Source organism: Juglans microcarpa x Juglans regia, chromosome 7S (genome assembly GCF_004785595.1).
Source record: "Juglans microcarpa x Juglans regia isolate MS1-56 chromosome 7S, Jm3101_v1.0, whole genome shotgun sequence".
NCBI classification, from domain to species: domain Eukaryota; kingdom Viridiplantae; phylum Streptophyta; class Magnoliopsida; order Fagales; family Juglandaceae; genus Juglans; species Juglans microcarpa x Juglans regia.
The window spans coordinates 19,446,981-19,519,069 of NC_054607.1; the positions used below are offsets into that span (position 1 = coordinate 19,446,981).

Below are 72,089 nucleotides of genomic sequence, written 5' to 3' on the forward strand. Positions count from 1 at the left end.
ATATGTAATATTATAATATATTATAATATATATTATGATAGTAGAATACTTTAAATGAAAACATAATAACTTATATGCATTTTTTTATTGTATAATAGTAATATATCATAATACTTTACTATCAAAGTGTTATATATGAGTTTGTAATATATATATATATATATATATATATATATATGATAGCATATAGAACTTTATGGTATGAGTTTATACTTAACTAATATATATCATACTATATATTCTATTATTCTTTACTATATTAGTTATATATGATACTATACAACATGTATATATGGAGTATAGATTACTAATATATTATTATCTTATAAATTTCTCTATACTTTATTATGTGACCTTAGTATATTTGAGGCTATATATATGTTCTCGGGATATATTACTAATACATATGATCTTATATTTTTCACTATACTTTAGTATAGGATAATATATATGATACGATATATATCATATATAGTATAGATTATTATATATCATATCATAATCATTACTAATATATTTTCTTTTATACTAATTTAGTATAGTATAATATATATGATACTATATATATGATATATAGTATATATTATTAATATATATCATAGTATATATTACTAATAGATATCATCTTACATGTTTATAGTATACTCTGGTATACTATACTATATCGGAAGATATTTAGTATAGATTACAATATATATGATAGTATATATAACTAATACATATGATCTTATAGTACTTTTCATTTAATGATGAAAAAAATTATATTTAAACATAAAGGTGATGTGTTCGAACGTTACTCGTAAACCGTTCGAACACATATTTGACGTTTGAACGTATAAAAAACCATTTGAATAGATTATTGCTATGGTGGGAAAACATCCCGCCAATTAAAGACTGCTGGACCACCGTTCGAACATAATTTGTTATAGTTCGAACGGATTATTATGGTGGTGAGAAAATATCCCGCCATTTAAAGACTGCTGGACTATCGTTCGAACGTAATTTGTTATTATTCGAATGGATTATTGCAGCGGTGGAAGAATATCCCGCCAATTAAAGACTGCTGGATTATCGTTCGAACGGAATTTTTAGCCGATTGAAGGGTAATGCAGAAATTTGTACGGGCGGGAAATTGGCGTGCTAAAAAATTTCACGTTCGACTGAACTTTATTTACGTTCGAACGGTTGGTCAGAACTTATAACTTTTCCGCACGTCATCAGTCCCTCATTTTTCTCTCCTCTCTTTCACTCTTCTACGTTTTCTCTCGAAAATCTTACATTTTCTTCACAAACTCCTTCATTCTATAATCATTCAAAGAGGATTACTTAGTATATTTTGCTTAAAGGTATAATTTTCTTTATCATTTTACTTCTAAATCTATCATTTTTTATCATTGATTTTGTGGTTTATATATATATATATATATATATATATATATATATATATTGTGTAAGTGTTTCTTAGTTTACACACAAAATATATTTGTTAGAGGATTGCTATTAGACGTTCAACAGTTGTATGTTTGTTAGAGGGTGCCATTCGAAGTATATTTGTAGTGTTTTCTGAATATAAGTTTGTGAGATACTAACAGTACTCGTCTGAACTGGCTGGAGTTTGTAATCTGGGTTGAAACCGTTCGAACGTGGTTATATACCGTTCGAACGGTTGTAAAAACTATCTTAAAAACTATTTTACATATCATATAAATATGTAATATTGTAGTAGATTATATATAGTATATATATGTAAGAATTATTAATATTTAAACTTGTATTAATATTTAAAAGATAATAGTTGTAAAAATTATTTTACAACTAATTACTTAATATGTCTTAAAATTATATTATAATTACATAAAGATTAATAATACTTAAACTCATATTAATATTTAAAAGATAATAGTTGTAAAAATTATCTTACAACTAATTATTTAATATGTCTTAAAATTATATTATAAAAACATAAAGATTATTAATACTTAAACTCATATTAATAGTTAAACTCATAATAGTTATTGTAAAAACTATCTTACAACACACTTAAAAGGGATATGATTATATTAGAAAAGATAATTAAACTATGAGGACTAACTTAACAAATAATAGCTAGGTGCATTAATATTAAACTATGAGGATTAACTTAACAAATAATAAAAGAGAATTAATATTAAACTATGAGGACTAACTTAACAAATATTAAAAATAAATTGTTGTGTTTTAATATATGTTAGGATACTTGGCATATATGTTAGGATACTGAATATATATTGTATGTTTGTTGTGTTTTAATATCGTATCTTCTACTTGGTATTGAAATAAACCTTAGACCCATTCGAGAGTTATCAATCATGTTGAACGGTTGATTGATAACTCTTGAATTGTCTAGAGTGGACAGTTTGGGATTGTAAGATCATTCTCGCAAACTATGAAACTATATCTGTTGCATCCGATATTATGATTTTGGTAGAGTCATCCCTTATTGTTCTCTGGATATGCAGTTTCGGTGAATGTGCATCGATGTATTACTCGTCAGTGTGCACAACCAACGAGCATATTTGGAGAACTATGGGGAGATACTGCCGAAATCTTGTTGGAAGTGACAGATAATAGTTGGTAGGTTGGCGATTATGATCTTACAATCCCGAATGGGATAGGACCAACTATTCGGTAAAATGAAGAAATTGCACTACAAGTTAGATAATTGATTGTTTGTTTATGCATGTGACTGTTAGCAATAGGATATTAGACATGGATAAGAGTTGGATGCGAGTAAGAGATCGGTTGGGTGAGGATTACAATATATATGCTGAAGGAGTTAAGAAATTTTTGGTGTTCGCATCCTGTACAATTGGCAGTGACGGTCGTATTAGATGCCCATGTCGACTTTGCAAGAATTTACGTTCTCATAAGATAGAGTTAGTGAGAGAGCATCCATTTGTCAAAGGTATTGACCAAAGTTATACTGATTGGGTCTTACATGGAGAACTGTATCCAACGTCATTTAAACTTCAAGATGAAAAATAAGATATCGATGAAGATGTACATCCTGAGGTTGTTAGTGATGAGGCCGAAGAGGATATGGAACAAATGCCGGGCGACATTGGTACGGGAATGTTTATGGATGAAAGTGGAACAGATCCATCAAATTCAAATGATTTGTGCCATGACACTTTTACCCGCTTGTGGAATGATTCACAGCGTGAGTTACATCCAGAGTGTAGAAGTCACAGTAAGTTGTCATTTACAGTTAGACTATTGCATATAAAATCCATGTGCCGAATATCTATTAAGGCTGTTAATATGATGCTTGAGCTGTTTAAAGAGGCACTTCTATCGGACAATATTTTACCTCGCAACTTTTACGAAGCAAAACAGTTGAAAAGAGGACTGGAGTTTGATTACAATGTAATACATGCATGTAAGAATAATTGTATGTTATTTTGGCGAGAGAATGAGCAGTTGAACGAGTGTCCCATTTGCTATGAATCAAGATGGACAACTGAGAAGCAGAATGTGCTGCGGAATGTTGTACGTCACTTTCCATTAATATCTAGATTACAACGGTTATTTATGTCACGTTCAACGGCTGTGGATATGACATGGCACTCATCATCTAGAGTCAAGAATGATAATGTTTTGTCACATCCTGCAGACTCAGAAGTTTGGAAGGAATTTGACTTGGAACACCCATGGTTTGCTGAAGAACCTCGTAATGTTCGACTTGGGTTAGCAACAGATAGATTTAATCCGTTTGGAAACATGAGTACTAGTCATAGTACTTGGCTAGTTGTACTTATGCCGTACAATCAACCACCGTGGAAGTGTATGAAAGATCCATATTTCATAATGAGTTTGCTCATTCCAGGTCCGAGATTACCAGGAAATGATATAGACATACACTTGCAGCCACTGATAGCAGAATTGAAAGATTTGTGGGCGAATGTGGTCTTAACATTTGATTCACAACATGCAAGTCGTTCAAGATGCATGCTGCAGTGTTATGGACAATAAATGATTTTCCCGCTTATAGAAACTTGTCAGGTTGGAGCACTAAGGGGAAATTGGCATGTCTAAATTGTAACAAACATACCTAATCTGAATGGCTTATGTATGGGAGGAAACTATGCTTCATGAGTCATCGTCGATTTTTACCTAGTGATCATAGATGGCGTGGAAATGGTAGGATGTTTGAAGGCACTGTTGAATGGGGCCACCCTCCACCATTATTGTCTGGTGAAGATATTATTGCACAGTTTGTGAATGTTGGAAGTAATGATTTTGGTAAGAAATAACGGAAGAGAAAACGAAGTGCGAATGAGTTCAATTGAACAAAAAAAAGTATATTTTTTGAACTCCTCTACTGGTCAACGTTAAAATTACGACATAGTCTCGATGTTATGCATATTGAAAAAAAAAATATGCGAGTCCGTATTAGGAACATTGATGTCAATTGAAGGTAAAACAAAGGATAATATAAACTCACAGAAAGATCTAAAGCGGTTGGGAATTAGACCTGAAATGCACTTGTAACAAAGTGGTTTGTCTGTTTACATGCCAATTGGGTGGTATACATTATCAAGGAACGAAAGAGCTACATTTTGTGAGTGGTTGCAGAAGATTAAATTACCGGACGGATATGCCTCGAATTTAACAAGGTGTGTGCGAACAAATGACTGGAAAATTACTGGACTAAAAAACCATGATTGTCATGTATTTTTACAACGTATCTTGCCTGTTAGTATTCGTGGATTCTTGACCAGAGATGTGCGGGTTGCATTAATTGAGCTGGGTGTATTTTTTAAAGATTTATGTGCTAGAACATTGAATGTAGAAGCTTTGGATCGTATGGAACGAGAAATTGCAATTATATTGTGTAAGTTGGAAAGTACTTACCCACCGTCATTTTTCAACATCATGGTTCATTTAGCCGTTCATTTGCCTCGTGAGGCTCGACTTGCAGGACCAGTCCAGTATAAATGGATGTATCCTATTGAACGATTTCTTAGAAAGTTGAAACGCACAGTGGGTAATAAGGCATGTCCAGAAGGATCAATTGTAGAAACATATATTATGATGAATGGCATACATTCTGTTCCAAATATTTCCATGGCGTTGACACAAGGTTTGATCGGCCGAAAAGAAACTTTGATGTTGACCAAGCAAGACAATGGAATGAATTTTCTGTATTTTTCCAACAAGTACGTCCACTTGGTGCTCAGCGTGGTTATGATTTGTGTGAAAGGGAGATCAAGAAAGCTCAGTGGTACGTGCTAAATAATTGCCCAGAGATATAGAGCCACTTGAAGTAAGTTCAAATTAATTGCTATTTAATCATTGAATTTACTTATTAAACAAACATACCGAATATGCTTATTGTTGATAATTTTTAATTTCAGTGATTATATTAGCGTGCTAAAAGAACTGTGAGTAAATGATATAGACCAGAGACATGAACAGGAATTTTTGAAATAGTTCAAACAACGGGTAATGAATATAATACAGATGGAATTTTGCATTAACATATTTTAAATACAGAGGATTGTTAATAGTTGAATGTTTATACTTTATTTAATATGTAGGTTGTACAAATGCATGCGAGTAATCCGAACGATATATCAGACGAACTATATGCACTGGCGCGTGGCCCTTCAAGGTGCGCTGCTCGATATTCTGCATATATTTCTCGAGGAAATAGATATCACACAATTGATCAAGAATTTTTAAGGGAAACACAAAATAATGGTATCCTTGTCGAAGGGAGTCATCATTGAGAGAATGTTGATTTCTACGGAGTTATCATAGATATAATTGGAATGAGATATGTGGGGGAGCTTGTGGTTTATATATTTAAGTGTGATTGGTGGGATTTAAGCAATCATCGAACGGGCAAATGCCAAGATGAATATTTTTTTAGTATTAATACATCAGAAAAATAGTATGAAGATAATCCTTTTATTTTGGCTTCCCAAACATCTCAAGTATTCTATTTAGACGTTCCTTAGTTAGGAAATCAATAGCAAGTAGTACAAAAGTTTTCTCTTAAAAATATTTTTGACGTTATCCTTGAGGCGGAGGGACAAGATGAAGAAGAAGATGATCCCTCTACTCAAGAAGTATACCAAGAGAGTCAACCTGCCATTAACTTATTTGTGGATTTGAGCTAGTATGAGATAATCCCATTATATAGGGAAGATATTGAGGCTGAAATTGTTGAAGCGACAGTTGATCAAAATGTTGACTCATCTGAAGTATCTACAGATGATGAGAGCGAATTTATAGATGAAACTGATATAGATGATTGATCGGTTTTGTGTTCACATGATATAATATCTCGCAATTATACCACTAAAGAGGAAAGAAGTTCGCATCCCATCTCCACCTGTTCCTAGCTTTTCGTCTGACTCACCATTAGAGACTGACTCTACGAACAAGGTAAATAGCTAATACTCATTTTTTTTAATTAAGATATATGATAATTGATACAAGGTAAATAACTAATATTATTTTATAGAGATAACAATACAATCTCGTCACGAACAAGGCACTACTAGAGGCGTGACGTTGGAGAAATATTGTAAAGTAGGTAAGATTAAGGTTAACATTCCTGACGAACATACCGGAGGGGAGGGACAACAAGCAGCTTGGCTTGCTTCGTATGTGGGTGCTCTTACACGGACTTATGCACCTTTGGCTACAAGTTCATGGCATAAAGTCCCGCAAGATGTGAAAGAGCTTATAAAGAAGCGTTATTTGATACGTAATATTTAAAAATTTTTCATATTATTTAATATTCTAAATGATCTTTGTGTATATACTTTTTCAAGGATGACTTCGAACTAAATTTTAATCGAAGAGAGGAGCGTAGGACTGTCGAAGAGCTTATGTCTAATGCATTCTGCAAGTATAAGGCAAGATGTCACGAGAATTACAAGAAGTACGAGAACAAGGAAGATGCACATCAGCATCCTTTTCAGGATGTTCAAGCTGAAGAATGGGGAAAACTTTACGACATGTTTGAAGATCCATCATATAAGGTAAATTAAATGAATTCTTTATGTGTCATATTTGTAATTTTTCACTTACTAACTTTTACAACTTCTATGCAGGAGCGAAGTTCTATAAACAAAACGAATAGATCAAAGTTAAAGATTCATCATCATGCAGGCTCAAGATCTTTCCATCGACTATCTCAGAAATTGGTAATGTACTTTTTATTTTATTTTTTTTATTCTATGTAGTTTGTTTTTAATATAGACTTTATATCTTAACAATGTCTCTTGTAGCAAGAGTCAGACACCAATTATGATTTGACAAAATTGTATGCTGCATCACATACTAATAGTAATGGAGAGTGGACTCATCTCGATGCTCGTGAGAATTATGTAAGTATTATAATTTCTTTTAATTAATCATATTTAAATTATTGTGTCAATATTAATTTTATATGTTGTGTGTAGGATAAAATGGTTGTCATTCGTGCTGAAATTGCATCAGATCATAATTCATCAACAAGTGATGTTGAAATTTTTACACAAGTTCTGGGTCAACGTTCTGGCTACTTGAGGGGTTTGGGTCGCTGTGTAAAGCCTTCAGGCTCTTCATCAACATCAAGCACTACTGCCATTGCATTAGAGAATGCAAATTCTATGATCGAATAATTGATGGCAAAATAGTAGGAGTTAGAGGCTCAATTGATGAAACAAGCAGACATGAAGATGCACATAAAACAACAAGAAGATCAACAAAGAGAGATGCAACTCCAAATGCTAGAACAACAAAGACAGATGCAGCTTGAAATGCATATGCTTATGCAACAATTCAGGCCTCCAAACAATTGAATTTCATTATAAGTGTTTTTGCATATTGAACAATTATGTATAATGTATTGATAATTTTATTAGTATTTTATTTATTTAGTTCTGAATTATTATATTAGTTTTATTTATATTGAACAATTTGTAATGTATTTTTGAAATATAGATATCTATTTGGTTTTAATTTCATATTATTGTCCAAGAAAATAATAACCGTTTGAACTCTCATCAAACGTTTGAACATATAAAAATGGACACAAACATTCAGACATTGAAAGTTAGAGTTCAAACGGTAAAAAATTCTGAGCCGTTCGAACAGGAAATTCACTATTTGCGCTCGATTGATAATTTTTTTGTTCGAACGTTTCTTCATTTGTATTTTGTCGAACGGATTTGTTTCAATCGACCGGCCACGCAATACCTGTTCGAACAATTACTCATGGTTCAAACGTTATTTAAGACGTTCGACCGAATTTTCGAGACGAATTTAAATCGTCCCAAAAAAAAATTCCATTCGAATGCAATCGAACGGTCCAGCTTAATTTCATCCCAAAAGATATTTTTTGGGACGAATTTTTCATTTTCGTCCCAAAATACCTTTTGGGACAGTTTTATAGGGACGAACTTGGGACCCTTTTTTTCGTCCCAAAAAATATTTTGGGACGAAATACCAGTCTTTTGAGACGAAAATTTTCGTTCCAAAAGACCTAATTTGTTGTAGTGAATAATAAGGATAGAAAAATTGAAATATATATACAACATGAGATTATGTAGTACTATTTTATTTGAATCATGAATAAGAAAATAGGAGATCATGAATAATAAGTTTATATTAAATTAGTTTGTGATTTTGCACAAAATACTACTACTGTCATGACCTTATAAAATATAGCTAAAGGGTATTTATTTTTTCATAGAAGGAACATTTTGGAAAAAAAAAAAAAACAAAAAGTGAATACAATTGAGGTCAAATACATAAATCGGACGCTTAGTACTTAAGCTATTTAAATGTAATAGATATGCCCATATATAAATTTTCCTCACCGTCCAATGCCATTCAGACCATGCTGCATGACTTTTTCTTTTTCGTAATATTTAAGTAAGGTAATTAAAAGTTGCAGAATATATAATTATTATTCAAACTCCTCAGCACATTCTAATTGTAATTCGTATTAATTTATGGATGGATACGACTATTGTTATATATATATTGACTAATTACGAGTCCATTTATTGACCAAATTCCCAAAGAACTAAGTATCCTATATTTAATTATCAACTACCATATAGTATCCATCTGTATACGTAGTTGTACATTGAAAAAAGTTAGCTAGCTAATTAAAGTAGGTTAAGGATTATGATTTCCTAAGGTACTAGTACAACTTTTGTCTCTCTGAGTCATTGAATAACATTAAGGGCTCATTTAGACACTTAGGGCACCCTAGTTTGGTTACACAAAATCAAACTATCTCATCTCATATAATCATTATAATTTTTTTAAACTCTCACGCAAAATATAATAAGCAATTCAACATTTTCAAAATATCCCAAAACAAAAATAATAATAAAAACTTATATTATAACTATATTCTATTTAACTTTTAACAAAACATCGCATCTCATCTCATCTGAACTGCATAACCAAACGAGGCCTTAGAATATCTCAAAATATCTATGAATAGTAGTGAAATTATTTGAGTTAAGCTGTTTTATTGGATTTTGAGCAAGAGTAATGCTACTCTCCTCCCCTTTACTATCATCTATTTTACTATCATCTCCTGATCTCACAATCCCATAATGTGGTATTATATAATTGTAGACTATTTATTATATTTCACTTGTGGGCCTTTTATTTAATACCACATTAAGAGATGCTGAGATGATGATAACAAAAATAATGATAAATAGATTTTTCTTTTAGGAAAATGAGAGAGAAAAAGTTGAATAAAAGCATTATAACAAAGTTAAAAAACTAATTGAATATAAGTTTTTAGTATTATTTTTGTTTTAAAATTTGAAAAAGTTATATTAGTTTTTGTGTTTTATTTGGACGTTTAGAAATTTTGTATTGGATTTTGTGCTTGGATAATAATTACATAATTAAGAAGTTGAAGATTTGAAATTGAAATTTGTTTTGTGTTTGAGTGATATTTGAGAAATAAATATATGAGAATATCTTATTAACTAATTAGTCTTACCTTCTATAACATAGAAATTAGCACTAGCTAGCAGCTAGGAGTAGATGCTTGTTCTTCTCAACTCCTGGAAAGAGGGAATTAGGAACAAAGACGTTAAGGTCCCGTTTGGATATTGAGCTAAGTTAAGATGAATTAAATTCTTTATGAATAATAATGAGTTGAGATGGGAGAGTGAGTTTTGTGGTGCCCACCTAAGATGAATTTAGATATGTTTGGATGTTAAGATGAGTTTAGATATATTTTTAAGAAGTTGAAAAAGGTTATAGATTCTACTTGTAAAGAGGTGTTGAGTTGAAAAAGATTGTGAGTTTGACATGTAAAGAAGTTTTGAATTGAGATGAGTTTAGTGATTAGAGAATTTGGTATTTGGATGTTAGACTCAGCTTAAAATTAAACTGAACTGGATTGATCTCAGTTCAATCCAAGTTCCAAACGGGGCCTAACATTGTAACACATTCATAATAATGGTGTAGATGTATATTAGTATATATACCATTAATATTTTTGGCTTATCAAAGTACAAGTACTAGTATTTTGTCTAGTTTTCACGATTGAGTTTATTTTTACCCAAAGTTTAATGCACAATCAATATATATGTACTAAATTAGCTCCTTATTGCCGGGTGCTGCATGCATCTTTTACAGCCAGTAATGTACGTACACGATTCGCCCGGATTAGCTTTCCGCTACATGATGAACCAATATTAATTAAAGGCAGAAAGGGAAAGTTTTAGGTTGGCCACGTCCACAAATTGTTGAGGGTTAAGAACATCAGAAAAGAAACAACAATATAAAAAGATTAATATAGCATATATATTAATTACTTATCAGATAATTCTAATAAAGAAAAGAAACCGGCCAAAAAAAAAGTGCAAATTACACTGTATATTTCCTTCTCTAATGATATTGATCTTGTTATTTCCTTATAACATGATCTAAGATTTGCAATATTTTTGATATTATTGGGTTAGCTAGGTTGTATATAATATAGCGCATGCATGCAAAGGATAAACTTGATCAGCCGAAAAACATGTATATGTGTTTGCGTGATTCAATGAAGTTTATAAAAGGTTGCATGCATGCCCAAGTGAAAAACCAATTCAAACAAGAATGTAGTACCACTACAACACATAAATGAGTTTTTGTAACGGTTTGGCAATTGTGACAGTCTCCAAACCGTCACAAAAAAGTATTTTCTACGACAGTTTGTGGAAATTGACTGACTGACATAAACTAATTATATAAGCAGCTACCGCTAATGTAATGCCAAAAATTGTGATAAACTACAATTATTTGGTCAACCAAATAGAAATTGACCTTAGACTGCTGGCACTAGATAGATTAATTGAATCTTGACTATTCATTAATTCATGCTTGGAAAACCCATTAACGAAAAACATGCATGCACATGGACTAACTTTATATTAATATAAGCACTTATATATACATATATATATATATATATTCTCAATCATTCTTAATTTCTTTCTTTATTCCTTTCTTTTTTTTTTTTTAATCTTTTTGTCAAGCTTCTGCTTTAGCCTCCAAACTTAGTAAAAACTGGCAGAGCGCAATTTTTCTTCTTTTGAAGCAATTGAGAGTAGAATTTTGAGAAGCCTCCCTCTTTGACCATTCTAAAGACAGCCAATATCTATAAGCTTGCAATCCTTGCTCTCATTTCGGATTTGAGTCGTGTCCGGTAGGTTTGGATCACTTATGAATATTTTACAATCGAACTCACTTAAGTAAACGTGTGAAGGTTCTTAACATCAAGATAATTATTTTGTGTTGGATTTACCGGTTGTCACAAAGTTATGCTTAAAGATTATGCAACTTGAGAAGATTATGCTTAAGATCTCAATGATAATGATAATTTGATCTCAAGAATACCATAACAGAGAAAATAATTACAGACAAGATCCCAGTCTAACAAAAGGGTACAAATAAAACTCCACACTAGATCCATCAAAATCATATCATTTCCCTCAAAGTATCAGTTTGGGTATAGACAAAGACAAGAAAAAGAAGATAGGAACAAAACTCATGTCAACTGGTCGGTGTTCTATTTGAGACCAAATAAAGAGACTGCAACAGGTTTTCTATAAAAAGCTTGTGACTTATAAAGATGTATTTCCACATAATTAAATGGATCCTGGCCAAGAAAAGAAAAAAGAATTTATGATTTCAAATAAAAACTAGGATAATATGCAAAATATGGTACGTAGAGATTGTACTAGCTCTGAGTGCAGGACACATATCTGGTTCCCAATTTCGCAAGGCCCTACTGATCCCCAATCGAATTGCTCCAACTTGGCATGCAATCAAGTCCATCTAAGTTCTTCCATATTCACAAATGATTAAGGTAAGATGGCAAGCGACAAGTTCAAGCAAAATTAGAAGTAAAATTCCAACACATACTGAAGTATGGGTTTGAATGCACATGACATTACAATTACATTGCATACAAAAGAGAATATGCTATTAGGTACAAATAAAACTCTAACAACAAATAAATAATATCCAATAAAATTCTCACGAAGGGTGGTTAATATTTTGATCTTAAATCCAACACCATACCAAGCATTTTGAGGCGGAAGAAGGAACATAATGGGAAGTGTTTGTTAAGACCTTCCAGATCAAAATCCTTGACACCACATATAGCAAACTGTGGCAAAAGTGAAAGTAACTAGTGAAGGCCACAGGCCAATATAAACATCAGCCGGAATTAATAAATTATGCTATGGTACAATTAAATTTGTACCACATGCACGGGACAATACTATGTTGTTAAATATGTAAGTTCTAAAATGGCACATCAATTTGTTCTTTTCATTATTTGGTAAACCATGCCAGCTAGGTTGACTCAGGTCGACAGGGTGTTTCACCATCCTTTATGGTCAGTAGTATCTGCCCATGCTTTCGGAGCTTGTCAAACTCTAAGTTCTTTGTAGCTCCCCGTCCATGTTTTCGGCTAGGCGGTACTTCACCCACCACAACAATTACACTCAACCATAAATCGAATGGTAAAATCAGGTAGTGCCAACACCGGAGGTTGGGTCACCACTTCTTTCAACTTGTGAAATGCCACCTTAGCCTCTTCACTCCAACAAAACCCATCATTTTTAAGCATTCTTATTAGAGGGGCTACAATTGCTCCATAACCCTTAATAAATCTCTGGTAGTAACTCGTTAATCCCAAGAGTCCCCTTAATGCCTTTAGGGACTTTGGTAAGGGTCATTCCACCATAGCTTTAAGCGTCTCAGGGTTTGCCTTCACACTGCTAGCTGAAATTAAATGGCCTAGGTAGGCTATCTCCTTGTAAGCAAAACGGCACTTAGATTGTTTTGCGAACAATGAGTGTTGTTTCAAGATCTCAAGAGTGAGCTTTAGGTGAGTAGCATGCTCCATTTCCAGTCTACTATACATACGAATATCGTAAAAAAAACAAGTATAAATTTCTGTAGAAATGGGTGAAATACCTCATTCATAAGGCTTTGAAAAGTGAAAGGTGGATTAGTAAGCCCGAAGAGCACTACTAACAACTCATAGTGTCCTTCATGAGTTCTAAAAGCTGTTTTGGGAACGTCATTGGGCCTAACACAGATTTGGTGGTAACCATACCTCAAATCCAACTTTGAAAAAATAACCTTGCAACTCATCCATTAATTCCTCGACCACCAAGATAGGAAACTTATCCTTGATGGTCACACTATTTAGCCCCCGATAGTCCACACACAATCGCCAAGTGCCATCAGCCTTTCAAACCAATAGTACGGGGGAAGAGTTAGGGCTTTGGCTAGGTTGAATTACCCCCGTCTTCAATAGTTCTTGAACTATTTTCTCAATTTCATCTTTTTGGTAGTAAGGGTAACGGTAAGGCCTTATAGAGATGGGTTTGGTGTTTGGGATAAGTTATATAGCATCGTCATGGGTACGTGGGGGTGGTAATCCCTTTGGATCAGCAAATACATCATTAAAGTGGCCCAATAGGGTCTGAATATTTGCTGGAATGGGCTCTTCAGCTTGCTGGTCCATGGCACTGTCTTCCTCTAACAGCCGCAAAATGACACCCTTGTTTTCCATGTTGTCACCTTTGTATAATGACCCTTCTTCAATCATATTTACTAGTATGGCCTTGCACCATAATTTCTTTGCCCTCATAGCAAAATTTCATAGACAGGTTTTTAAAATCCCATAAGATAGAGCCAAGCTCCCTTAGCCACTTGACATCCAACACCATATCGCATTCTGCCAATACCAGAATTTGTACTTCTAATAGAAAGGCAGTTCTTTGAACAAATAATCTCACATCTTTGCATTTTCCCTCACTTGGGATGAGATCCCCATTAGCAACCCTTACTTTGACTCTTCCCATGTCATCAATAGGCAAGTTAGATTTCTTAATGAAAGCAGGGTCCAAAAAATTATGAGTAGAACCGCTGTCAATCAAGATTGTGACCTTCTAGTTTCCAATTCTCTCTTTCACCCTCATTGTGCGTCGGTTGTGTGATCTGGTAATTGCGTGGAGTGATATTTTAGGATTGCGTTGGGTAATGGTGGTTTCGCAAACTATTTGGGTGGGATCACTTTGTTCACCAACTTCCTCCCAAACGGGTTTACTGTACTGACTGTCCAGCAGCACTTCTTCTAGTAAATATAGCTTGGGGTTTTTGCATGGGACCCACTTGGTATCACAATTATAACACAATCCTTTCTCCTTCCTCTCTTTCATGTGGTTTTGGGTGATTTTGTGGATGGAAAAACTTGGTTTGTGTTGGTCGGGCTTGGTTGGGTCTGTGTGGTGGGTGGGTGGTGTTTTCAAAATACCTGGGTCAAGTGAATATAGTAGGTTGGATCTGGGGTTTCTTTTGGTTAGGTTCACATTTCCTTCTTGAATTTTGGCTAGGCTATATATTGTGGTTAAGTTGGCGGCATTGAACATATGCACTGTTAACCGGATCTCATCTTTTAGGCCACTTAAAAAACAACTTAATTTGTACATGTTTGACAACCCTCTCAATCTGCTAGACAAGGTTTCAAACCTTACTTGATAGTCCTCTACAATACTAGTTTGCCTTAATCTAGTGAGGGCTTACATAGGGTCATCATATGCATTGGGCCCAAATCTAATCAACATGGCCTTATTGAATGTGTCCCAATCCCTAACCTAGGTTGTTTCTTCCATTTCTTGAAACCAAATGAAGGTTTTACCCTCCTTGTGAAAAGAGGCAAGCCTTAGCTTCTGATGTGGTAATGTGTTGTGAAAATGAAAAAAATCCCTTTTGATATCCCAAAAAATGCTTGTGAACTAAAAAGGGAGATGTTTTTTTTTTTAGTTGTGTGAGGATGGAGATCATGAGGCTGAGGATCACGAGATCAGTGTAGGCCGAGAAAAGGGAAAGATGCTAGAAATATTATGAAATTCCAAGAATTTAAGGAGATGCAAGGAAAAACTAATAATGAAAAACCCAAAATAATAACAAATCTAAAAGGAAAAAAAAACCTTGGCTAGCTACACTAGCATTAGATTTTTAATAGTGCACTAATGGAATAGGGTCAAAGGAACCATTTTGATCAACCGTTAGTGTTCCAAGATTTTTATGTACATATAGGTGGACCAGGCACATGATAGCAAAATATTCGAAAGAAACTAATTAAAAGTTTTTATGTCAAAATATAAGTACAACACCTAGCAGTGATTAAGTACTCATGTAACGTGTATGCATGGTTGTGGGACGTGTGAAATTATGGGTTAAGTTGTGACCATCCAACAAAAGTTGCAACAAGCTCGGTTTTAAACACCCAAAACAAAGCAAATTGAAACCATTAGAAAACTGACCCAACACATCCTCCTCCGTGGACACGGCTGAGTCCACATAGAGCACCACCGACCAGGAAGCTCCCTACACTAGCGCAACATCTCAAAACTATTTGCACCGCAACCCTGTTTTACACAAAAGAAACATATAAGCTTCACTGTTGTTTGTATTTATCTTTCATTTACGTTATCCTGTGGAATCTTGGGCCATCTCTTGGAACACCCTGTGCTAGTGCTCAGAAAATCTTGCGCAAGCAATGCAGCTCTCTAAAACCAAAAGCATGGTGAGCACCAACCACGTCAGCGGTTGGACATCCTGGGCGAACCCCATTTCTTACCTAGGAAATAAGTCTAGTGGGCACTATACCCGCCATCGCTTAGAACACTTGGGCAAGCAATGTAGCTCACCCAAGAAACGAGCACTGACATGTCGTGCTAGGAAAGTCCCAGGTGAGCAATATAATACAATTGAGAGACAAGCAAAAGGTGGGCACTTAATGAGCAATGAGACCACCCTAGCAATGATCAAGGCAAGTAACTATGAACCTTTCCTAGGCTCTAAACGCGAAGCCTGCCTTCGTAGGGATTAGCAAAGGCAAGCAAGGCAGATAGTCAGCCAAACCCACGCATGGAGAGTTTCAGGGCAAGCGATCGGGCAACAATCAAGGTGACCAATGGAGTTCGCTCGAGTCATTCATGAATTAACTAATCTATCAAATAGGCGAGCAATGAAACTCACCCGGGTTTTTCACCTTAGCTAAGAAGTCGGGAGTTCGCATAGCCCGTTGAGCATTGAACAAAAAACCATAACAATGAAGCTCGTCAAAACATGGTAGGCCATGAAACTTGCCCAAGCATGTTGGGCCCTGAAGCTCACCCTAAGCAACAAGGAAGGATCGTGCCTAGTAATAATATGCTCCCTCAAGACACAAGGAAAGGCTTGACCTAGCAAGAATGCTCGATGCCAAGCAACAAATACTCTGAGTAACCTCAGCAATGAAGCTCGCTCTCGTTTGCTCACCCCAAGTACGAGATCTAACTTTCACTTGTGCTAACAAGTTTGACCTTTGGATGTTCTCCCCATGAAGTTCCTCAGATTTCTATGAGGATCTTAAAAGAATAAACGGATGGACATGCGGGTACTTAGACTGAATGAACATACAAATGGGCATGCGGGCACAACTGCTCGCCCTGAGCAACGAGGAGACTTTGGGTGAGCAATCACACTCATCTCGAAAAACAAGGAAGGACAATTGCGAGTAAAAATAGTCATCCTCAGGCGAGGAGCTAGGACAACCAACACTGCTCACTCCGAGCAATAAGGAAGGACCGTGCTGAATATCAATACTCGCCCTCGAGACACAGGGAAATACTTGACAGAGCAACAAGAAAAGACCTGATAGAGCAACAATGCTCACCTTGAGAGACAAGAGACTTTGGGGAGCCTACTCGCCCAACAAAACATTTGGAGAAAAGGAAGAATTTAGCAAACACACTTCCCACCACCAAAAACAATTGACAAAGGCCTCCCGAGAAACAATGCTCTTCCTAAGCAATAACGCTTGCCCTAGGCGACAATACTCACCTAGGCAACAATGCTTGCTTGAGCAACAAAGGATTGCACCGAGCAACAAGGCTCTCCCAAGCAACAAAGGACTATGCTGAGCAACAAACAAAAATGCCCTCTCAAGCAACAAAGGACTTCTAGAATTTTATATCATTGTTTTTCTTCTTCTCATCTTCTCTTTCCTTTCCTTTCTCTTCATGACCCATATAATTTAAGCAAAACATCCTCAAACAATAAATTATAAATTCCAATTCTCATTGTTTGCTAATGTATTTGATTGAGATAATTTCATCTAGTTGATGACGACCTTCCTTTGAAATATTAACAAGTGATCACTCTTCTAATTAAAAAGCGTCCAAGCATCTTTAGGTGTTTAAATTGAAGGAAGAACAATTATCAAACTTTACAAATTGATCGAAGAAATACTAAGTGCTACAGTCAAATCCTAGACGTCGGGCTAGAATAGGAGATTATTCTGACTGTTAGTTAAATAATGAGAGCTAGAGATTGAGATTGAGATTGAGAAAAATCACAAACCGAGAGTAACTTTGAAATTAGGGTTTACTATAAAATAAATCAATGATAATCTTCTAAAGCCCACAAGCTGGGCTTATAGTTAACAAAAAATAATAAAATTGTAATTAAGACCAAACAATATAATACGGAATAAGATAACTATGGTTAAAGTCTAGCCTAAGAATCCGGAATATAATCATTACCAAAGATAAACATTACCAAAAAAGAAAATTGACCAAAAATGGTAGAATTAACTAAAATTGACGATTCAGAATAAAAACGGCTGATTTTGGGTTAATAAGGGGCCCACCAGGAAAAGCACGGTGATCACGACGTGTGCGCCGAAGAGAGCTTTCCAGATTGGGGTCATATGCGCGATTCTGACATCTGTAGCCAAAATCTTAGTTAGAATACTGATGTCGACACTTCACTTTGCCCAATCGAGGAAAAATCTTCTTGCCCAACAGAGAAATAAATCGTTACTCGCCAAAATATGATGAATACCACTTCTCGTCCATATCTGCCGCTTCTCCCCAAATCCTCGGAATACTCATCTCTTCCCACCAGTTTTGCATTGGTCTACCTTCTCGAAGTAATCCAGTGCTTTTAACGTCGCATCTGTCAGCTGAGCCTCATCAAACTAGGATCCAGGCCTGCATCAGGTAATTATAACAAACTTTTACATGTGTGTGTTAAATATATTAACGTTCCAATATATTGCATCAAGGCCACACTTTCTGATCACTCGATCCCTAACTTGCCCAACTGCTAGCTAGTTCAACATATAAGAATTTTACTGATCATTTTCTTTGCACCCGCATACACTTGCTTAATATCATTGTACACTCCCTGAGGTTGGGATTAAACTACATATTTTTCAAGTTATTATGTATGCAAATTCCAACTCTCGTTTCTTGGTATATATCGCGAGCCTTCCATGCATGAGTTTGTCTATATCGCCCATGCATGATGAAAGGGTAGAAGAAAAGAAAAGAAAAGCTATTCCGCTGCTGCCTAGCTATTACCCTTTAATTTGCCTTGCCCTTTGGGGCCACAAATCTCCTCGTTGGTCACTTATACATACATACATACAAAATATATATATATTTATATATATATATATATGCATGCAAACCAATTAGGTTAATCATAATTCAACTATTACTTGATGATACCCCTCTTCCTTAAAGATTAGAGAGAGACAAGACCTCGACGTGAGTGTGCGTGGTGGGAGTTGATCTCTTTTTCAAACCACGCGGCCTACAATATCGATCAATATATAGTTGAATTTCTATTGTTTTTTTTTTATATATCAACTGTTTTTGAATTTCAATTATCAATCTTTTTTAATGTTAACTTATCAAACTTTAATATTAAAGTACTGCAGTTCAATTCTCAATCTTTTTTAATTTGAAATATCCGACTTTAATATTAAATAAAAAATTTACACGTTCGCACGTAAGTAGCCTCAACGTTCGAATGTCCAAGGCCCCTTCGAATGTGAATATGTATACGTTCGAATGTAATACAATTTCTTGGCTGCCTTCAGTGACGGTTTCCACAAATTGTCACAAAAAATATTTTTTGGTGACGGTCACAATTGCCAAACCGTTACAAAAACTCATTTAGGTGATGTAGTCGTATTGCATTCTGGTTCAAAATGGTTTTTCACATGGGCATGCAACCTTTTATAAACTTCATTGAATCACACACACACACATATACATGTTTTTCAGCTAATCAAGTTTATCCTTCGCATGCATGTGCTATATTATATACAACCTAGCTAACCCAATAATATAAAAAATATTGCAAATCTTAGATCATGTTATAAGGAAATAACAAGATCAATATCATTAGAGAAGGAAATATACAATGTAATTTGCACTTTTTTTGGGTTTCTTTTCTTTATTAGAATTCTTTAATAAGTAATTAATATGCTATATTAATCTTTCCTTAACTGTCAACAATGTAGATGTGGCCAACCTAAAACTTTCCCTTTCTGCCTTTAATTAATCTTGATTCATCATGTAGCGGAAGCTAATTTTGAAAAAACAAAGTTTATGAATATAGTATTTGTTAAAAGAAAAGAAAAACATCTGAAGGAATGATAGAGTTTTGAGAAGATGAATATTTGATTCTCATTGATTTACAAATAATACAAGTGGTGTTTAAATACACGACTGTACAGAATCGTTGTAGCCAAAATAGCAAGCGGCTGGTATGCATGCTGCTATACCAAGAATATTGCAGAGCTTGTTGCAACAGACACCTTGCCAGAGCACTACACAATATTTTCATCATAACAGAATTAGCACACAGCCAACCTAGTACTCTACATTATTCCTGAACCTTCTGGAAGCTTGGCTGTTGAAATGGAATTTGATGGAAGAGTCATCTTTGAGCTGGAGGTGAGAGTGGTCTGCTCAATACGCCCCCGTGAGCCGATCGGTGTATCAACAACTGTGAGGCTTGTTCTTAACAGATGAAACCAAGATGAAACTATTGGCTTTGTGAGAATGTCAGCTAATTGCTCCTTTGATGGAAGAAATGCAACCAGGAGACCTTTTGCAGCTACACGATCACGAACAAAATGGAAATCTATTTCCATGTGTTTGGTGCGGGAATGAAGTACGAGATTAATAGAAAGATACGTTGCACCAAGATTATCACACCAAAGTAATGGGGGTTTGGGAAGAAAAACATAAAGCTCTTTGAGGAGGGATTGAATCCAAATCAGTTCAACTCTTATGTTTGCAAGAGATTTATATTCAGCCTCGGTACTTGAGTGGACAACAGTGCTTTGCTTGTGAGAGCTCCAAAAAACTAGATTTTGACCAAGAAATATACAATAGCCACCGGTAAAGCGACGATCATCTGGGCAACTTGCCCAATCTACATCGGAGAATGCTTGAAGCTAGAGAGTTGAGGATTTGTGAATGAGGAGTCTGAAATTTATTGTTTGCTTGAGATATCGAAGAAGTCATTTGACAGCTTGCCAATGAGAGTGTTTCGGATTGTGCATGAATTGACAAATTTTGTTGAGTGAGAAAGCAATATCAGGACGAGTCAAACAGAGGTATTGGAGACCTCCAACAACACTTCTATAAAGTGTTGGATCAGAGAAAGAAGGTGTATCTGAAAGGGAAAGATAACTTGAAGCTACCATTGGAGAGGTCACCCCGTTGGCAGTAAGCATGTTAGTCCTGGATAGGATGTCATGAATATATTTCCTTTGTGATAGATGAATCCCATCAGACAGATAAGTGATTTCAATTCCAAGGAAATAAGAGAATTTTCCTAAGTCTTTAATGGAAAAAACCGAAGCAACAAAATCTATGAGATGATCAATTTGTGAGGGATGAGAGCTGGTGACAACTATGTCATCAACATATGTCATCAACATAGATTAAAACAAAAATTGTAATGGACTGAGAGAAATAAACAAACTAAGATGAATCTGATTTTGATGGAGTAAAACCATATTGACATAAACATGAACTGAGCTATGCAAACCAAGCTCTAGGAGCTTGCTTAAGGCCATAGATGGCCTTCCGTAAGCAACAAACATACTCTGGGTGGTCATGGTGAATGAAACCTATGGGTTGAGCCATATACACTGTTTCAGTGAGGTCTCCAAGAAGAAAGGCATTTTGAATGTCTAGTTGACAGAGTGGCCAACCATGGGAGATAGCTAGTGACAGCACAAGCTGAATGGTTGTGGGTTTTACAACAGGACTAAAACTTTTAGAATAATCAATACCTTCCTGTTGGTGAAACCCTTTGGCAATGAGTCGTGCCTTCCGTCGTTCTATGGTGCTGTTGGCTCTGTGCTTCATACGAAATACCCACCTGCAACCAACGATATTAGAGGAAGGGGGAGGGGGAACAAGAGTCCAAGTATGACTCTAAATAAGTGCCTGAAATTCGGTGGACATGGCATTACGCCATTCTGGAAAACAGGCAGCAACAGTGCACGATGTTGGTTTGTCTGGAATTTCAAGAGAGGTGCTAAGACATTGACGAGTGGGTGGGTAACGTATAAGGCCGTCTGTGAAGTTTTTGGGTCTGGAAGAGTTGGTTTTGGATTTGGTAATAATGGGTGATATCGGTGGGGAAAGGGAAACTGTAGAGGAAGTTTCGAGATGATGGTTTGTCGAGAAAGATAAGTCAAAGGAATTGGTGGGTGAGGAAGAAAGTGTTGGACTTGGACTTGGTAGAGGGGCTGGACTTGGTTGAGAGGAAGTTGGGTTTGGAGAAGAGAGAGAGGGTCGTGGGCCAATAATTGATGGTAAGTAAGTGGGTGAATTTGAGGTGTTCTGTGAGGGGTGAGTGTGGGCCGAAGAGGATTGAGAAGAAAGACAAAGAGTTTTCATTGAAGATGACATCCCGGGAGATGTACATGCGATCTGATGAGAGGTCTAGGCATTTATATCTTTTGTACATAGGATTGTAGCCGAGGAAAAGACATCGAGTAGATCGAAAATGAATTTTGTGATTGTTATATGGCCGAAGGTTGGGCCAACACTTAGAACTGAAAATTTTGAGGGAAGAATAATCTGGTTCATGATTGTAAAGAAGGAGATGGGGTGATTTATTTTTAAGAGTAGGGGTGGGAAGAAAATTAATTAAATAGGCAGCGGTTTGAAAAGCATCCGTCCAAAATTTGTAAGGTAAGGATGCCGTTGCTAAGAGTGCAAGACTAGTTTCAACGATGTGACGATATTTCCTCTCGACAACACCATTTTGTTGGTGAGTATGAGGACACGATAGACGATGCATGATTCCTTGAGAATTGAGTGCACGGGTTAGAGGGCGAAATTCGCCACCCCAATCACTTTGAACAATTTTGATTTTAGTGTTTAGAAGACGTTCAACGTATTTTTGAAAGAGAAGGAAAGTGGAGGTCGCATCACATTTAGAAGCAAGTGGATAAAACCACGTAAAACGACTATAATCATCAACACAAGAAATGTAATACCGAAAACCATCTCTTGATATATAAGGGGATGGTCCCCAAACATCAACATAAATTAAATGCAAAAGCCCTAGAGACCTTTGAATAGAATTTTTAAAGGATAATTGCCGACACTTGGCAAGAGGACAACTAGTGCAAAAAAATTAGATTGAGAGGGGAGAAATGGCAAGCACTTGGTCTTCAAAATATGTGAAACAAGCCGAAGGGAAGGATGGTCAAGACGGTGATGCCAGTGAGCTACGGTACTCCTTTGTCCAACAAGAGCAACAGGTTCAGACTTTAGAGGAGTTGGAGATGGAAAAACATAGAGGTCATTATGTGTTGGGCCTTTGAGTAGAGGAGTTCTCGTCCGCTTGTCCTTCACAAGGAAAAAAGAGTCACGATACCATGATAGAGTTTTGAGAAGATGAATATTTGATTCTCATTGATTTACAAAATAATACAAGTGGTGTTTAAATACACGGTTGTACATAATCGTTGTAGGCAAAATAGCAAGCGGCTGGTATGCACGCTGCTGTACAAAGAATATTGTAGAGTTTGTTGAAACAGACACCTTGCCAGAGCACTACACAATATTTTCATCATAACAGAATTAGCACACAGCCAACCTAGTACTCTACATTATTCTTGAACCTTCTGGAAGCTTGGCTGCTGAGATGGAATTTGATGGATGAGTCGTCTTTGAGCTGGAGGTAAGAGTGGTCTGCTCAATAAGAAACCACTATCTCAATAGTACAAGTAATTAAACCAAGGATTTCATAGCTATTTTAATTTGATAGTTATGGATTACAAAGTCAAAATTGAAATCGGCCATTAGATCAGCTAGCATGCATCCTGTCCAGGCATGAGGCAAACTAGGACTAAATTAATTAATAATGACCCAAATTAACTTATATAATAAAGGACCCAACTATTTATACTAATGAGAAGCACTACAATTAAAATTAAACTCATAAATTGATATAATTTTCATATGATACAACATTATATCTATTTTATAATCTAAGGTAAAATATCGATCAAGTAATCACGTCAGTTTACATGAGTTTACTTTTGTACCTGCAGATCTATTTCTGACTAAATTATTCCTCATTACTAATATATATAATTGTAGGAACTTGGGATTAAGTCATGCGTTCAAATTATAAAACATGTGCTTAGTTCTGATGAAGGAGACAGTACAAACGCTTTCCCAGTCTAATGGGCGCACGTACATATGTACGTAGAGGTCGTGTGGTGTTCATGTGTTTAGAGTTATTGCATGCATAGAATGTAGTACTTTGGCTAACTAAGTGCTTTATAAATAGGAAAAATCTATTCAACCCCTGGTTCATTAACACACACCACACACACACGTGGCAAACCCGGTTCCCCCATCCACTGGTTCTTCCACTCAATTCTCTCCCCCGACCTCTTTCATTTCTCAAACACTTGTCTCTTCTTCTTCTCAGACTCAACGCCCTCAACCCTTCTCCCATTGAGTTCTCAGACTGCCCAGGATTACTCGAAGGAGGGTCTCAAATCCTTTGGATTACTCAAAGGAGGGTCAGGCATAGTTGGTCGAAATGGTGGAATTGTCGGTTGCTGCAATTACCAACTGTGTTAGAAAGACTCCATTATAGAGCACCCAACTAAAAAGATTTAATAAAAAAAAAAATATGTCTACCTGGCTACCCCAAGAATACGAATATGAATTTGGATATGTATTTGATGGCAGCATATATGGTGGGCGGTATGGAATTAGTGGATCATGGTATCCCTATAACAAAGTGTAAAAAATGCATTAACTTAATATTGCAATGTAAAACATTAACAACATTTTCAACTAACAATGTGTATCATACCTGATTTGGTGAAATCGATGTCGAAGGCATAGGTAGCATTTTATCTTCTTCATCGTCCATCACGCTATTTAACTCAAATTTGATTACAGGTGACTAATACTCACCCCTTCAACTGCACACGCAAACATAAAGTGTAGGAAAATGTTAAAATCATAAAGGCCACAACACTGAAATGATAGATGGATCAATCAAAATCATGATTGTCATTCATTTTCTGACGAAAAGCAACCAAAGAGAAAATTCAGAAAATATACCATTAACCTATTTTGTACAAACAACAAACACTTGTCCCCACCCCACCCCACCCCATGCATCCAAGGTCAACCAAACTTCATGAGGTTTGTTTTCTTTCTGTTTATTTTTGGTCTTTTATAGTATATTGTACTTTTTTTCTCCATCCCCTATAATTGATAAACCAACCAACAGGTGAATCCTAGCAGTTTCCCAAAAAAAACTATTTTTTTGTTCCTAACACGATGGCTTTTAAGATCCTATTTAGATTTACATTTATATATAGACTTCACAAGCTTTCACCAATTAAAGATATAAGCTAGCTAGGTAGATAGCCTCGTGCCTTTCTCTGTGTAAAAAATGACACAAAACAGAACAAATAAACCCAACAAACCACCAAAACAGAATACAACACTCCCAGAAAACAGAACAAAAAGTCCTACAAAACCCCACAAAACTCCCACAGAACAAAAAAATCCCACAAAATAGAATAAAGTGCCCCACAAAACATAATAAAATACCCCACAAAATCCGCACAAACCTGCCAAAACAAAACACAACAACCCCACAAAACTCCACAAAATACAGATAAAAAGATACAACCTCACAGATCTATTAAGCACAAAAATACAAAAAATGATAAAAATGGAGAGACAAAACTAAGAGAGAAAAATAAAAATATTTTCTTTCATTTCTTACCTTTGTGAAAAAACAAAACAATGCAGGACGAGTAACGGGTGGTGAGGAAGGGACGACGCAGAATCCGGCTTGAATGGAACAAGTAACGTTGGGGGGGGGGGAAGAATTTTTTTTTTTTTTTGGGGGGGGGGGGGGGGGGGGGGGGGGGGGGGCTTGGTTCAAATGAAACGTTTTGATTAAAAAAAAAATCGGTGTGTGGAGGTTGCTAAACAGTAGGCGGTTGAGTAGCAATACTCGTAAACTACGTGATAAAAGAGGCTTATCGAGTTTGGGCTACTCCTACTGATCCTATTCTAATAGTAGTACCAGTACTACTTGCACTGTACGTACACTGCTATATTTACGTGCATGCCAATACAAGGATTTTGATCGGTATAAAGGAAAAGAAAAATGTTACTTTATCCATTCAATTTATCTTTTTATTTTGAGATCTCATATATTTTATTTTATTTTATTATTTAATATTAAAGAAAATATTATTAATGTATTGATATTTTTTTATATATAGTTTTTAAAATATTTTAAAATAATAAATAAATATAAATTAAAAAATTAAAAGAAAACTAAAAAGGTCAATTGGGCTTAACGGTAACTTAGAGCGGTGTTACTCTAGAGCGTTTCAGTATAAATATATCTATTTTATTATAATAAATGTCTAATTATAAAGAGTAATTTTTTCTTATTTTACCGTTAGTTTTCTTGTTTGTCGTTAAGTCACAGTTAAGCCCCGTTCGTGGCCATTGGAATACAAACGGACAGAGACAGTTCTCCAAAACCAAACTCCTTTCCTTCTTTGTCTCTTCATCTTCTTTTTTCTCTTCGTCTTCGTGAATCGTATCTGCAATATTGATTTTTTTTTTCATGTCGTTGAAGAGAGAACTCAGGAGGGAGGGAGGGCTGACAATGAGAGAATGAGGATTTGTGTTCTAAAAGAGAAGAATCAGAGGGACAAAAATGAATGACTGAAAAAAAAAAAAAAAAAAAAAAAAAAAAAAAAAAAAAAAAAAAAAGAAAAAACTATCAACAACCAACAACACCATGGTTGAAACTAGACGTAACTCCTCCTCCCCTCCTCCCACCACCGCCAAACTATCCAAGGTACCCTCTTTATCCTTTACGATTGTCTAGGTGCATATAGGTGTGTGAGGTTTCTGGGTCCAGTGTATGTTTGAGTTTTGTTCTGTTGTGTCCCTCCATTTTTGTTGCTGGTGGTGGTGGTGTCGTTGATTATGTTGCTAGATGAATTAATGTTTCTTTGTTGCTTCTGTTTTTTCAATTGATCGTATTCTTTGAAAGAAAAATCATTCATTAGGGTTTCTCTCGGTAAACAACCTCCGATCTCTCAACAACCCAGGTTCGATCATCTCTCACCTTTCTTTCTATATTCTTTTCTTTAATTTCACAATTATCGTATTAGATCTGAAAATTTTCACAAACCTATCATTTCAATTTAGTTATGTTTTTAAACAATATCAATTATCATTTTTGGAAACCCAATTAGGAAAAGAACTGTTTGGTAAATTTACGTCGGTTTTTTGGATCGTATAGGCGGTTCTTGTTTTCATATAAAATGGGTGCCATGATATTGAGATTTTGGTTCATGTTGTTTCTTGCGAAGGAGTATAAGATTGTGGTAGTTGGACTGGATAATGCCGGAAAGACCACAACCCTTTACAAATTACACTTGGGTGAGGTTGTCACTACGCACCCTACTATTCGGAGCAACGTCAAAGAGCTTGTTTATAAGAACATTCGATTCGAGGTGAGATAGCAGCTTTGACGTCTTTTAACTTTTTCGATTTAAGTATATTGTATATTTATCACCGTTCAGGAAAGTCTTTCATGGGGGTTTTTTAGTTTTTGATCCGTAATATATGGAAAGTGAATGTAACTCATGGAAATAGGGAACTTAGGGAAGTGGGTTTTGGTGCAGCGGCGGATGTTTTAATGGTAGATTTTTTCTTGATCGTCAGTTGTAAAAAAAAAAAAAAAAAAAAGAATTTTTCTTGATAGTAACTATTGTTTAGTTGTCCAAAAATGACATAATTTGGGAAAGGTTTGATTGGTATAGTCGATTGTAGTTGTATTGTGCGACTGATGATATACTATATGATTGAGGATAGGTTTAGTTTCTCGACTTTATAGGCATTGAATTAGTTTGAAGTAAAACGTACTTGGCCATTTCTATTTTTCACAGATGCAGTACTGTCTCTTTGGAAACTTGTTGAAAAGCAACTATTGTGTCATTTATTCATCTCAACTATGTATAAGGATTGGCATTCATAAGGATCCCTGCTCCATTCCATTCATAAGATGAGATGAATGGTGAAATGAATAGTAATGAAAATTTTTTGAATCCTTATTTGGTCTTGTGCACTTGCCTGTACCTGTAGCCCCACTCTTCATAAGATATGTTTTTCACTTGATAAACTAGGCACACTCGGGTGAGCCCGTCCCAAGGTACCATACAAGATGGTTGCCACCGCCTCTCAAGATTTGGTTCTTTCGCATATCTGTCATAAGGCCAGGAAAACATTTAAATTCTTTACAAGCATTCATAGAGTCACATCCTTTCCCCCATCTTTTATTTTCTCTTGCTTTTCATCCAGTACCATAAACATTTATAACATTTTCATTTCATATTACATAACATAAACATCAAATATTATCATTTACATTTGAACTCTTTCTAACATAGTATTGGATGCATAAAGAGGGCTACCAAAGGCAGGCTATTTTACATCATAATTATTGAAACAATTTTCAGAGAAATATTTTGTTGACATTTGAAGAAAGTAAGGGGATGATCATATCTACTTGCCTCTCCTCAGCTTCATGAATTCCTATACACTTCACTTAGCAACCTCGATTGTTTACTAAACTTTATTAACCTCTTTTCAATCCTTCACCTTCGAGGCATACCCTTAGAGAACTTTCCTTTAACTTTTCTTTATTTCCTCCTTCTCCTCCAATGAGGAAATTTTGTTCGGCTTTCTTTTATTTATTTGTCTTTTTTTTCCCTCTCTTCTACATATCTATACACTTGTTTGCTCTCAGTGAAGGAAATCAATTCGTCACCAGAGGTAATAACAAAGTGGCACATGTCCTCTATCTTATTTATATTTTCATAAATTCTATTTGTACAACTACCAAATTTTCGCCAAGTTTTGAAAAAATTACAAAGTGCACTTATTAAATGTCAGGGTATTACACAAATTGGTGTTGCTTTTGTTGTTTTTGTATGTTCTTGGATATTCTTCTATTAATGGATGTATATACAGATTTCACCAGTTAATTGGCTAAACTGAGTCCACTGTATATGTAACTGCGACGTTGAAGCCTGTCATCTAGAATTTGCAGAAACAACCACCTGTACTTGTGGTTAGAATTTGAGGCCAATCTGTATTAGAATAAGGCTTAATGATTAGATTCACTGCAACAAAGAATGTGAAGCTGAATTAGTATCTGGACTATGCTTCATTCCATTTATACTTTCTTTGTTCGTGGAAGGAAAAAACATTTCCTATCGTGAATAGGGATGGAAGACCTTTGATACTTAATACATTGATCAAGATTGCTCTAGAGCTCTTTCTAACTTGTAATTTTGTCTGGCAGGTTGTTGGTGGCATTTGGGCAGATACAGTAGGTGGCAAGCTGGTCCTGGGATTTGGTGTAGTTTTGGTGGTCGATCGCTACAGCTCTCACTCCCATTGCTGCTAAACTTGGATTACCTTTCCTTCTTGTTGTTCGTGCTTTCATGGGTATCGGTGAGGTTTGTGCTTCTCCGATTACTATTATTATCATTATTATTTTGTGGAAAGAAATGTCTTAAAATGTGTTTCCCATGAAGCGATCCATAGTGTATATATCATGACACTTTCCCTGTCTTGAATATGCCCATGAGTAATTTAAGGTTCCCATGTTATGGCTTTGTTAATTTGGTTCTGTTTTAGGGTGTTGTCATGCCTGCCATGACTAACATTCTGTCAAAATGGGTTCCAGTAGAAGAGAGAAGTAGATCATTAGCATTGGTGTACAGTGAGATGTACCTTGGATCAGTCAATGGCCTGGCCTTTTCACCGTTTTTAATCCACCAGTCTTCTACTCCTTTGGTTCTCTAGGAACCGTTTTGGTGTCTGTGTGGCTAAGTAAGGTAATGTTTGCTGCATTTATGGAAATATGTCTATGAGCATTGAAGTTTTGGATTCATTTGCTCGCTCTTAATATAGCTATATATGCTCATATGTCACCACTTCTCTTCCTTTGGGATTGTTCCTATAGGCATATAGTTCTCCTCTTGAGGATCCTGAGATGTTACCTGAAGAGAAGAAGCTGATCCTTTCCAACAGCGTTTCGAAGGAACCTGTTAAAACAATACCTTGGCGACTAATTTTGTCAAAACCACCTGTATGGGCCTTAATAGTGTCTCACTTCTGTCACAATTGGGGAACATTTATTCTTCTGACATGGATGCCAACCTACTATAACCAAGTAAGTCTACTTATCTCTAGACCCCTACAATCGGGGGCTACTGGAACACTACAACTTCACTTTACTGCATCATATCCAATATTTATTGCATTTAAAATTTTTAATGCAAATGTTGGCAATCAATAATCATTGCCAGATGTGGGCAAATTATAAATATTGTGGCTTCAGGGTCCTTGAAGATAGGAACGAGGTGAGGACTCATAGGTCACATGAGAGAGGGAAGGGAAGGGAAGGGAAGGGGGGGGGGGGGGGAGGGGGGTTTCCTTTTTTTTTTTTTTGTGTCATGTGGACTTCTCCATTGGCGGATGATGTGTATCTTTTGATATTGTCCAAGTTATGTTGGGCATTTGATTGTAATTAAGCAATTCATCCCACAGACATTTAAATTTGCGGTAGTAAACACTCACCGAAGCTTGATCTTGAGATAAAGATGAGAGCTCCTTCTGCAATTGAAAAATCCTTGGCCCGTTCCCTTGACAAAATTGATTACACAGTTCTTCCCACATTTCTCTTGCTGTTCTTGCATAAACAATTGTTTCTCCAATATCTCTTGATACTGAGTTTAATATCCAAGACAGAACCATGCTATTACATCAATCCCATACACCGAAGAGTGGATCTGAATTCATCGATGGATTTATCATTTCATTTACAAAACCTATCTGGTTCTTTGCCTTTAGCGCCATCTCCATTGATCTGCACCAACTATGGTAATTATCTCCCGTAAGAAGCTTAGAAACTAAGACAGAACCAGGAGAATCTCCATTGTGCAAATAATACGAATTTCCTGCATTAAGCAAAGCAGAGGCTTCTGCATTCAGTGAAACAGATACAGCTTCTTCACTCATCTTGTATCTTGTGTTGAATCTTGCAGCGGTAGCGGTCAGAAGCGAAACCCTAAGGTATCCGCTCTGATACCATGAAACAACTCCAGATCCTTCCAGTCAAGAGCATTCTCAAAGTATTGGAAGAAAGCTACTAATAAAAGAAATTGCATATTCAACCTGATGCCTTTACACGTGAGAGTTGGTATTTATACCATTACAATAGAGGAAAGTAAAGTAACTAATCTTGAACTAAAGACTTAGTTACACTAACTGAATATTTACTATTTACAGTAACAGAGTAGGGTTTAGGGTTTAGGGTTTTAGGGTTTAGGGTTTAGGGTTTAGGGTTTAGGGTTTAAATATTAATTCGTATTGCACATGAATCTTAATGACCAAGAATTTGAAATTGACACGGTAAGAAACTATAGAATATATCGAATACCTAAAGTTCCTCCACCGAATTCTAGTACGGATACGTCAGGAGTCCATTAATGAGAAGGGGCTGGGGAAAGCTTGAACCCAATTCTGACAGTGATGAATATAAGCGCAATTGAAATTCCTGGGGAGTTATACATTTGTGTATTGATAAGACCATTCACTATTTCTTGAAGCTCGATCTCTCCCCCGGATGAACCATATGCCAAGAGAAACCATGAACTACAATTATTTATTTGTTGGGACAATAAACCATAGGGAAGGACTGATTGGAGGATGAGAAATTAGCATACCGACTCGCCTTCTTCCTTCCCCTTCTTATTCCAATGAAACATTTTTTGTAGTAAGTTTTACAACAAACGAGATATTTCGGAATTGACAGATGGTCCTAATGATGATCCTGCACGTATTTCGTATGTATCTCACCGGTGGCTTTAAAAAACCTCGTGAACCTTGATGCAATATATTGGAACATTAATGTATTTAACACGTGCACGTAAAATTTTGTTATAATTACCTGATGCAGGGGATCCAAGTCTGATGAGGCTCAGTTGACACATGCAACGTTAAAAGCACTGGATTACTTTGAGAAGGTAGACCAATGCAAAACTGGTGGGAAGAGATGAGTATTCCTAGGATTTGGGCAAGAAGCAGCAGATTTGGATGAGAAGTGGTATTCGTCGAATTTGGGCAACTAACGATTTATTTCTTGATTTGGCGAGAAGACTTCTCCCAGTTGGGCGAGGAGAAGTGCCGACATCAGTATTTTAACTAAAACTTTGGCTACAGGTGTTAGAATCGCGCATATGACCCCAATCTGGAAAGCTCTCTTCGGCACGCATGTCATGATGTCCATGCTTTTCCTGGTGGGCCCTTTCTTGACCCCAAAATCAGCCTTTTTTTCTATATCGTCACTTTTAGTTAATTCTTCCATTTTTCTTCAATTTTCTTTTATGGTAATGTTTATCTTTGGTAATTATTTTATTTCAAATTCTTAGGCTAGATTGTAACCATAGTTATCTTATTTTGTATTCTATTATTTGGCCTTAGTTACAATTTTACCATTTTTCGTTAGCTATAAGCCTAGCTTGTAGGCTTTAGAAGATTATCATTGATTTATTTTATAGTAAAACCCTAATCTCAGAGTTTCTCTCTGTTTGTGATTTATCTCAATCTCAATCTCTAACTCCCGTTGTTTAACTAGTCTTCAGAATAATCTCCTATTCTAGCACGGCGTCATTACCTTATGTAAGTAATTAACAAGATCTTATAATTCGGAGTGTTCCTATCATAAGTTCTTTATTTATTCAATAGGACTTGCCGGTAGCACTTACTATTTCTTCAATCAATTTGTAAATTTTGATAATTGTTCTTCCTTCAATTTAAACATCTAAAGATGCATCGACACTTCTTAATTAGAAGAGTGATCACTTGTTAAAATTTTAAAGGAAGATCATCATCAGCTAGACGAAATTATCTCGATTGAATACATTAGCAAACAATGAGAATTGGAATTTATAATTTATTGTTTGGGGACGTTTTGCTCAATTTATGTGGGTCGTGAAGAGAAAAGAAAGGAAAGAGAAGATGAGATGAAGCAAAACAATGATATAAAATTCTAGAAGTCCTTTGTTGCTTGAGAGAGCATTTTTGTTTGTTGCTCTGCTTAATCCTTTGTTCCTTGGAAGAGCCTTGTTGCTAGGTGCAATCCTTTGTTGCTCAAGCGAGCATTATTGCCTGGGTGAGTATTGTCACCCGGGCCAAGTGATTGCTTAGGAAGAGCATTGTTTCTCGGCAGGCTTTTGTCAATTGCTTTTGGTGGTGGGCAATGTGTTTGCTAGATTCTTCCTTTTCTCCATATGTTTTGTTAGGCGAGTAGGCTCCCCAAAGTCTCTTGTCTCTCAAGGTGAGCATTGTTGCTCTATCAGGTCTTTTCTTGTTGCTCAGTCAAGTCTTTCCCTGTGTCTCAAGGGCGAGTATTGATATTCGACGTGGTCCTTCCTTATTGCTCGGAGTGAGCAGTGTTGGGGGTCCTAGCTCCTCACTTGAGGACGACTAATTTTCTAGCAATTGTCCTTCCAAATTTTTCGGGATGAGTGTGATTGCTCACCCAAAGTCTCCTTGTTTCTCAGGGCGAACAATTGTGCCCGCATGCCCATTTGTACTTTCATTCAGTCTAAGCACCCGCATGTCCATCCGTTTATTCTTTTAAGAGCCTCGTAGAAACTTGAGGAACTTCATAGGGAGAACATCCAAAGTTCAAACTTGTTAGTAGAAGTGAAAGTTAGATCTCGTGCTTGGGGCGAGCAAACGAGAGTGAGCTTTGTTTCTCGAGTTACACAGAGTATTTGTTGCTTGGCACCAAGCGTTGTTGCTACGTCAAGCCTTTCCTTGTGTCTTGAGGGAGTGTATTATTACTAGGCATAAAAACTTTTAATTAGTTTCTTTCGACTATTTTGCTATCATGTGCCCATGCAGTCCACCTATATGTACATAAAAATCTTGGAACGATTGATCAAATTTGTTCCTTTGACCCTATTCCATTAGTGCACTGTTAGAAATCTTATGCTAGTGTAGCCAATTTTTTTTTTTTCCTTTTAGATTTGTTATTATTTTGGGTTTTTCATTAATAGTTTTTCCTTCCATCTTCTTAAATTCTTGGCATTTCATAATATTTCTAGCATCTTTCCCTTTTCCCAGCCTTCACTGATCTCGTGATCCTCGGCTTCATGATCTCCATCCTCACACGACTAAAAAAAGCATCACCCTTTTCAGTTCACAAGCATCTTTTGGGATATCAAAAGGGATATCATCATTACAGGCTCAAAGACGTCCAAGACCAGCTCAAAGGTGGTGCTCTTTTTATTTTTATGGAAAATGTGCATTTGGTACTCTTAACTTCTAGCATCCGAAAATCTATAACAAGGCGTACTGAGGCAAGATCCATGAAAATTTGACAATTGTCCTCAACCATACCAACTCCTTAATTTTGATCTAAACAACCATAAAAGTAAGAAAATAAAATGCACCTAATTAGCATAAATTATAACTGAGCACATCAATTCATCTTAGGAATTATAATTGCCCAAACAAGATATTCATGATTATCTATATTTGACTTTATTAATAAAGTGAAAATTCAAACTAAATGCATTAAGACATAAATCTTAACAGCTAATTTATTAAATTATATACCTAATCTTCTTGCCAAAACTGTATGGCCTACTTCGATCATTGTCAGTTTATTTTATAAGCAACAAATGCTTTATTCTATAATAATCTACTCCCATTAAATTCTTAGACATTTCTCACGCTACAAGAAAAATGAGCATTTGACGAACTATTGTGATGATAATGATTATTTGCAACGAAAACAGACTCATTTTAGCAGAAAATAATTATTTCCGAAAGAAATAACTGACCGGAAATAAACAGTTTTCATGTAGTGTCAAACATTATATAAGGCTCTAATTCCTGCAATATCATCTGGATGCAAGCCTTTAGTCACTCCTAAAGAGATAAAGGGTTCCATGATTGCTCCTTGAACTAAGCTATGTCCAAGTCCAAGAAGGTGCCCAATTTCATGCAAAGCAACTGTTTCCAAGTCAAATGCCCCAGGAGTAGCACCCACACTATAGCGCTCATCTGCATCATAATGGAATCTTCCATCTGTTGGCGCAAATGCATGAGCAATGGTTCCACCAGGTCCATCAAAAGGAAACCCATCTCCATGATTCCTTCTAAAAAAACCAATAGTGATATCTGCGTTTGACAGGACATGAGTCTGCGAGAAAGTGAAGTGGGTGTTTCTTGCCCACGTTTGGAAAGCTCGTGTGACAGGACTCCTGGCTTGAGTTGGGGTTCCTAGGTGAAACCTGTAGGTGAGATGATACTTTGAGGGTGGCCACCTTGGGGCACTTGGAAAGAAAGTATAATGAGAGACAGTATGAAATGAGCTCGAGTGGTGATGCATTTTGTTGCCCAATTGCATCGAGTTTGTACCATTGATGATATCTGCCACGCCACAACGAGGCATCGTCATCTTTGATACCGTTTCAGCATCCAAAGTCCCAGTGGCCTTTAGATGATAATTTTGCTGGTATGTTTTTACGGCAAATTCTAAGAGTTCATCAAAATCATCATCATTGGCATGGGTGTTGTTTTCGGTTTTGTGATAATAACCAAACTTTTCAAGATACATTTTGAGGTCATGGATACCTTTGAGCTTCTCACCCTTGTGGCATCCCTGAAGATGCTTGAGAAATTCAAAGGGTGATATTTTTTGGTCAGAAGATTGAAGTGGAGTTGTTGGATGAGAAAGGATAGAAATGAGGGCATGGAGGAGGCCGAGAGTGATCAAAGAGAAGAGGTGAGATCTTTTAGCAGCCATGAGTACTACTAATTGGCGAAATCAAGCAATTAAGGTGTAGGGATGGATGTTGCAGAAGGCTCATGGATTGGATGCTATTTATAGACTGCTAATAACCTTGTCTAATTAATGAAGTAAAGAAATTAAATAAGAAAAAAAAAAAGATGATCAATTATAAAAAAAAATAATAATAATAATAATTAGGACAGACCAATTGGGATGGCCTAAGGACGAAATTTTTTCATTCCAAATGTAGAGACTAAATGGAAACTTTTTGGAACGAAAAATTCCTTTCCTAAAAAACAATTTTGTTGTAGTGTTAAGAAAATAATTGATTTGTATATGTTTTATTAAATTAATTTATTAGGAAATTAGGTCAAGTTGATCGAGTAGAAGCTGCTGCCATGATTGATACTCAAGTCTTTCAAAGACATTACCAGATACATATAAGTGGCAAACAATTAAGCTCATGATCTTAGGTTACGGAAAACTTTCTACTGTCTGTACGTAATTGTTTTTGGATCTTCTCTTTCATGCATGAAATGAAGTGCATCCCAGTAATTTGTATCCGTTCTTTTGTTGGCATCATAATTTTCTTTCGATGCTGGATCTGAGTTTTGGGAATTGGGAGCTGGCATGGGTAATAAGTACGTACTGTTTGGACGTTGCAGGCAGGTCAAACATATATATATATATATATATATATATATATATATATATATATATATATATACACATATACATACACACATACTTGTTTGGTTAAAATATATGAGTAAAGGTAAGCAAATTAGCAGAATATCCATTTCGATCCGATCAGTTAATTTTATAATTCAGGTTTTAATGACCAATATTGCATTGGCGCCAGATTATAGAAATGGAGGGAACTAATCAATTTATTTTTTTCAGCTATCGATGATGTGTACTAGAACTAAGGAAAATGATAGTCCCACCGAGAAAAGAAATCGAACGTGTATTTTTTTTATTTTTATTTTTTTGCTTTTTTTATAAACCGTGTTTTTAAAAAGATACTGAAAAAACACACAAATTATTGATTTAAAAAAATAATAATCGGTACAATATTTTAATACAGTGCATCGATGAATCTAGCATTGCCCTAGAACTAATTAGAAGTTGCTAGCCGATCAATATCAATTCAACTCATATGTAATACCCATTTCTATTTTTCGGATTTGTCTAATGATCAAAATGGAGTATAGAGTTGGAGCTTGATCGAATGACCCTGGCCAAAATTAAAAATCTAGAGAGAGATCATAGATACATTTTCTGACCTAAACACATTTTTAATTATCTGGAGAGAAATAGATACACCATATGGAGTCCAATGCATTAAATGTTGTGCGTGAGTAATATGGACCTAAATATTAAATGCAACAGGTCAACACGTGTGTCTATCTCTCTCCAAATTATAGAAAGCATTTGGATCAGAAATTTGTAAAAAAATCTACTCTCCGATAATTGACCTACAACTATTTACAAGCACTAATTCAGAAGTTTAGTTTCAATGCATCAACTAGTACTTAGTTCCAAAAGAGATTTTCGTTTGTCAACGCCCATCAATTAATTCACATTCAAAAATAGTTAAAAACCAGCAAGATGGAGTTAAAATCTTGCCCTAGCTAGAAGTCATAGAGAAGAGATCCAGCAATTAAGAAGAAGAAAAGATGAATGCCTTAACTTACACGGAACCAATGTTCAATCGAGAATTAAATTTGCAATAGAAGAGAGCTACATTATCAAAACAAACTCAATCGTCAAAACTAGACAAAATACAAGTACTTATACTTTGATAAGCCAAAAATATTAATGGTATATATACTAATACACATCTACACCATTATTATGAATGTTTTACAATGTTAGGCCTCATTTGGAATTTGGACTAAACTGAGATCAACTAAGTTCAGTCTAATTTTAAACTGAGTCTAAAATCCAAACACTTAACTCTCAAATCAACTCAAAACTCATTTACACGTGAGATCCATAACCTTTTCCAACTCAACACCTCTTTACATGCAGAACCTACAACTTTTTTCAACTTCCTAAAAATATATCTAAATTCATCTTAACATCCAAACATTTCTAATTCATCTTAGGTGAGCACCACAAAACTTACTCCACCATCTCTGTTCAGTACTATTCATAAAAAACTCAACTCATCTTAACTTAGCTCAACATCCTAACGGAGCCTTAATGTCTTTGTTCCTAATTCCCTCTTTCCAAGAGTTGAGAAGAATAAGCATCATTATACTCCTAGCTGCGAGCTAGCTAGTGCTAATTTCTAAACTCTAGATATAGAACGTAAGAGACTAATTAGTTAATTGAGTTATTATACATTACTTATTAAACATTTAGGCCTTGTTTGTGTAATAAGGTATTCTCAGATATTTTTAGATATTCTTAAATATTTCTTTCCCAAACATCACTCAAACACAAAATAATTTTTAATTTCAAATCTTCAACTTCTTAATTATCTAATTATTATCCAAACATAAAACCAAATACAAATTTTCCAAACTTCCAAACAAAACACAAAAAAGAATACAACTTTTTCAAATTTTAAAACAAAAATAATACTAAAAACTTATATTCAATTAGTTTTTTAACTTTATTATAATGTTTTTATTCAACTTTTTCTCTCTTATTTTTTCAAAAGAAAAATCTATTTATCATCACTTTTGTCATTATCATCTCAACCTCCCTTGATGTGGCATTAAATGAAAGACCCACAAATAAAATATAATAAATAGTCTACAATTATATAATACAACATTATGGGATTGTGAAAGGATATGATGGTAAAATAGATGATGAGTACTATTACTCTTGCTCAAAATCCAATAAAACAGGTTAACTCAAATAATTTCATTACGATTCATAAATATTTTGAAATATTTTAAGATCTCGTTTGGTTACGCAGTTCAGATAAGATAATATGCGATGTTTTGTTAAATGTTTAATAAAATATAGTTCTAATATAAGTTTTAATATTATTTTTGTTTTGGGATATTTTGAAAATATTGAATTATTTATTATATTTTGTGTAAGAGTTTGAAAAAAGTTATATGATTATATGAGATGAGATAGTTTTATTTTGTGTAACCAAACCAGCCCTAAGTGTCTAAATGAGCCTTTAATGTTATTCAAAGACTCAAAGAGACAAAAGTAGTACTAGTACCTTAGGAAATCATAATCCTTAACCTTACTTTAGCTAGCTAACTGATGGGAACCAATGTGGGTCTAGTCTGAAAGATCTTTTGCAAGTTTCAGATGGGTCAATTACAAGTTCAAAAGCCAAGAAGATTAAGGAAGCAGTGCCAGGATTGGTGCAATCCACTTGGGATGAAGCTAGCAAGAGCCCAACACTCAAGATGGGCTTCGAAGAAGGAGAACCAATTTTGATCCACTTGATACAAGCTGTGGAAGACATGACTTAGAGTTATGTTTGGGCCTATTGTTATTGAACGTTTTCGATTTGTTTAAATCATTTAAAAGATTTATTTTATTAGTTATAGGAATTAGTCTAGAATAATCGAGTTTGAGGATGTTTGACTCACATATGTTTTATTTTGTTGAACTAGGGTTTCAAGAGTTACTGTAGCCGCGTTACTACTCATCCAGAGGCATTTTGGGTAAAAGGAGCCTTGTTTTGGCCTAGGGTTAATTGGGATTTAGGTATTTAAATACCTTGTAGCCGTCTAACACAAGTCCTCTTTAGACTATATTGAATTTTCATTGTGAGTCGAATTTACTCTTCTTGTTCTTGATTGAACTTTTGAATTTATCAAAGGTAAATCACAACCTTTGTGGTGTTCCTTCTTATAATATGAGTTCTTGAGATAGGTTATTCAATGGGTCTAGATTTTAATATAATTTAGGTTCTTGAAATGAGTTCTCAACGGGTCTAGATTATCCATCCATTGACTTGATTTTTGAATTTCTTGGGTGAGTTTTCAAATTGATTGTGAGTTCAAAAGATTCCATTCCACAGGTTCATATCACTAACTTTTTTCAATGTACAACGATGCATACAGATGGATATATGGTAGTTGATAATTAAATATAGGATACTTAGTTCTTTAGGAATTTGGTCAGTAAATGGAGTCGTAAGTCAATATATAACAATAGTCATATCCATCGATCCATAAATTGATCCATAAATTAATACGAATTACAATTAGAATGTGCTGAAAAGTTTGAATAATAATTATATATTCTGCAACTTTTAATTACCTTACTTAAATATTACGAAAAAGGAAAAGTCATGCAGCATGGTGCATGATTAAAACGATCCGATCATCTGATCTCGTAATTGACTTTTCCACGACTGATTAATTGAGAAAGATGACAAATTTTCCAAAATTATGGAGGGGGATTTAGATAATTTCATATAATATATATATATATATATATATATATAAATGTATGAGTTTGAACATGGAATTTAATTAGGGGTAATTATTCTCTGGAATTGTAGTACTACGTGATCATCTGGGCAAGTAATGTACCTACACTAGAAACGTGTGATGGGAATCGAATTAGATGATGGTACGTGAATGCAATATCCCGCAAGCTGTCTTCCTTTTGATCAAGTGTCAATATCTTCATATCTATTACATTTTGGTCCTTACATGCACTAGAGTTGTAGCTAGCCCTCACCCAAACCTAAAACTTCAGCAATATTCCCCCTTTACAATTTAATGATTTTATAGTCAGAACTAGCTAGGTCATTATAAGTTCGAGTTAAAATTGCGGGTGTAATGTCAAATACCGTAAAAGACTTGCCCTTAGTATATATTAAGGCAAGGCGATCCCTTCAAGGGAAGGCAATTGACCATGATTTACTTGCATGCATGCACCCAACTTTTGAAATAGCTAGCTAGGCTCTATGATATTGTACAATATATATGCGGTCATAAAATTTGGAGTGCTCAACTTGTACAATTAACAAGTGGATGATGATACTCACTCGAACGGTATCCATTATGATACTTTTTTTTTTTTTTATAACAAAAACAGAAACTTCAATAAATCAATAAAACGATTACAGACATAAATCAAACCACAAGGTTTGAGGTATCATAATTAACCATAATTATGATACTTTTTAATTCATAATTATTATCTATATATCACGTCCAAGTTATAATTTACGTTTGCTTAATTTTCCCAAATTTTTCTAATGGTACTCTTGCCATCATCTCGCTAGCTCTTATATAAATATATATATCCAGACAACTTCTCTTTTAATGCAAGTTATATTCCACATTTGAAGTAAGAAAAGTTACCTGTTTGATGAGCTACAACTATATTTTCTGTCTTTTAATTGGCTTTTTTCCCTTCCTTTTTCTGAGAATGATTAACTTAAGTACTATACATTCTGGTTCGAAATGGTTTTTCACATGGGCATGCAACCTTTTATAACTTCATTGAATCTCACACACACTGTAACACACTAGGACAAAAAGGATTTACACACACAGGAAAAAGCTCTCTTCAAGGGGAGCGCCTCTGGGAAGGGGGTGAGAGACAGAAAAGGAAAAAGTAGAAACTAGGTTTTCATTAAACTTTATGGATAGTCCTTTTCGTTCACTACAGTGAACATTTAAACTAAAGATGTGTAAACACAAAAAAAAAGGCCTCAGCCTTGTACAGACATGACCCACGAAATAATAACAACTAAACAAAGCAAATGAAAAGGAAATGGCCCAGATATCCTAAGGCCCAGTTCGTCATTCTAAGTAACAGAACTAAACACTTCAATTACGAGACCCATCAGCTTGGCCCAGATCCAGCCCGTGAACCCTTCTCACATTGACTTCCACTTCCCACCAAGTACACGAAAGTACTCTTCACTTCCTCAGAAAAGTCCCCCTCGACAAACACTTCAGTTCTAGTGACTTTGTTGCCCCAACCCTAACACTTTAGCTCCGTCGTTCACTTCCCTTTAGATTCTCATCTCCACCAACTGTGAGAGTTGCTGCCGAGACTTGTTACATACTCCTCCCTTTAGAACACCTTGCCCGCAAGGTGTGGGAAGCCCTCCTTCAGCCGCAAGTCTCCCAAGTGGTGTTTGCTGCCTCCTGGCTATGCCAACAGGTAAGTAACTCCACCACTATGTGGTTCCCTACTTTTCGCATCCTTCTATTTAGAATTTCCTTTGGTTCTGGGTAAATGACACCGTATTCATCCACTGGTGGTAGGGTCTGTATAGAAGAAATTTTGGAGCCCAATTTGTTTTTAAGCTGAGGCACATGAACTGTTGGGTGGATCTGAGAGGAACATGGAAGATCGAGCTTGTAGGCTACTGAGCCGATCCACTGTAAAATTTTGAAGGGGCCATAAATCTAGGTGCGAGTTTGAGGTTTCTACGCTGAGCTACAATGGTCTAGAGATAGGGTTGTAGCCTTAGGTATACTGCTTCTCCCACTTCAAAACTTTGTTCTTTTCTTTTCAAATTTGAGAATTTCTTCATTCGATTTTGTGCCTGTTGAATGTTGTGTTTGAGGAGCTTTGTGATTTGGTGCCTGTTGTGTAGTGTCTAGTCACTGAGTCAACCCTGATTGTCCCAGGTATATAGTCTAGAAGTCAAGGTGGGGGGTAGCCATAAAGTGCCTCGTAGGGTGTCAATTCTGTGGATAGATGTTGAGTGGAATTGTACCACCACTCAGCAAGGGAAATCCATGACACCCAATCTTTTGGTCTGTCACAAGTGAAACACCTGAGATAATTATCCACCATCTTGTTGACAGCCTCGGTTTGGCCATCCGTTTGTGGGTGATAAGCCGTACTCAAGTCTATCTGAACTCCTTGTAGGGAAAAGAGTTCTTGCTAGAAATGGCTTGTAAACGTGCTATCCTTGTCCAACACAATTGATGTTGCTAGCCCATGTAATTTAAATACGTGTATGAGAAACAATTCAGCCACTGCTTTGGAAGTGTAGGGGTGCTTCAGTGGGACAAAGTAACTGTATTTCATTAACCAATCTACTACAACCTAGAGGTTGTTGTAGCCTTGAGAGTTTGGGAGGTGGTCTATAAAATCCATCGTTATGTGTGTCCATGGTTGGGAGGGGATGGGTAAGGGCTGAAGTAGTCCACTAGGTAGTGAGTTATCAGATTTGACTCTTTGACAAATATCATAGGCCCTAATGAATTTTTTGAGGTCTTTCTTCATCCCGGGCCAATAAAAATCCCTTCACATTCTTTGGACAGATTTGTCGTACCTTGAGTGGCCCCCCCACGAGCTGTTGTGTGAAAGTTCCATTAACCTATTCTTGAAATCTTCATTGTCGAGAATGTATAATCTACTTTTATAAAGAAGCAGACCCTCTCTTATGGTGTAGCTTGGATTCAAATTGCCTTTGTTGTAGTTCTCAAAGAGTGTTTGCAAATGTGCATCCGAACCAGAAGCTCGTTTCAATTCACCGATCCAGTCCACACTAGGAAAAGTAATCAACAAAAGTGTCCCCTCTTCTATTTTCTCTATTCTAGATAGAGCATCAGCAGCTCTATTTTCAGAACCCCTCTTATATTCCACAACAAAATTATAGCCGAGAAGCTTTGTAACCCACCTTTGTTGCATTGGCATTCCAATTTTTTGATCCAGCAAGTGTTTTAAGGCTTTGCTAGACAATCCTCACCACAAAGGTTCTTCCTAGCAAGTAGGGTCTCCATTTCAACACCGCTGAGACAAGGGTGAAAAGTTCCTTTTCATATGTGTACATAGCAAGTGCCCTCCCCTTTAGAGCTTGGCTGTAAAAAGTTATAGTCTTGCCCTGTTGCATCAAAACAGCCCCTACCGCGATGTCGGATGCATCACACTCAACCATAAATGGAAAAGTAAAATCAGATAGTGCCAACACCGAAGGTTGGGTCACCGCTTCTTTCAACTTGTGAAATGCCACCTTACCCTCTTCACTCCAACAAAACTCATCCTTTTTAAACACTCTTGTTAGAGAGGCTACAATTGCTCCATAACCCCTAATAAATCTCCGGTAGTAACCCGTTAATCCCAAGAATCCCCTTACTGCTTTTAGGGACTTTGGTAAGGCCCATTCCACCATAGCTTTGAGCTTCTTAGGGTCTGCCTTCACACCACTAGCTGAAATTAAATGGCCTAGGTAGGCTATCTCCTTGTTAGCAAAACGACACTTAGATTGTTTTGCAAACAATGAGTGTTGCAACGTCTCAAGAGTGAGCTTTAGGTGAATAGCATGTTCCATTTCCGATCTGCTATACACAAGAATATTGTAAAAATAAGTATAAATTTTCGTTGAAATGGGCGAAATACCTCATTCATAAGGCCTTGAAAAGTGAGGGTGCATTAGTAAGCCCGAAGGGCACTACTAAGAACTCATAGTGCCCTTCATGAGTTCTAAAAGCAGGAACATCATTGGGCCTAACACGGATTTTGTTGTAACCGGAGCTCAAATCCAACTTTGAAAAAATAACCGACCCTTGCAGCTCATCCATTAATTCCTCTACCACCGGGATATGAAACTTATCCTTGATGGTCACACTATTTAGCCCCCGATAGTCCACACACAATCACCAAGTGCCATCGGCCTTTCGAACCAGTAGTATGGGGGAAGAGTTAGGGCTTTGGCTAGGTTGAATTACCCCCGTCTTCAATAGTTCTTGAACTATTTTCTCAATTTTATCTTTGTGGTGGTAAGGGTAATGGTAAAGCCTTATAGAGATGGGGTTGATGTTTGGGATAAGGTTTATAGCATGGTCATGAGTACGTAGGGGTGGTAATCCCTTTGGATTAGCAAATACATCATTAAAGTGGCCCAACAGGGCCTGAATATTTGCTGGAATGGACTCTTCAGCTTGCTGGTCTATGGCACTGTCTTCCTCTAACAGCTGCAAAATGACACCCTTGTTTTCCATTTTGTCACCTTTGTATAATTACCCTTCTTCGATCATATTTATTGCAGTATGGCCTTGCAACATAACTTCATTGCCCTTATAGCAAAATTTCATGGACAGGTTTTTAAAATCCCATAAGATAGAGCCAAACTCCCTTAGCCACTTGACACCCAACACCATATCGCATCCTGCCAATACTAGAATTTGTACTTATGATAGAAAGGCAATTCCTTTAACAAATAATCTCACATCTTTGAATTTTCCCTCACTTGGGATGAGATCCCCATTAGCAACCCTTACTTTGACTCTTCCCATGTCATCAATAGGCAAGTTAGATTTCTTAATGAAAGCAGTGTCCAAAAAATTATGAGTGGAACCGCTGTCAATCAAGATTGTGACCTTCTGGTTTCCAATTCTCCCTTTCACCCTCATTGTGTGTGGATTGTGTGATCCGATAATTGCATGGAGTGATATTTCAGGATTGGGTGAGGTAATGGTGGTTTCGAAAACTGTTTGGGTGGGGTCACTTTGTTCACCAATTTCCTCCTAAACGGGTTTACTGTACTAACTGTCCAGCAGCACTTCTTCTAGTAAATATAGCTTGGGGTTTTGGTGTCTATGGCATGGGAACCACTTGGTATCACAATGATAACACAATCATTTCTCCCTCCTCTCTTTCATTTGGTTTTGGGTGATTTTGTGGAAGGGAAAACTTGGTTTGTGTTGGTTGGGCTTGGTTGGGTCTGTGTGGTGGGTGGCTGGTGTTTTCAAAATACCTGAGTCAAGTGAATATAGTAGGCTGGATCTGAGGTTTCTTTTGGTTAGGTTCATATTTTCTTCTTGAGTTTTGGCTAGGCTATATGTTGTGGTTAAGTTGGTGGGATTCAACATACACACTGTTAACCGGATCTCATCTTTTAGGCCACTTAAAAAATAACTTAACTTGTACATGTCTGACAACCCTCTCAATCTATTAGACAAGGTTTCAAACCTTGCTTGATAGTCCTCTACAGTACTAGTTTGCCTTAATCTCATGAGGGCTTACATTGGGTCATCATATGCATTAGGTCCAAATCTAATCAACATGGCCTTAGTGAATGTGTCACAGTCCCTAAACTGGGCTGTTTCTTCCATTTCTTGAAACCAAATGAGGGTTTTACCCTCCTTGTGAAAAGAGGCAAGCCTTAGCTTCTGATGTGGTAATGTATTGTGAAAATGAAAAAACTAATTAACCTTATGAATCCAACCTGCAGGGTCTTCCCCATTAAAAATGGAAAAGTCTAATCTCAATGTTCGCGCCTGCACATCACCTCCATGTTGCTGCTAAAATTGCTGGTTTTGATGGTTTTGTTGGTGGTATTATTGCTGCTGAAAAGGTTCCTGAAAAGTCTGATGTAGCTTCAGATTTTCAGCATCTTCCCTGACTTGTTCACTAGAGGATGAGTCCCTAAGGCTGGCATGGGGCTGCCTCTTCTGCATCTCTGCAGTTAACACAGCTAGCTGATGTACAATCACTTTATTTTGCCATTTGAGGGTAGCCATTTTAGTATTTAAATGTAAAAACTTAGCATCAAAGGTTTTTTTTTTCATTTCATTCTACTAATTTTTTGAAGCTTTTTTTAGGGTTGTGAGCCCATCTTGTAGTTGGTGAGTCTTGTCCCCTCAGCCATTGTAAACAGTGCCAGAAATCGATGGCCCTTGATATCACTTGTAACACACTAGGACAAAAAGGATTTACACACAGGGAAAAGCTCTCTTTGAGGGGAGTGCCCCAAGAAGGGGGTGAGAGACAGAGAAGGAAAAAGTAGAAACTAGGTTTTCATTAAACTTTCTAGATGGTCCTTTTCGTTCACTACAGGGAACATTTAAACTAAACATGTGCAAACACATAAAAAAGGCCTCAGCCTTGTACAGACATGACTCACGAAATAATAACAACTAAACAAAGAAAATGAAAAGGAAATGACCAAGATATCTTAAGGCCTAGTTCTTCATTCTAAGTAACAAAACTAAACACTTCAATTACGAGGCCCATCAGCTTGGCCTAGGTCCAGCCTGTGAACCCTTCTCACATTGACTTCTACTTCCCACCAAGTACACGGAAGTACTCTTCACTTCCTTAGAAAAAGCCCCCTCGACAAACACTTCACTTCCAGTGACTTTTTGCCTTAACCCTAACACTTCAGCTCCTCCGTTCACTTCCCTTTAGATTCTCATCTCCACCTCCTGCGAGAGTTGCTGCCAAGACTTGCTACATACCCCTCCCTTTAGAACACCTTGCCCGCAAGGTGTGGGAAGCCCTCCTTCAGCCGCAAGTCTCCCAAGTGGTGTTTGCTGCCTCCTGGCTGTGCCAACGGGTAAGTAACTCCACCACTGTGTGGTTCCCTACTTTTCGCATCCTTCTATTTAGAATTTCCTTTGGTTCTGGGTAAATGACACCGCGTTCATCCCCTGGTGGTAGGGTCTGAATACCTCATACTGCCATGGTGTGAGAGGATGCATCCTTAGGGATGGAGTACATCTGCATATGAAAGATACCCCTCAATGTGCAGATACTCATCCATCATCTCGTAACAAACACATCTCGAATGCTTTTCTGCTCCCATATGAGTTCGTGAAAGTGGTTGATCATGACATCTCGTTCAAATATCACTGTTCGAGCCCCTATTCGAGACATTTCCTCTCTTTCTCCTTCCCTCTCCCTTTCCCTAGTAGTCAAAAGATGAGCCATATCCTGAAAGAAAGACAAAAAAATTGAGCAATATTAATATTATGAAGAATATTATATACTCTAATCTAAATTATTTATGGTACATGTTCGAACGTAAAATTTAACGTTCGGAAGATAAGCTTATACGGCAAAACGTTTTGGTTATTATATTTGCACGTTAGATTTATCTAGTATAAGCATTCGGACGTAAGATGACAAACGTTCAAACGTGAAGGCTAAAATACACGTTCGCACATGAGCAAGCTGTTGAACATATTTTATAATATGTGTGAACGTACATAACTATTAGTCCAAACGTATATTTGGTATATGACAACTCAAAGATTTTACATTCGCACGAATTACAAATAACGTTCGCACGTAATATTAACGTTCGCACGTATGTGCCGCTCAAGAATTTGAACGATCATACATGTAAATGCTACAAACATATGTTCTCACATACAACTTAAATTCGCATGCATACTAAATACGTTCGCACGTACTCTAGAGCATTCGCATGTTATATGATTAACGTGCGAACGTGTATGTCATCTTCCTCATTTGGAAGATATAACGTTCGAACGTTATATCGTAACAATCAAACATTATGATACAGAAATGGGTGAGTCGATTCAGCCATTTCTGTACACCTCAAACACAATGAAATTGGCCAAATGTCACCGTAGAAATGAAGTACAAACTTCAAGAAAGCTTTATACGGTCGCCGTTTGGCCATTGGGAATCCATAGTGGCCAAAAAATACAAATGAAAGTCTGGCCCCCAATGGGTTTCGAGAACCACCGAAACCTCCATTAAACATAAAAAAAACATGTACTCAAAGGTTAAAAAGAGATGCCTACCTCTTTTGTGACGTTTGTGGTGGAGTTTGACGGCGACGGTGATGACGGTGCAAACGGCGATATGAGACGAAGGCTACGAATTGAGTTTTAAGAGAAATGTGAGTTGTGTCGTTTCACGTTTGGACTTGAGCTTTTATACACTTAATGTTCGAACGTTTAATTGTTAATGTGCGAACGTCAATTGATGAGAAAGAAGGACATCCGAATGTTTCAATTATAACGTCCAAATATTTAATTACTTAATTCGTGTTACATGCAAACGTTATGTTAGTACATGCGAACGTTATGTTAGTACATGTGAACGCTTGTACTCAATGCCAGATACATGCGAACGTTATGTTGATACATTTGAACGTCTCTTGAATAAATTTTTTATAATTCATACTAAATAATATATTATATATAAACTATACTTATGCACTATGCACTTGTATATATACTATATATATTAGTCTAGTGTTGTTAATTAGTTTAATAAAGTGTAATTAACAACTAATTTTGTAGTCTAACATATTATAAGCTAATAATAATATATGTTATACTAATAATACTATGTACTAGTATATAAGTTATATTAGTACATAGGGCACTAGTATAGTATATATACTATATATATCAATCTAGTGTTGTTAAGTAGTTTAATAAAGTGTAATTAACAACTAATGTTATGTACTAACATATTATAAGCTAATAATATATGCTATACAAATAACATTATGTACTAGTATATAAGTTATATTAGTACATAGTGCACTAGTATAGTATATATAAAATATATATTAGTCTAATGTTGTTAATTAGTTTAATAAAATGTAATTAACAAATAATGTTATGTACTAACATATTATAAGCTAATAATATATGTTATACTGATACCATTATGTACTAGTATATAAGTTATACTAGTACATAGTGCACTAGTATAGTATATATACAATATATACTAATCCAGTGTTGTTATGTAATTAATAACATTCTTATTAACAATTAATGTTATATACTAACATACTATAAGCGAATAATATATAAATATATAAACCACTATGGTTATATAAACCACTATTATTTATAAAATATATAAATATGTGAATTACGTTCAAACAATACAAATATACGTTTGAACATTTTGTATTGACATGCAAACGTTTTGAAAATTTTGGCGAAATCTTTTCCCGTATTATTTGTAAGAGAAATTGAGATATTTACGTTAGAACATGTATACTTAACGTTCTAATGTAGACGCATAGACGTGCGAACGTAATGCCTAGATGTGTGAAAGTAAATGGAAAAATGACGGGATCTTTCCCGCGTGAATTATAGGTCACCCACCTGTGAAATCATCAACAAAATGTTCGAACATTTTGAATTATACGTTCGAACCTAATCCGGGTGATATGTGCTTGTTTTGGGAATATTAACGTAATGTTCGCACGTGAACTATTGTACATTTGAATATTTGTGAGTGTTAAAATTAGGCGATTCTTTCAGCGGGAACCAAAACTTCACGTAACTTGTGAACATATATTTTGACGTTCAAACTAACAGAAATTTTGATGCAGTGATTTGTCATTTAAAATGTCAATGTAATAGCTTGAGGACGCCTTTAATAAGTTGTCGTTTGAGTACGGAATACCTATTGCAGCAACTGAAGCCACTGCAATAAGTACAAAAGTTTTGAAAAAAAATAATTTTCCCTAGACAATGGGCGTTTAATCTGTGCCTTCCTAGTCCATACATGGCTAATTCAGTGAAAGAGAGTTAGAGTGAGAGAGAGAGTTAGAGAGAGACAGTGTGTGTGTGAGAGAGAGAGAGAGAGAGTGAGTGAGAAAGTGAGAAAGAAAGAGTGAGAGTGAGAGAGAGTAAAGAAGAAAATAGCTTAATATTGTGAGGTTAGTATTATATTTTTTATTTATTTTGAATAATGTTGTGATTTTTCTATGTATTATTTAATTTGTACTAACTAGTATTGTGATTTTGTTTGAATGATTATTTGTTAGGGCTTTCTGAAACTTGGCATTTGTTGGGTATTAATATTGTAGGAAATTGCTAGGTATATTTCTACATTTTGTTGTGAAAATGTGAGTATGTAAATATGTTTGGATAATTTGAATATGTTTGAATATTGTGAATATGTTATATAATTGATTGTGAATATGTTGTTAGATAATTTATTGTAATTCTGTTGTGAATATTCACAATAAATTAATATTGCACTAAGATGCTAGATTATATTATATAATAACTAACAAAAAACAAATGATTAATAAATAAATAATAGCTTTAACTTGAATTTAATTTATATATACTAATTTAATTTATTTATTAAATAAAACATACAAAAATTTAATTCATGATAACATACTTATATGTTATTGGTTAGATTTTGTGTGACATTGCATGAATAAGCTTAGCCCATTTGGGAATTAGTGTACACTCAGGTATTCACTAATTCTTGAATTGTCCAATGTGGACACTTTGGGATTATATTATCTGTATTGCATATTTTTGTTACTCCTACTTTATACATTTAATATGAGATTTCGGTGTCTTCCTCATTTGTTCTTCAGGTATATTGTTCACAAGGTGAGAATCTCTCTCCGTGAACATATATACTTGGAGAACTATGGGCAGGTGCTGCCGAAATTTTGACTGACATGGAAAGTAGAAGAGTGACAAAATTTGTGCAATATAGATGATATAATCTCGAATGGGATAGGACCAACTACCGAATATCTAAAGAGCAGTGAGAATCGAAGCGTGTGATGCATGTGAAATTAATTTCCATTATTCTAATCGCAAGGTTTTTTTTAGAAATGGATAAAAGTTAGATGTGTCTTGGCGATAGATTTGGAAAGGACAATGTTGTGTATGCACGTGGAGTTAGAGCCTTTATTGATTTTTCTCGGGGCTCTGCCGATAGTCGCGATTACATTAAGTGTCCATGTCGTAGGTGCAAAAATCTATGTGCTATGGGATTGGATGAAGTAGAAAATTATATATTTGTGAATGGTATGGATTTAAGATATACCCGATGGGTATTGCATGATAATCCATACGAACAATCAACGAAGGTTGTGTTCGGTTATGGTATTGATATGCGGCACATGAATGAACATACTGAGCGAGATGAGCTTAATGAGCGGGATGAGATGGAGGAGATGTTGGGTGACATTGAAGCTGGGATGTTTATGAATGAAATGGACAAAGACACTTCAAGTGGCCAAGAGACTGAATCGGAGAATTTCTTTAAAATGTGGGAAGATGCAAAGCATGAGTTTTATCCTGGATGTACAAAGCACAACAAAAAGTCATTTATTGTGCGGCTGCATCACATTAAGTCATTGTGTGGGATATCGACAAAAGCAATCAACATGGTTTTGGACTTGTTTAATGAGATGCTTCTTGAAGGTTTTGCATCGCCGAAGAATCTTTATGAAGCGAAACAGTTGAGAAAGGGGTTAGGGTTTGAATACAAGTACATACATGCATGCAAGAATAATGGTGTTTTATTTTGGAAGGAGAATGAGGAAAAACAGGCTTGTCCCGTATGTGAAGAGTCGAGGTGAAAGGGTAAGAAAAATATTCTGGTGAAGATTTTGAGTTATTTCCCGCTGAAACCCAGATTGCAAAGGCTATATATGTCTAACAAAACAGTTCAAGATATGAGATAGTACGAGGAGAAAAGAGTTAAGAATAGCGAATATATGAGGCACCCAGCTGACTCACTTGTGTGGCAAAAGTTTGATGATCAATACCCAGAGTTTGGCAACGAAGCTCGTAATGTGCGTCTAGGACTAACAACGGATGGATTCATTCCCTTTGGCAATACGAGTACAAATTACAGCACTTAGCCCGTAGTATTGATTCCGTATAATCTTCCACCATGGACGTGCATGAAAGTGCTAAACTTTCTGTTCACTTTACTTATCCCCGGCCCAAGATCACTTGGAAATGATATTGACGTATTCATGCAGACATTAATTGAAGAGTTCAAAGATCTATGGGAAACAGGAGTCAGAACTTTTGATGCATATACATCGACATTTTTTCAGATACATGCTACAGTAATATGGATGATAAATGATTTTTTAGCATATGGGAACCTTTCCGGTTGGAGTACTAAAGGGAAGTTAGCGTGTCCCACGTGTAAAAAAGAAAATGTTAGTGAGTGGCTAAAATATTCGCAAAAGATGTGCTTCATGGGCCATCGGAAGTATCTATCAGCAAATCATACATGGCAAAGTGAATGCACTAAATTTGATGGGAGAGTTGAGGACAGAATTGCACCGAAGGAGTTGACTGAGGACAAGATAGTCAAACAGATATATGAAGTTAGAGCAAACAATTTTGGCAAAGGTTGGAAAAAAAACAAGAGAAAACGAGGCCCCGCATAATTGTATTGGACAAAACGTAGTATTTTCTTTGATTTGTCGTATTGGTCATCGTGCATGTTGTGACATAGTTTGGATGTAATGCGCAGAAAGAAGAATATTTGTGACAATATTCTGGGAACATTGGTGAGCATTAACAAGAAAACGAAGGACACTATTAAGACGAGGAAAGATCTTGAGATAATAGGAATTAAACATAATCTGCATTTGTGAATGAAAGGCAATAGGATTGTTATGCTGTATACATGTTTTACGATGACAATATATGAGAGGATGGATTTTTGCAAATGGTTGTAAAGTGTGAAGTTGCCAGTTTGTTATGTGTCCAATCTCGGTAGATGTGTGAGCTCTGATGACTGGAAAATAAGTGGATTGAAAAGTTATGATTATCACATATTTTTACAGAAATTGTTATCGATGGGAATTCGTGGTAAACTGACTTCTAATATACGTGTCGCCATAACTGAACTTTGCATTTCTTTTAAAGATTTGTACTCTCAGGTTGTAAATCGAGATATGTTATGGAAGATGGAAGAAGACATTGCTACTATACTATATAAATTCGAGCAGATCTTTTCACAATCATTTTTTGATGTAATGGTCCATTTAATAGTCCATTTACCTCGGGAGGTAATGTTAGGTGGCCCGATGCAGTTCTGTTGGATGTATCTAATTGAAAAATATTTGGGTAGATTAAAGCGCATTGTTGGGAATAAAGCCCGAGCTGAGGGTTCAATAGCAGAGGCTTATATGCACGATGAATGGTTGACATTTTGTTCTCTATATCTTCATGGTGTTGAGACACGATTAAATCATGAAAAGCAGAATGCTGATCTTGCTGCTCTTCCCCCTCGTGAGCGATCAGTGTTTTCCTAGAATGTACAGCTCTTGGGTGCACAAATGGGATACGACTTAATTGGTGGAGAGTTAGGAAAAACTCGATGGTACATGTTGAATAATTTTCTGGAGATTGATGACTATCTTATGTATTTTGCTGCATACTTAGAATAATTCTAATTCAAAATATTATTATATAACATATTATGTAATGCACATATTCTATTCTTTTGTACTTCCATACATTGAGCACATGGAGAAACTTAGGACAGAAGGCATAGAGAATATAGAGGTGGGACACGAAGAAGAATTTCCCCGATGATTTGAACAACACATATGCTTTTTAAATATCCCATGACTTAAAATCACTTTAAATCATTTTAATTCTTGTTTATATTTTATAATTTTGTTACTATTTCAATTGTTAGATTTTGGAACAATGTGATAATGATCCCGCATTAGTTTCTTCTAAAGTGCATACATTGGCCCGTGGTCCCTCACACAGAACACTTCGATACACTGCATGCACGATTCGAGGTTATAAATTACATACTATGGACCGTGAACATAATCGAAAGATGCAAAATTGTGGTGTGTTGGTCGAAAGAAATCATGGAACAAATGAAATTGACTACTATGGTGTCATACGTGACATTATCGGATTAAAATATCTGGGTGGGAATGTGACATATGTTTTTAAATGTGATTGGTGGGATATAGGTGGTGGTTGGGTTTCGATACATAGGGATAGTCACTTTACGAGTGTTAATAATGCATGTAAATTGTATGAAAAGGATACGTTCTTATTAGCTTGTCAAGCTACTCAAGTCTATTACTTGATTGATCCAATGAAAGGGGCCGATGAAGATAATAGAGAGATAACTTCGCGAGCAGTACAAAAATTTGTGCCTTAGAATATATATGATGCAGGAGTGGTAGCGAATCACGACCATAGTGGAGACGAAGATGACACTCCGATTATAGAGGCCTACCAGGAAGATGTAGAGGATATAAATTTATTTGTTGACCTCGGTGCACTTGAACTAATCCCCTTATGTAGAGATGACGTCCCACCCATACATCTCAACCCATCCGCATTAAATGATCATTTAGTTCATGAAGAAAGTGAAAAGAAGAAGAAGAAGAGTCTGAAGTGGAAGTCAATGAAGAAGATGAAGATGAAGATGATGATGACGAAGATGTTATTGAAGTCGATTCTGAAACAAGCATGAAAAATACATCTGGAGATGAAGAATAAAAGTATTATATTTTTTATAAATTATTCTATACTAATTTTTTTTAAAATATTAATAATTTTCAAGGATGCCACTAAAATGACAACGAAGAAATATGCCTTTTCCCCCAAGTTTTGAACCCATTCATAACTCCCCAACTGAAGACTCTACTCCTGAACAAATTAATACACAGGAGACAAACAGCCAATTGACACCTACCAGTAAGGAAATTTTGTTGATAATTAATTATATTTCAATACTTTTGGAACTGTAATTAATTATTTAAAAGATATTAGCTGATGCATTGTCACCTCGCAGATGTGGCTACACACGTGGCCTTGCTCTTGAAAGAAAAAGAAGGCACAGAAAAATTAAAGTGAACATTCCTGATAACTTCACTGGAGGAGTGGACGATAGTGCAGCATCGCTTGCCTCCTATGTCGGCACACTAGTCCGAGCTTATGCCTTATTTTATGTGAGATCATAGAGAGATGTTTTGAATGAGGTGAATGATCACATTCAGAGTCGTGTACTAGTAAGTTTACATACGAACGTAAATTTATTTAAAGATGTTTTGATTTCATATTTTTGACGCAATTCACTTCTTGGGATGAATTAACCTCAATTTTAATTCGACCTCAATTTTGGTCGTAACAAGGATGTGCGAATCGTGAATGAACTGATGGCTACATTATTTCGGAGTCATAAGGGAAGATGCCATGACCACTTTAAGAAGTTTGAGGCATTGGAAGAGGCTGTTTAGTCTCCTTTTCAAAAAATGAAGTTAGACGATTAGAGGAAGTGTTGTGACCTTTTCACAAGTCTAGAGTATCAGGTATTTAAGATTTATTCCCTATAATTTATTTACATCTATATTGGTTTCATATATTATATTTAACATTGTTAATTTCTCCTACAGCACTTAAGTTCTATCAATGTACAGAATATAACGGCTTTAACAATCCACCATCGCGCCGACTCAAGTTCATTCCAACGTCTTGCTGATAAAATGGTAATTGATATCTTATTAATTCTCACTCATTTTTATCATATTTTTTTATTTAAGTACTAACACTATTTTTTAAATTTACTAATGTGGTTTTGTTGTAAATGTGATGATCCTGAAAATTTCTCCCTCATTCATATGATCTATGCTGCTACTCACTTTGATGAGTACAGTGAGTGGGTTGATCATGTCGCTAAAAATAATTATGTAAGTGATGTTATTTTCTGTGACTAAATTATACAACATGTGAATTCATATTATATTTGATACCTCGTTTCTTTTAATATGTGAGCTTTATTATCTTATTTTGTTGTAATTGTAGGAAAAAATTATTGAGATCCAATCAGCCTCTAAGGAAGCCTCTCCTAATGACATAGACATATTCACGCAAGTGTTCAGGACCAAATATGGTTTGGTAAGAGGTTTGGGATGTTCTTTCAAGCGTGTCGATTCATTCTCCATGCACATGGACCAACTTATATTAATATAAGCACTTATATATACATATATATTCTTAATAATTCTTAATTTCTTTCTTTATTTCTTTCTTTTTTTAATCTTTTTGTCTAGCTTCTGCTTTAGCCTCCAAACCTAGTAAAAGCATGCCAACAAGTGCAATTTTTCTTCTTATGAAGCAATTGAGAGTAGAATTTTGAGAAGCCTCCCTCTTTGACCATTCTAAAGACAACCTATATCACTAAGCTTGCAATCCTTGCTCTCGCTTCGAATTTGAGTCGTGTCTGGTAGGTTTGGATCACTAATGAATATTTTACAATCTAACTCACTTAAGTAAATGTGTGAAGTTTCTCAACATCAAGATGATTATTTCGTGTTGGGTTTACCTGTTATCACAAAATTATGCTTAAAGATTATGCAACTTGAGAAGATTATGCTTAAAGATCTCAATGATAATGATAATGATAATTTGATCTTAAGAATCCCATAATAGAGAAAATAATTGCAGACAAGATCTCAATCTAACAAAAGGGTACAAATAAAACTCCAAACTAGATCCATCAAAATCATATCATTTCCCTCAAAGTATTAGTTTGGGTATAGACGAAGACAAGAAAAAGAAGATAGAAACAAAACTCATGTCAACTGGTCTGTGCTATATTTGAGACCAAATAAAGAGACTCCAACAAGTTTTCTATAAAAAGCTTGTGACTTATAAGATGCATTTCCACATAATTAAATGGATCATGGCCAGGAAAAGAGGAAATAATTTATGATTCCAACTGAAAACTAAGATAATATGCAAATTATGGTATGTAGAGATTGTACCAGCTCTGAGTGCAGGACACATATCTGGTTCCCAATTTTGCAAGGCCTTACTGATCCCCAATCAAATTGCTCTAACTTGGCCTGCAATCAAGTCCATCTAAGTTCTTCCATATTCACAAATGATTAAGGTAAGATGGCTAGTGAGAAGTTCAAACAAAATTAGAAGTAAAATTCCAACACATACAGAAGCATGGGATTCAATGCACATGACATTACCATTTACATTGCATACAAAAGAGAAGATGCTATTATGTACAAATAAAACTCTAACATCAAATAAATAATATCCAATAAAATTCTCACAAAAGGTGGTTAATATTCTGGCCTTAAAACCAACACCATACCAAGCATCTTGAGGCAAAAGAAGGAACACAATGGGAAGTGTTTGTTAAGGCCTTCTAGATCAAAATCCTTGACACCACATATAGCAAACTGTGGCAAAAGTGAAAGCAACTAATGAAGGCCGTCTTGTGAGCAGCTTCAAATCAATGGAAATTCTTCAAAACATACGTACAACCCCATAAAAAACGTGTTTCCTAAAAAATAGGCTGCCTATGCAGGACCCTGAGTCCTTCTATGAGTGTCTCCTTAGGTCTACCTTTGTGATTCCATGTATTAACTCATAAACTTGTCGTACTCGGCTTGCTTCTCCAACAATAGGGCTACATTCTATTCTACTACTTCAAATTGATTATTTTAATACTCCGCATCTTCATATTTATCTGCACGTTAAGTTAATGCTGCAAATCTTTCCTCAGTGTTTTGACAAGATGACTTGTGAATAACCATTCCCGCAACCCCCATGCATACCCTGGCCTATGGCCCAATACCTCCCTAAAGATTGATGCAGTAGCATCCTTATTTCTCAGATATCATCTAAAACTCACAAAGCAATATCAACATTAGCCGAAATTAATAAAGTATGCTATGGTACAATTAAATTTGTACCACATACACATGACAATACTATGTTTTTAAATATGTAAATTCTAAAATGGCACATCAATTCGTCCTTCTAATTATCTGGTAAACCATGCCAACTAGGTTGACTCAGGTGTGCTTCACCAACCATGTAAGCCATGTTGTGAATACTATACAGTTTTCACAACAAGGTGATGTCTCACCATCCTTTTTGGTCAGTAGTACATGCCCATGCTTTCAAAGCTTGTCAAACTCTAAGTTCTTTGCAGCTCCCCGTCCACATTTTTGGCTAGGCAGTACTTCACCCACCACAACAACCAATTAGTAATCCACACATTCAACCGATAAATGCAAGAGATGACAAATTAGCATCAACATATAGAAGGGGTTAGAACAATATGTATAGGATGATAATTCGCCATCATTAAACATTACCGTTGGTCGGGATAGGCGAGTCCACCTCGACTCGCTGCTCTTGTGGTTCTATGCTTGGGACTAAATCAGGTGCCTTGGTTGAGTCAACCAAGGTTGACAACACATTGTCTCTGAGATTCAAGGCAGAAATGGGTGTTCTACCTCTAAGTTTTGTGTCTCACGAAGATCTCCCTCGACCATAGCATACACTGCATGATCATCCTCTTCCTCTTCCAGTTATAGGCATGTCCTGCATACAATGTAAATACAGTGCAAGAAATATGAACCATTTTTGTTCAATAGCAATGGAGTATTGTAACGACAAGTTGCAAAAAATGACAATAACACAAAAGAAAAAACAATCATCATGTTTCAATTTAAGGAATGATGTAGTCTCCATTCAGCTAAAAATATAGGGTTATGTTCATGGCTCACCTAATACAGTAGTTCATTTTTAGATCTAGTTTGCCTCTTTGTCGGTCAAGAGACTGTCTTCTTCCATACTTCCCTCTTGGTCGGTGTTGTAAGGGGAACTGGATTCGCTGGTATCGTTATTGATAAAATTTGGTCATCAAGGTTGCAATCAGCAACTTCCAATATCAGTGATGCATCAACTTGAGTGGGCTCAACATCAGGCCTGTGCATGGCTTCTCCCAAACCATTATCATCAGTATGGGTCGATACATATTCTTCAAAGGTCTAATGCTGCTCAAGACACTACAACAAGTGTCATGGCATGGATTGTGAAGTCACTTTTTAGATATCTAGCACATGATACGTGCTCATGATGTGTTAATGTAGAACTTTTTTATTTTTTACATAATGATAACCAACCTTATTTTTGTTCCTGCTGTCACTTTTTCACTTTTCTTATCAATTTATTTTTCAATAATCAAATAATATGTTGTGATGTTTAACATGGTTGTTTTTTAAACTGGTATTCATAATAAGACTACATACTTGTCTAAATTCCAGACGTGTGAATAAGATGTGAGAAAAGGCTACGTTTTCCATCTGATCCTCAAAATTGTACTTCATTTTGCCCTCCATTCGGGCCCAAAATCTAATAGAAGAAAAATAGAATATAAATATATATATATATATATATATATATATATATCCTTAAACTAAGTAATTTTAGTTTTCTCCTTTGAGTACCATTCCAAACTAAAGGGGTGGCAGAAGATTGAGATTTCGTGCAGGGCAAACATGAAGGTATGAAGAAGTCGTGATTGCTTGGAGGGCAAGCATTGGATGAAATTTCAGAGTTAGATTTTTGTTTCAGTGTCTAGATTATAATGACGTTGCCTACAATGTTTTACATTTCAAAGTTGAAATATCAATGTCATACTTAAATTCAAAAGGTTCCCTGGTTTAAAATGGAATTCTTCAATGTCAACCAATGACCACAACAAATGGAAGAAGTCTTTTCCGATGCTAAACTCTGCTATAAAACACATTGAAGGCAAAGGCAAAGAAATCAGCAAAAAAACTTTCGCTCAATCCAAAGCGAAGCAAAAGCTCAATCCAAACTCATCCATAAATATGAAAAGTATCCAAAATTTCGTTCGGATATCAGGAGGTTTATAAAAAATTTTCCAAATTTTTCCTAAGTATCTCTCTCCGAACACATTCAAAGCAAGAGACACTGTAATGCAGCCTATTTCCCTATCTGCATTATTTATTTTCAACTGCTAAATGAATGTGCTCCCCACTTTACTTGGTCTCAAAGTCCCCTTCCTCCCTTCTGATCTGTTGTCTAAACCCATGCCTTTAGTAGTAGTATTTTTCAAAAACAAATGAATTAAAAGCTCGAAAGGGGAAGAAAAAGGAAGAAACTTATTAAATGCAGCCTCAAGTATGCCCCTTCTCTATGTGATTGCAATCATAATTTAAAATAGAAACTTTTTTCCCTGCGTACTTATGGTCAAGCGGGTGGTCTCGCCACAAGGTCCTACTGGTCAACGAGTTTAGAGACAGAAAAAGATGGGCTGAAAGTTGTTTCTAGGCAAATTGGTCCCTAGGATTGGACATTAAGTCCATAGTATAAGTCACTCTAATGCATTTGCTTTTGATTAGGAAACCAAAACAAAAATTACAGTGAAATAGGAAAAAGAAGTCGAATTAGGGCATACTACATTTGTAAGCTAGTCAAAATCTAGGGCAAACAAAATCCACATATTGCAATTTAGGGAAAACTATATAGGAAAAATCATCTAATTCCACCAAAAGAAAGTTTTTAGGCATTGAAATAGGGCAAATTACATTTGTAAGGCATTAGAAATTTAAGAAAACTAAATCCACATATCAAATTTGGGGCAAACTAAATACAAATATGCATCTAATCCCACCACAAAAAAGTTGAAAGACAGTGTATTTTACCAAAATAAAGGACTCTAATACAACCAAAAGAAATTTATAACGAGAGTACGTAAGCGATGAGAACCACAGACTCACCAGCGTCGAGCGGAGGCAAGAAGGCACGACAGCTGGCTGGACGGCGCGTGTAAGCGACGAAGAATGGTTGTTTGACGACACAGAAGAGAGGCAAAGTGTATCGGGAAAGGAAGAGGGAAAATAAGGCGTGGGCTGAAATTTAGGTTCTTTTCCCGTGATCTTATATACTAAGGTTTTTTGCGGCGGCCCAATACTCGCCGCAAGAGGCTTAAACAAATAAACAATATGTGGCGCATTTTTTTACAGTGGGAACCATACCACAACAAAATCGATTCTGCGGTGAGATTAAATTTGCATCGCAATAAAGTCACTGATAGTCATAATAACTAGCTTATTGCGGCAAATTTTGTTGCAGCAATTTTACTTGGTCGCAATAAGTCTTTATAACAAAGGTTTTTCCACTCCGTCGAAAGATTTCCTCCCAAACAGTGATTTGGGACTATTTTCGGCTCAAAATTAATTGCTAGAAGTAATTAGAACCAGAAAAACTTTTTTTTTTTTAGTGCTACTCGATCAGGTCAACCTAATTTCCAAATAAATTAATATAATTAAGCATATACGAATCAATTATTTTCTTAACTACTTATCCAAATTATTTAAAAATAATTTTGTTAATTTATTTACAACTCTCAATAATAAATAAGCACAAATATGGAAGGTTTTACTAATAATTTAGAAAAAAAAAAGATTATTTATGATAAAAATGATTGTTTAGGATAAAAATAGACTTTATTTTAAGAAAAAACATTCATTTTTATTGTAAATAGTCAATTTTTCTGTATTAAATACTCTCGTTGTTAAATCTGGTCGAATATTCATAATCAGACTTCTGTTTTAGTACGTACGATTCACTGAACCCGTTGCAAGAAAATGATCCTCACGTTCCATTCTTTGGGCACTGAAATGAGCAAAATCGCTAATATCTCTCCCTTCTTTTCATTCAACTGACAGCCTTCTTTGACTAATTGGATTTTGTGTTAAATTAATGGAAAGTGCTACTCTTATTACTCCTTTCTACCGCCGCTCTATTCTTTTGCCGTGATTTTTTATTTTTTTTATTTTTTTTTATTTAATGATTAAGAAAATATTTTTTAATAATATTGTGATTTTTTTATTTTTTTAAAAAATATTTAAAAATGTTCAAAAATATATGTGAAAAAAAAAAAAAAAAATTGCCTAACGGTAACTGCAGAGCTGGGAGCGGTATACGTAGCACGTCCCTAATTAATATGTCTGCAGTCTGTTGCAGTATGTATGTTCGTACGTACTAGATCATAAGGAATATATATGATTTAATGAGTACTGATCATCTACTTTTTTTATTTTTTAAATTTCTTTACTTAATTAATTAACTATTGTTGATCTTAATGTTATTATTACTCTACTCCAGCATGCATGCAATCAGCTGATAAAAAATAAAAAATAAAAAAAAAGGTGTAAGAATATATGACAGATCAGTTTATGAAAACAAGCTGCTAAAAACAAGACGCTACATGACTAGGCTTCAATATTTCCAAGCTGCGATTATAGGTAGACAGGATCATAAGTTCTTGATTCTAAAAAATGCTAAATATAGTAACAGCGTGCACATGTATCACATAGTTTTTTTTAAAAATTAATAGAATTTATTATTAAAAAATTAATTTTTTATCAAGTAAATTCTGTTATTACTTACTTTTTTTTAAAAGAATTACACAATATTTATATATTTCACAACTGCAAATATGATTACTTCATAAAATTAAGCTATATATGTAATTTTACAACAATATTATGCATCATTCTTTAAACTGATCTGAGTAATTTGGTAATGGTTTGACTACAGAAAACCCCTTTTTATTATTTATTAGAGATTTTAGATTCACAAGACGACAAATAATTACTTGATTTGAAATCAATACATGAGATCAACAAGTTTTTTTGGGTTAATTAAGTTACTGATGATCATCCTGATTAATCCTTTATAAGGTTAGCTCTAACGGGTGCATGTATTGTTTATAATATAATATAAGACCGCCCATTAAAAGAGAGCCCTGACCCACATGTAAGTAAAAGTGTTTAAAATATAATATAAATAATTAAATCTACATCTTCTAATTTGTTTAAACTTTTGAGATAAATAGTCATGATTTCACAATAAATGAACATATTATAATATATAGAAAATTAAAATACTACAATTATATATAAAGAAAAAAGGGTTACAATATTAACATTTTGTACGTGAATATACACATTATTCAGCAGCTAGCTATATAGCATTGCATTTCGTGTTCATTTGGCAATTAAGAAAAAAGGGTTACAATATTTAACATTTTGTACGTGTTTATTTCATGCATATTTTAGCTTGTAATTAGCATGTTTCATTCTAGCCCTTTCCCGGCCCCTTTTAAGAGCATTAATATTAGTTTTATTAAAATCATCTTTAAAATTTAATGAAAAATATATTTTTTTCACAAATCTAAAACCTGATCACTAGCCATAACATCACATTAGATTAGTCAAAATAATAATATAATATTATTTTTTTAATAATATTATTTTTTAATTTACAATTACACTAACTATATATTAATTAATAATAATATTTCTTCCTTCATATATTTCAAAACTAAACACGAAAATAAAAGTAAAAGTACGTTCAAGGGTAGTGAAAATTATGGGAAATTAAAATTGAAAAGTAAAATAATTAAGATAAATTTTACAATAAAATATTACTTTTGAATATAAATAGTATATTTTTAAATTTAAAAATATACTTTAAATTATTGTAGCTCGAAGTTCAAACATTTACATTTTAAAGGAGTTAATATAGATAATTTTAGAGTTTCTCTTCGGAACGGTTAGGCTGATATTGGGCATTTAATAGCCTCCAATCAAAATAAGACACGTAGGAAATTTCATCCTACACATAGTACAATTGATCTCATCTGATTAAACCTACGAAAAGTGCCATCTGAGAAGAACGTGAATAATTGATTTGAATTTTGTACCCGTCAAACTTCAACTTGTGAATAACCATACCACTGCTGCACCAAACCGGACCACTTCCGCACCAAACCAGATCCATCGCCACCACAGCCGGACAACGTTGTCGCACCACCAAGCTCCATCTCCCCCCACTAACATCTTTTCCTACGCCCCCCCCCCCCCCCCCTCCCCAATGTCCGTTGAAGCTTCTTCCCCCATGGTTTGATTTTCACACTGATTTCTCACTAATTTGTTGACTGGCATTGCACTTATTTTTCTTGCATACTTGCCACGAAAGTTGATGAAAATAATTGGGATAATTTGCACTGATTTGGGAGAAAATTATACATCTAGTAAAGGACCCTCAAGCAACACCCTGATTCTTAAAGCTCTGCTCTTTCCAGCATGATCAATCCATCTCTTTTCCAATATTTTTCTCCCTTTATATTCTGACTACATGAAAAATTAAAACTTAGTGAATAAGTAAAACTAAGAGTAATTAGAAATAGAGAATTGAGAAAAAAAGAGTGGTGGAAATTAGAAATAGTGAAATAATAAGGTTCCTCTTTGTATGAAAAGTTCCAAGAATCAAGACACCTCTAATCTCAAGTCTCGCGTGCTGAAAGGCTTTTTCGAGGGCAATTGTGTGTGTTCTTTGTCTTTTGTGATACCCAGAAAGACATCAGTTTTGCAGGCAATTTACTTGGTGAGAGCGAGCGTTGGAGAAGGTGGCTGGAGAGACCTCAGACCAGGTGAGTAGATCGGCAGTGGACGTGTGAGGCTTCCTCACCGGTGAGCAGATTGGCAGTAGTGGATGTGTGAGGCTTCCTTTCTGGGAGAGGAGGCTTTCGGTGGAAGTAGGGGTGTAAATTTAAACCGAGAAACCGGAAAATCGTACCGGACTGAACCGGACCGGACCGGTTGGTCTGGTTTTGAACCGATCCGGTCCGGAACCGGTTTCTATATTATGAAAACCGGCCGGAACCGGACCGGACCGAACCGGACTGGTTGGAAAAAATACATATATAAAAATTAATTTTATATATTATACAAAATATTTATATATATAAGTTTTATATATAATATATAATTACATATTAAATTTTTATATATAATATATGATTATATATCATATATGAAATAATTTCATATTATAATTTATAAATTATAACATAAAATGTTAATCTTAAATATGAATATTTGTAATTTTTTTGATCATATGTTATTAATATAATTATATATAAGATAATTTTATTATAATTTATAAAATAAAAGTTTAATCTTAAAGATGAAAATTTATGCTTTAAACGTAATATATATATATTAAATTATTAATAACATTTTATTATAAGAAGTAATAATTTATTATATATTTTTTATATTTTAAAAAAATTGGAAAACTGGACCGGACCGGACCTGAAACCGATAAAACCGGATGTACCGGTTTAGGAGGGTAGCCAGGGCGTAATCGGTTTTGAAAAATGAAAAACTGGTACATACCGGTTCGATTCTAGATTTTGTCTAAAACCGGATCGGACCGCACCGGTTACACCCCTAGGTGAAAGAGGGAGGAAGGGAGGGAGGAAGGGAGGTTTTTTACGAAGGGATTCTTTCGTTATCAGCTGTAGACATGTACATGAAATATAAAATGGGGAAGCTACGTGGCAAAATTCTATTGGAGGGCTGTTATTTGAGTAACAGTAGACCGACCGGTGGAAAGATTTTCTCATAATTTTATCTATATATGTTTCATTCGATCCCTTTCCCGGCCACCCTTCTACTCTCGACCACTCTCGATCAAACAAAACTTGAAAAATATAGATAATCCGGCCTAGAGCTAGTAGCTAGCTGTCCGTAAGTCAAACTTGTACAATCTACATTATTCTACCCATGATTTCCTGGAGTTTAAAGCTGTAAACGCATGATACAGGATTTCTTCGAGAATTATTTGACACAGAACTGCAAGATTAGGGTCTTGATCCGCTACCTACCTTATTGCTTGGTCGCAAAAACTTCTCAAATTGTTTGAAACTCTTATATGAGAGTTAAGAATTTTTCATGAAGCATCCTCCTAAGTTCGTTTTTTGCCCCTCAAAGTTAAGCTTGATGATCATCATGGGTTGTATATATAGACTATTTTTCAATATAACTTCTTCGAAGTTGATCTTAAAATCTGTGTACATGTATGTGTATACACACACACGAGAAATTAATGTTATTCACCATCTTTTTGCCATCTTTCTTTTATCATCATCTAATGTGACATTAAATAATTACAAAACTATTTATCATTCATTACATATCAACCAATTATTGGTTGCCAAATAAGAGGATCATGAAAGATGATAATTATTTGAATAAAGTATGGAGGTTATGCCAAAAAAAAAAATGAGGCATGGCAAATCGTGTGATCATTTCCAATTTCTTTAGGTTGAGTTGAGATCAACTGAGTTGAATTCTTCATAAATAGTGGTTAATTGAGTAATGAAGGTAATTATGTGAGGCTTATCTAAATTGAGTTTAAAGTGTATTTAGATGTTAAGATGAGTTTAGTATTTTTTATGAAAATTTGAAAATGTTTTTGATACTACGTATAAAAATGTTTTAAGTTGAAAAAAGTCGTAGGTCTCATATTTAAAAAGGTTTTGAGTTAAGATGAGTTTGAAAATTTGAGAGTTGGATGTTTGAATGTTAGACTCAAGTTAAAATTAGACTGATCTCAGTTGAGTATATATTATACTTAGAATTGTAATATGCAATGAGTATATAATTTGTGCACGCGTTGTATCTGTCACAAAAACTACTATAATGCATGAGCTGATGGTTTTGATCATTGCTTCTGTGTTTCTCATGCATGCTGATCGATCGATCTATATGCAGCATGTCGATCGGAGACCTCATGATCATTCACTACAACATTGTATACTGATTATCATGATCTACGAGGGAGAATCTGATCTGTACATGATGACATGAACTAAACCAAGAATCAAACCCAAGTTGTGGCTTATGTTGTAAGTTGATCCAAAATTAATACCAAGACCCTACTTGAGTACTAAACTTAATTGATGATCTTCTTCATCATGTTCTAGATCTCCGATTGATCTCTATGCATGCTAATTATCATGTTGTCTTGATCTGTAACATAATAATCGATCAATTATTTTCTGAAATCTAAACCAACAAGATCGGTGGATTCTCTAGCTATGAGAAAAATGATTTTTTGTGACAAATTATTTGCTACGAAAATGACTATTTGTAATGAAAATGACTGATCATTTTAATAGAAAATAATTATTTTCGTTATAAATAACTGACAACGTATATACAAGCAATTTTTTTGTAATGATTATTATTTAAAATCATTACAACATATTCCATGGATAAGAATATTAGCGATTCCTCAAAATCAAGAATAAATAAAGGAGAATTAAAACTATTCGAGGTAGATAAAGCTTTATGTTTATGAATATTACATATTTAGCTATATATATATATATATATATTATATGATCTTTAGTGTGTTTTTTTTATATAGAGTTATACAAATATATTTTTAAAAATTAAAATGAAAAATCAGAAAATTCTATATATATCCTAGTATTTTACTGAGTTCAAAGATTTACCTTTTTGCTAGTCTTTTATCCCAGATTTGTAAATTTAGATTTATAAAAAGAATTTAATTTAATGGAAATATAGATTTTATTTAAGTTATTTTTATTAATAAAAAAAATTAATCTACTTATAAAAATCTAATAGAAATAGATTAGTTAATCTGAATTAGAAAATTAAAAAATAGGAAAATAAATAAATTGATGATTTAAGGATCGAAAGCCACCGACCCTATACGAGAAAAATAGACAACAAGATTTTAAGGAAGGTCACCCTTAACAAGGAGTCATGTCCCTTTCTGTACAGGACTATCTCTCTCTCTCTTCGCTACTTCAAGTCTTCGACCTTTAGGTTCCGCCTCTACCATTAGGCACTAGCTAGCCTTCCTTCCTGTACATGAGCAGCTCAAGATAAAACTAAAGCATTGACCGGATTATGTTTTTTCATTAATTTGATTGTGACATTAACTGCAACTAGAACATAATTATCAATAAGAGAAGCTATAAAGGAATATTAAATTTATAAATTGATATAAATTTATACGGTATTTTAAATATATTTTATAATAAAAATAATTTTATAATTTAACGTAATACATTAATTATATCGGTTAGTAAGTTTATTTTTATAAAATTTATTTTACTATCACATTTCTCTTTAAATTAATTTTAGATGAAAATAATAACATAAAGTTAAAGAGTTTTCAAATTAGGCATTCATTAATTAATTTCCATTAAAAACAGAAAGAAACTTGCAGCAGCAGCAGCAGTAATTAGTTAAGCTGATGTGAATAGATCGATATAGGGATTTGGGGTGAGATAAATGTCCCTTTTAGGGATGGGGGTACTTGAGGAAGGCAGCTGGCCTAGCTGTACGTACTTAAAATCGTGTCAACACAGACAGAGACTGCCCTTTGCTTGCTTGCTTGTTTGTGATCAGAGTCAAAAGTCGAAAAACAAAGCATTAAGATCAGAATAAAAGAAGTAAAACCCAGCAAGTTATTGCATTTAGGGCAGAAGAGAAGTCTAGAAGAGGAGAGGAGAGGTCCCCTTCTATATAAAGCAACAATATATAGATATAGATATAGATATATAGGCCAGCCTCCCTATGTACTTAAAGCTTAAGCTTTTTGTCTATGGCTATGCAACAAGCTAAGAGCATGCAGCAGCTATACATTTTAGTTACATCCATCTTTTATAGCTGAAAGCTATTGGTTTTATATGTGATGTTCTCTAGGAAGTAATGAAGCGCATGATGCATGCTGCTGCTGCTGCCGCCGCCTTCTCCTCCTCGCCTTCGTCTCCTCCCCGGCTAGCTATCTTTTAAAGACCTCGGAAACTTCTTTATCTTTTTCTTTGAGATTTATATATGTATAGGCAAGCCGTACGATCATAAAGCTCAAAATTATTGACACAACGTGTTTAGCCGCCTGTTTGTTTCCAAAAACCCCAACAGCCCAACACCCATCATCATTTACCAGCTGAATCCCTTAAAACAAATTTAAACTCCTTTTTCTTTTGATCAGAGAAAAGCTATTTTACTGTTCCCTGTATTAATGTTGTACAGTGCATGGCATGTTTGTAATGTACTCAAGTTTATTAAATATATTACAGCTTTGCTTATATTTAATTCACTGCTCTTAGTATGAGTAAATGCACGCCTAGCTAGCTCCTCTACTTTTTGTTGGGAAAGTCCAAGCTTGAATTTGTACAACTTCTTAAGTATTAACACAAATTTGAATCTGGGCTAAGCCATGAAAAGTTGTACGCGCGCTTTGTACTTCAAGCCCAAGCAATGGCATGCATGGACTCCAAATCTTGTGGCCCATATATAACATGACCTTTTAATCAATAGCCCAACAACAACTCCCCCCACCCAATAAAGAAATCAAAATGGCTCCTGTTCAACTTTTCCCAATTAAGTGAATATATGTGTATGCCCATTGGCAACTCAGACTATAACTTGCATATATATATATATATATATATATATATATATATATATAGCTGATCCTTAATTTGGAGCTTGAGGTTGGTGAAGACAAAGGTTCCTGAATGGCATCTTTAGGTTTTAGATGGATGTCCTTGTGACCAAATTAATTTCCCTTTTTCCGGCCCTTTAACGTAATTAGGTGTTACATATATTTATTTTATGAAATCTCTCTAATAAATTCTTCATCATCTTACGCTCATGAAAGGAAGAATTTATATGGGTAAGCGTCACCATAAGAAATTTGGGTTTTTGCCTCCAAAATATTTTCCGAACACTAATATTTAGCCACAAAAACTCATTATTACTGTAGCCACGTTTTCATTCTTGCGAGAATGGAAAATTGCCGTAATTCAACTTTTTGTGATGCAAATGCGGTGTTATTTTGTTATGTGGCGATATGATGGTCATCGAAAAATGAAATAAGAGTTTTTGTAGAGACTAAAATCGCCATATATAATGCATAACAAAATCGAGATGCTGATTGATATGTTATATTTCTTTTGCGGCGAAAATAAAGTCGCCACAAAAAGCCTTAGATTAAATCTCGACGGAGAAATCCTCAAAATCACATGGTCATCTCCAGTACCCTCTCTCTCTCTCTCTCTCTTTCTTCTCTATGAAATTATAAACTCACCTCTCCTTAGACCAACCATCGACCGCCTGCTGTTGCGCCGTCATCTCCTCACCTCCAATGTGAGTCTCTCTCTCTCTCAGTCGTCTGTCTCTTTCTCTCACTCACACTCTCTCTAGATCTATTACTGATCTCACTCAGTCCTTCTCTCTTCCACTATGGCGCCGCCACATACCAACATATTCTGCCACCTCCTATGCTTGGTCTCCATTTCAATATGCTCTCTCCCTCTCTCTTTTCCCTCTGCCTATCCATTTCTCTCATCCTATAACCCTAGCTTCAATCCCTCGCTTCGGTTTGTTGATCTTGTTTAGCTAGGTTAATTAGTTGTTAGGATTGCTCAAATTTCATATGATGCCTCTTTTTTAGTTTGTAGTTTGCCTCTATTTTGGAAGCTCAAACTGGGAAGATGGCCTTTCACAAAAGGGCATGAATAAAATGTGTATTGGTTATCCACTGCATATCAATGGCTCTCTTTTTGTATATATTGTTTATACATATTATGATTCAGACCTAATTATTCCCTTGAATGAAGAGAACCGGGGGATAAAATAGAAAATGAGGGAGACAGAAAAGAAAGTTAAAGATTGAAAGAGGAAGGAGATAGACATCTGTGACAAAAATCATGGCTAAAGTTACTCATACACCCTGAATTACTTTTGGTAGTTGGTATTGATGAATTGGAGAATTAACGTTACTTTTTCCTTACTAATATGTTTTATTGTAGGTATGTAAGATGTGATTGTTAAAGAGGTTACTAGAGACATATCCCTAAATAGGGCCTGGTGGCATAAATGAATGTGGTCAACCACGAGTAATTGGGACTAGCGCATAGTTTCTGGGGTTAGCATTGGGGTTTAGTTTCTAGGGTTGAGTCCAACTTAATACTACTATGAGGAACTCTGTGTTTTATTCATTTAATGTAACAATGATTTTGATTATGAATGGTACATAGTCAATAAATTTAGTTGTTTGATGTCTTTGTATAGCCAGTTACATGTGAATGCAAAAGCTTTCAATTATTCAGTGACGTACCCATTTCTAGCTTTATACAAAGCTTAGCATTGGTTTCATTTTGCCAACATTTTGTACAACCAAAGGCCAAACATATTTACATTGTACAACTTGAAGACCAAGCTTAAATGTACTATAGTGACATTATGCAATGAACAAGGTTGTATGTTTCTGTAAAATAAAATCCCATTTTTCATGTTCTAAATGTAAGGTTTTGAATAACATTATCCGTGGCAACACTCTTGTTTTTGGATTATAGATACCACAAAGTCCATCAGATGTACATTTAAAATGATTCTGAAAATAAAGTCCATCTCTTAGGTTTTCTCTGTTATTTTTCGCTTTACATGGATTAAATAATCTCATACCTATCTTAGCTTCTGGTGTAGGTGTGTGTGGGGAGAACAAGCTGATGTAGGTGTGTGGTCGTGCAGTACTTATATTACAAAAAAAGTTAATAAGGTAGTGTGGCTATATAGTAGATTCATTATTGTTTATTTTGTAATGACAACTTTGCTCATCTTGTTCTTACATGCTATTGGGTTTGACTAATTTTTTATTGTGCTTGTATTTCTTGGCTCAATTGATCAATGTAGTTAGAAATAGTAAAAGATATTGATTTTTCTTGCATTCTATATATAAATATTATTACTACTAACATTTTATTATTTTTCATGGTGAAGTTTTAGGTGGCTAAATTAAGGTTTATGGTTCTGTTACAAGAAGAAGATGGCTTGATTAGAGTTTAAATTTATCTCATACTCTCACACGAAGAGGATGCTCTAATTTTGGTTCTAAAATGGGTCTTGATACTTTCTATATTGTAAATATGGTTCCCAATGGCTTGGAGATACCTCGGTTAGTATGGTTAGAATGATGCTGAATTTCTTTTTGCAGTTGTTCCTATCTCAAAAGAAATCTTGCTCTTGCGTCATAATTATTATAACTTTAGTTTTTCTTGGTGAACTGAATGATATATATATATATATAATATGAGAACTGCTACATATACAAAGATATTACACAAAGTAAACTCTCAAACTGATGTAGTTTTATGAGATCTGTTAGATC

At 35.2% G+C, this 72,089-nt stretch overlaps 1 protein-coding gene and 1 long non-coding RNA gene across 2 annotated transcripts; both read right to left on the reverse strand.

Moving 5' to 3' along the window:
* Positions 1 to 9,167: 9,167 nt before the first annotated feature.
* LOC121240332 lies at positions 9,168 to 31,783 on the reverse strand. The gene is made up of 3 exons (XR_005935520.1): positions 31,642 to 31,783; positions 18,758 to 18,762; positions 9,168 to 9,179 (listed from the first exon to the last, which is right to left on the reverse strand). It is a non-coding gene; the product is annotated as an uncharacterized LOC121240332 (long non-coding RNA).
* Positions 31,784 to 34,658: 2,875 nt separating this feature from the next.
* LOC121240346 (metalloendoproteinase 3-MMP-like) lies at positions 34,659 to 35,855 on the reverse strand. Its single transcript, XM_041137767.1, has one exon. It carries the CDS (start codon positions 35,806 to 35,808, stop codon positions 34,867 to 34,869), a length of 942 nt encoding a protein of 313 aa, XP_040993701.1. The 5' UTR covers positions 35,809 to 35,855; the 3' UTR covers positions 34,659 to 34,866.
* Between the last annotated feature and the right edge of the window lie 36,234 nt (positions 35,856 to 72,089).

Bases quoted from the DNA above. Each gene is read 5' to 3' on its own strand.
- LOC121240346 (XM_041137767.1), bottom strand. From the start codon at position 35,808: ATGGCTGCTAAAAGATCTCACCTCTTCTCTTTGATCACTCTCGGCCTC.